Raw genomic sequence first — 72,089 nt, forward strand, 5'->3', positions numbered from 1 at the left:
AACCAATTGTACACAATATTCCAGCTCTGTTGTCCCACCTAGAGGAGTGTCTACCTTGATGGGAGTCTGGGACCAAGTAGGAAGAGATGAAGCCACTGTGGCAAGGACTTCAGGAAGAGAAGTCTAGGGCCACGTAGGTGCTTTCTCACTTAGCCTGCAACTAGGGCCAGCACAAAAGCCCAGATTTTTTAAAATCAGAAGTTACTTTTTGAAGTATGTTTCAATATGGCCAAAGAAAAAAGATCATCATGGTGAACTGAAACTAACACGTATGTCACAGAGACAATTATTTTTGAGGTTTAATAACATATGTTAAGCTGCCATTTAAAAGAGATAGCAAGTCAGCTGGGCATGGTTTCTCACGCCTGTAATCCCAGCACTTTAGGAGGCCGAGGTGGATCACCTGAGGTCAGGAGTTTGAGACCAGTCTAGCCAACATGGTGAAACCCCCATCTCTACTAAAAAAAAAACACAAAAAATTAGCTGGGTGTGGTGGCAGGTGCCTGTAATCCCCAGCTACTTGGGAGGCTGAGACAGGAGAATTGCTTGAACCTGGAGGCAGAAGTTGCAGTGAGCTGAGATCGCGCCATTGCACTCCAGCCTGAGGGACAAGAGCGAGATTTCGTCTCACAAAAAAAAAAAAAAAAAAAAAAAAAAAAGAGATACAAATCAAACACATTGAGAAATACATCTAAAAAGTGGATCCCCTAGACTGAAGAGGAAGATACAAGAAAGTAGGCAGGAAAAAAAATAACTATCTCCCTCAGAACAACTAGATTATAAGATAAAATTACCTGAATACAACTTTTGAGCAGTGATTTTTCATTGATATTTTCTTAGAAACCAATTTAGTAGTTTTAAATAAAATATTTGAAAGTTCTCTCTATATAACTATACCACTAATAATCTACAATGCATGATGCTTATCATTACTATAAAAATTACAACTTTTAAAATGTTTTTCATCATTTTCATTCGCCCACTCTTATTAAATTAAATAAAGTTAATGGTCATTAGGAAATTTTCCTACACTACTGAATGCCTTAAAGTCTTCATTTGGAGAATACATGTTGACCTAGGAGCAATGCATTCCAAAATTTTCCTTTCCATCATGACGTGTGTCTGTTTATGTGTTGTGCCCTATATGTAACTACGAGTTTATTTTGTCCTGTCCAGAAGATGGGGAGGACGGTCCCAGCTGCAGGCTGTTCTGTGTGGGAAGAGAAAAAGACTGATGCTTAAAGGCCCTCCGAAGGAATCTACTTAAGTCTCATACCAGATTTGGGAGGACTGGTTATACCTGCCTAAACCTGGCACAGGAAGAACAGCACTCAAGCAATTCCTACCTTGGGGTTACTAGGAATACAAGTTTCACCTTGTGACTCTGGTGTAACTTTGGTCTATTTTTCTCTTAGTAACAGCTCAGCTTGCAAACGAAAGCACTGGGACGCAACTCAGTTACATGATTGAGGACTCAGGAAAATCAATTCTTACCTTCCAGTCTTCCAAATGTAATGGTTGTATTCCAGCTTTACCATGTCCCATAAGCAAATGACTTGAGAGAGAGAGGTAGTTGGGGGCGGGGGGAGAAAAAGAAGAGGGAGAAGGAGAGGGAAGAAGAGGAGGAAGAAGAGAGAGAAAGAAAGTGAGGGAAAAAAAAGAAACAAACAAAAAAAGACAGGAAAATTCTCTTAACCTTGAAGAGATTGGATATCTAGTGTCAGAAAATTTGGAAGGCATAGTCTTAGGAGTACTTATTTTATTTATGGTTGTAAATAAAGCCCTCAGGGAAGGTTATTAATTTATCTGTCCTATTTAGTATATTAAATTATACTACTTCATATTCTAGTGGCCTGAAAAAGTTAATTTACCACTTGAATGGCATAAATGATGAATACTTATACCAAGTCCTAGAATTTTCCAATGCTCAACAAACATTTAGTACTTTTTGTTTAGGTCTCGCTTTTTTTTTTATTAGTTTCTATGAAAAAGGAAAACAAAATTGCAGCATTCTGTTGGGCTGACAGGACAGCTGTTGGCTAGGCTAAATACCATCTTGGAGTAAGAGATACTTTAACTTAGGGCACTGGTGCTGAGAGATGGAGAGAATATCAGAAAGGAAAAAGGCAGGGTGCAAGTGTTGAGAGGGAGGGAAATGATGTCAAAATCCATTGGCTTCCAGTGTTTCTGCTCTTTTTAGCTGGGGTGCAGTAACCTTCCATCTGACAACTTTGGGTTTCTCTAAACTTCATGCCTGCCCTCTCTACCAATGTTTTATGAGCTGTCATGTGGGACTAGAATGGGATTCTGAAAATTAAGAGCTGATTTTTATTCCACCGGATATGTCAGTTGCCTGGGGCAGTAAAATAATTTAGTTTTGAAATGAAATGTCATTCGTGGGAGAAAAGTGCACAACAATTTATTTAATTTAAACAATAGGATGGGGAGGAAGAGGCAGACACCCAAACTACATTTCATATGTAAAATAAGGCTTACGTGACTTTTGGATGCTATAGAAATAAAATTTCTGCACTGAGGGGCATAATTATCCACATAAATCTTATATGAGGAACACAGATCAGTATAAAAATAGCTGTACCTTTTGTTTATCTTGGAGGCAATATGTAACCACATAAGGTAAAATTGGATGCTGCTTGCTTTCTCTAAAAGCTGTGAGGATGTCTTTCTGTTCCAGAAATTGCTTAGTGCAATTAAATGAAAATATACTGAATACATGAGTAAATTCATAAATAGAAATACAAATGAAATTTCTAAAGTAGGTCCTGGTGAGCCCAAATTTTACAAATTATTAGAAGACAATGCACCTGGAAACTAAGACACTAGCTTGAAGACTTTTTTCATTTCTTTTCTTTTCTTTCTTTTTTGTTTCTTTTCTATCTTTCTTTCTTTCTTTGTTGTTGTTGTTGTTGTTGTTGTTGTCGTCGTCGTCTTTGTCTTGAGACAGTGTCTCACTCTTGCCCCTTGGCTGGAGTGAAGTGGCTCTGTCTAGGTTCATTGCAGCCTCCATCTCCCGGGCTTAAGCGATCCTCCCCGCCTCAGCCTCAGGGAATGGATGGGACTGCAGGTGCACACCACCATGCCCGGCTATTAATTTACTTTTGTATTTTTTGTAGAGACGAGGTTTCGCTATGGCTTCAAGACTTTAAAAGGCAGCAATGACTTTTTTGAAATTGCCTGCATTATCAAATGCCTGAAGTCAACCACAAGGAATGGTGACTCTGGTTTCTCCATGACACTAGCAATCCTCTGAAATAAAGGAAGTTAGAATTCCAGAACACGTTTGGGTCTCTGACTCTTCCTCGGTGGTTTCCAGGAGTTTAGATCAGCCTGCAGGCCCGACGGGCACCCCTGACACCGCTCCACGCGGATTCTTTACATCTCCCTCCCTACCTTGTTTACGCCCTAAGGGGGAGGGAAATGAACAGTCAGTCAGGTGAGACCCAGCAGGGGGAGTGGTGAGCTGGTTCGAGGGCAGCCCGAATATGTCCCTGGGTGTGTGTATGGGTGTGGGGCAATTTGGGTGGGAGCAGCGTGGAGGCTCCTAGGACCAAGTCCTGCGCCTCTTTGGCGGGGTGTGTGCAGGAGGAGCGGGGATAAATAGGAGGCTCCCTCCTCCGGGCGACATTCACGGAGCCGGCCGGCCGCCCGTCCTGGGTGTTTCCCTGCCTTGTAGCCAGGGTGCCAGCCTGGGAAGTAGTTTCGTTTCCTTCTGGCTCCGGGATTAGTTTCCAGGCACCCTCTCAGGCGCCCGAGGCCCCGGGAAGGGGGCGAAGAAGGAGGGAGACTTGTCTGGGGGCTGCCCGGCCCCGCAGAGCGGGGTTGATGGACCGGGCCGCCCGGGGCAGCGGCGCCAGCTCCCTGCCACTGCTCCTGGCCCTTGCCCTGGGTAAGTGGCCGTGCTGGGCACTGGCAACCAGGAGGAAAGTCTGGGGCTGGAGTCGCGGGGAGGGCGAACCCTGAACCGAGCTGGCATCTGGACAAGAGGGCGCGCTCGGGCTGGCAGGCGCGGGTTGGAGAACTTTGAAGGCTGGGAGAGTGCGAGGTTAAGGATCTGGCAATTGGGCACCTGGGTCTGCACCTGTTGGAGGCAGTCAGTCCCTAGACTCGTGAGGAGGCCCGAGGGCGGAAGCGATTCCGAGGTCCTCGCTGCCAGTGCTGCGAGCAGGCCGCCAGCTGCTGCGTTGTGCGCACAGCAGAGGGCCTGGCGGCGCCGGCGGGGTGTCCACCGGGGTGAGGCGCTGTGCCCGCGAGTGAGGGGCGGGGTGGGGGGGAGCAGGGAAACCCACTAAAGAAGCTCACGTGGGAGTATAGACCAAGAAGCATATCCTGCAGGAGGCAGAAGAACGGGAACTCTTTGAGTGAAGGTGTGATCACTTGGCATTAGGGAAGAGTGCCAGCGGGAGAAGGAGTAGCAGGATGCCTAGAGCCCTCCAGAGGGTGTCTCTTGCCTCCTTAGGAGTCAGAACTCACAAAGCAGAGCTGGAACTTCAGATGGAGCTGGAAGCAGGCCTCCCCTTCCCCTCCACCGAGGGAAGGTAGTGAGAAGGCTTCTAGGTAGGAAAAATCCCAACTCTTCAAAGCATACTCTCTGCATCACGGTCATTTTGTGGGGTGGAGAAGGGAAGGGAAACCAGTGACATTTTCTAATCTTAGCTGGGCTGTAGACACATCTGGGTTTGGAGCATTTATGTGATAGGAAGAGATTCTCCACAGCTGAAGCGTCACCACAATATCACTCCTAACTTCAAGCCTGGGAAGGGGACAACACAAATGAAAAAGAATGGAAATTCCTCTTATGGAGGAAAAAGAGGGGGAGCCTAAATGAAAACTTTCATTTGACTGTATCCTTGGAGTAAGAGAGGTGGCTAAAAAGGTACAGTGAACTTGGTTGGAGGCGGATCAGACTTAGGACCAAGGTTAGAGAAAATAAACTTATTTAACAAACTGTGAAGAGGAAGGAGTCAGTAACAATTTAGTGGTAGAGTGAATGTGTACATTCATGAAGAAGAGCAATGGGGCTGAGGCTTAACCCTAGAAATAGTACTGATGCTTTTGCCAGCATTGCTTGCAAGTAGCTGACATTCTCTTCCTCCACCGTGTCTAAGCTATCCAACAGTCAAAGTATTCCCTGAGAATCTGTCACAGTCAGCAAGGTGCTGAGGTATGTAGGAATGGAGGTGGAAAAGGGCTCATGAGATTCCTAAAATAAAACATGATTCCTGCCCTAGAACTTACACTGAATTTGGAAATGCAAGCCCAGTAGTGTCACCTGTGGAAGAATTCATGAAAGCAGAAAAGGGAGAGAGAGCTCAACAGTGGGGGCTGGAATAGTGGGGAAAGGGTGAATGGAGGACACGAATGCGTGCCTTGAGGCTTGGGTAGAGTTTGCAATAGTAGAGAGGAAAGAGGGAACAGAGACAAGGGAAAAAGCAATTAGTAAAGGGCTGGCGATGTGAATGAGCATGCTTTACTGGAAAGAGCAGAATTTCTGAGAGGCAGACAGATTATGAAGAACCGAAAAAGCCAGATTAGAATATTTGGAAAAGAATCAATAAGCTATTAAACACACACCATCATAGGGCTTGACTAGGGAGTGATATGATGCAAATAATGATTTAAAGGTGATAAATCTGGCAATGAGGTGCAGTATAGGAAGGGGTGGTGCTTGTGGGCCAGAAGACCTGGTTGTCTCTTAGGTATAATCTGGGCATGGGCTAATTGGGGCCTGAATTAGGGTGATGTTTTAGAAGTGTCATAATAGAAATGACTATTGAAAGTCGATGGACATTCTTTCCCCTTTACTATCACACAATATTTTCTTCTCAAAACTTGTCAAAAGACAGAAATGTACAACAAAAAGCAAAACTCTAGTCCAGTGCTATTGTACAACACTCAGGGTAACCTAAATGTACAACCACCCTGTTAACTGATTGGCTTGGGAAATTGAATTTGGTCTCTAGATCCCCTTAAAGCTCTACTTCTTGCAAAATGCTAAAGGATGTAATTTGTTGGCATCGCTATTTCCATTAAGTGGTCCTATTTCTGTCATACACACTTTACTTTTAAGTCCCCTTCCTAAATTATGTCATGTTGTTCTATTTACTTTTTGAAAAGAATGTGAGCAATAAGATGCATGAGGCACTATTGTGTGTGTGTGTGTGTGTGTGTGTGTGTGTGTGTGTGTGTGTGTGTAAGATGGTGGAAATGCGATGAGAGTGGGCATTGAGCAGACATGAGCCCTGGTTCCAGCTCTGCCATTTCATGACTCTGAGATGTCTGTAAGTTACAACTTTCTGGGCCTTGTTTTTCTCATTTGTAAAATGAAGAGGTTTCATTAGATGGTGATGTCCTTTCCGTGTCACATTTTTTCAAAAAGTAAACAAAATAACATGTGACTTAAATTAGAAATGGCTTATGTCTATTATAAATGTAGATGCTCCTTAAATACATCTGGCATTTAGTAGATGGATTTTTACAGGATAATTTCCTTTCTAACATATGCAAATTATGTACTACTTTCCATGGGAAATTTTATAAAGACAGAAATGGGGTTGGAGATATAAAAAGAAAGTATACCATAAGCAGATTATATGTTACAAATACATTTAATATAAATATAAATTATATGTTTATGTGTTATTGATATTCTTTATATGCATTAATTTAGTTTAATTTTCTAAAACCGTTTAAAGGTGTTTTCTAAGTCAGTAGAAGTCCTGAGCCATTTAATCTTACTTTCTCAAAAAATGAGATTTTCCAAAAAGGGCTCGTATTTCTCTACTGTATTTTCTTTTTCTTTTTTTTTCTTTTTTTGAGACAGAGTCTCACTGTTTTGCTCAGACTTGGGTACAGTGGCATGATCTCAGCTCACTGCAACCTCCGCCTCCAGGGCTCAAGTGACTCTCCTGTCTCAGCCTCTCGAGTAGCTGGGACAACAGGCACTCGCTGCCATGCCCGGCTAATTTTTGTATTTTTTGAAGAGATGGGGTTTTGCCATGTTGGCCAGGCTGGTCTTAAACTCCTGGTCTCAAGAGATCGTAGCAGATAAATATTTGTTTCTGAATTAGGTAGAGAGAGGTAGGACACTCAAGTGCAGAGATGTCGCATTGCATATAACAGGAAAAACCAATACTGGAAACCATTTCTTTTGACTTATTTAAAAAGCATATAAGCTCATCCTAGCTGTCTCCTACACCTTTGCTTTCCCTACTGCCTACCCATACATCTGTGCCATCCCTGGCTCTGGCTATTCCCTGAGAGATTCTTGGGCTCCTGGCTCTTCCTTGCTTCCATTAAACCCTGCTTCTCCTAGCTCAGGGCCAGGCTAGCCTGGCTGATAATGTTCAGTTGGTATTGGTCAGACCAGGTGCTTTATTTTGGACTGTGTCTGGCCTGTGTCACTCAGTGTCTATTCTGATTCTATCCTAGTCTGATTCTGTCCTTGAACTTGTGGGTGACCCCTGCATATTCTCCAGTCTGCTTAGAGCACCAACACCTAGGGGATGCTCCTTTGGGTAGATGGAGAAGGGGTGACATTGCTTCATAGTCTCCCTGATAGAACCCACATGGCAATTACTGAAAATGGGTGAAAAGAGCATATCTTGAGGCAGGGTCATGTAGTGGTCAAGCCTGTAGACTCTGAACCAGAACTTCGGGGCATGGCCCTCTGGTGCTGTGACTTTGCTGGCTCTGAAACTTCGGGCAAGTCTCTTAAACCCAGTTTCCTCACCTGTAAAAGCTAATAGTAATAGGACCAATGGAATTATGTAAATTAAATGCATTACTATGTAAAGCCACTTAAAATGTGCCCCAAACATAGAATAAGCATGAGTTATTATAATAGACAGTAGGAAAGCACAGGACAAATCATTAATTGTTATCAATATCTCTTAAAATTTTTTGACATTTTGAGTCTGGATACTTCCCAAATGTCATCAGGCTCTGCTAATTAATGGGAAGACTTTCTGTTGCCTTCATTTCTCAAATTCCTGCTCCCGCTAGTTATGAAATAGGTAATAGATAAAAATCCTCAAAAAAGTTTTATTTTGACTGCTTTTGTCTAAAAGGAACAAATGTAAAAAATAAAGCTGCAAAAGTAAAATGCATATCTACTTTTGAAAAAATAAATGCCTCTACAGATTGTTCTTCCTCTGCCAGTTTTGATCCTAATTTTATGCAATGAAGAGCTTTACTGCACTTGCCTAGCATTGATATCAGACACAAAAGTTAGACTGCACTAGCAGAGTAAAATAAAATATTTAGAAGGTAATTTTAATATTTTAGGAAATCTCATCAAAATCGGGTTGTCAGATTTATTTGAATTATATAAATAATTGCCTTAATTAAAAATAAATAAAACTGTCATTTTAGAAGAATGGATGATGATGCAATGTCAAAAGCTGTTTCTCTATATAAGAAAAATACATTAATTTAGGAAAGTTTTCTTAGGACAAAATAATTTTTTCAGATGCTTAAGAACAGATAGCCATGCATAAATATTTTTATTCTATAATGGTTGCCTTGTAACATTGAGAAAGTTGCTTAAACTCCTTTTGTGTAATTCTCTCACCTATAGAATGTTAATAAAGGTAACTATCATTTAGAGACAGAATTATTTTGAGGATAAAATGAGAAAATGCAGGAAAAGATTTTAGAACAATAATTGGCAGGTAATATTCAATGTATTATTACTATCTTAACTTTGTGAATATTCAGATAACATTTCAATTGTTTCATAGCTATTTGTCTAAAAAGAACTAGAATCAGTGTTTATTAAGCCAATTGGAGTGTTAGGGTTTGACATTGATCAAAGGAAACTGCCATAATAGTCACCACTATTATGGAGGCAAGCAAAGGAAAATAGGGCAGGAATTTGCCCACCATGGCCATGCTTTCAAAAGTGCTTTGAATTGTTTCCTTAGAATGTAAGCTCCATGATGGCAGGGATTGTTTACAGTTATAGCTCAGTTCCTATGTATAGTAGGTGCTCAATAAATACTTGTTGAATGAATGAGTGTCAGTGGGGATAGTCCAGGAAGTCCTTCCAGGTCAGTAGCTTCTCAGAGTGTATCACAAAGATCTTGATTGTGAACTTTTCTGTTTCCTCACATACACACTCACATCCACTCCCTCTCTCCCAACACCCACTTTCCTAGCTTTGATAATCAAAATGTAAGAATCTCTTTCTCGCAGAACTCAGTATCCTATCTTTAATGTCTTCAGATTTGCTAACGATGACTTACTTTTGATACACAGCTCCTTGCTGAGATGGCAGCTGACTCTGGTTTTGCCAAATGGACAGACCTGCTATGAGTTTTGTTCATGAAAGTTGGTTACTGACTATCGCAATTAGCAAAACATTAACATATCCAAATGCATAACTTTTTTGCTCATGGCACGGTACTTGGCAGGTTGATGAAAAGTACTGTCATTATTTCTAAACATGTGATAGTGAGGAAGACAGACCTAAAAATTTTTACTATTTTAAATTTTACTATTTTAAAGTATGTCTAATACTGTTTACAGTGTGTTAAACATTATTAAAACTGTATTAAACATTAATGAGAAAAGTCTAAGTGTAGGCTATTGTCTTTCTAGAAAGACTTACATAGGATAGAAATGTTCATTCCAAATGAAACATTGTATGATAGTTCAATCCTTAAGGAAGTTTAAATTACATAGTACAGATTAAATATGATCTCAGAAAAGGAGAATTTATTATGGGCTTGAGTGATTAGGGGAAAATTCACTAATACTGACAATTCTTCCTTGGTAGTGGTGAAGGAAAAAATGGGAGAAGAATTAAAAGGTGGACAAATTAATAGTTATCTTTTTTGTGTGTGTAGCAGTTAAGTAGACCCAAATATCTCAAATGAAAAGTTAATTTTGTGCAGTTTTAAAGGAAATATTGTCTGGATAAGAACATGATTTCCAGAATGAGGGTATTCATCAGAATCCTGAATTCTTTTTTTTTTTAATTATACTTTAAGTTTTAGGGTACACGTGTACAACGTGCAGGTTAGTTACATATGTATACACGCGCCATATTGGTGTGCTGCACCCATTAACTCGTCATTTAACATTAGGTATATCTCCTAATGCTATCCCTCCCCCCTGCCCCCACCCCACAACAGGCCCCGGTGTGTGATGTTCCCCTACCTGTGTCCATGTGTTCTCATTGTTCAGTTCCCACCTATGAGTGAGAACATGTGGTGTTTGGTTTTTTTCCTTGTGATAGTTTGCTGAGAATGATGGTTTCCAGCTTCATCCATGTCCCTACAAAGGACATGAACTCATCAATTTTTATGGCTGCATAGTATTCCATGGTGTATATGTGCCACATTTTCTTAATCCAGTCTATTGTTGTTGGACATTTGGGTTGGTTCCAAGTCTTTGCTATTGTGAATAGTGCCGCAATAAACATACGCGTGCATGTGTCTTTATAGCAGCATGTTTTATAATCCTTTGGGTATATACCCAGTAATGGGATTGCTGGGTCAAATGGTATTTCTAGTTCTAGATCCCTGAGGAATCGCGACACTGACTTCCACAATGGTTGAACTAGTTTACAGTCTCACCAACAGTGTAAAAGTGTTCCTACTTCTCCACATCCTCTCCAGCACCTGTTGCTTCCTGACTTTTTAATGATCACCATTCTAACTGGTGTGAGATGGTATTGCATTGTGGTTTTGATTTGCATTTCTCTGATGGCCAGTGATGATGAGCATATTTTCATGTGTCTGTTGGCTGCATAAATGTCTTCTTTTGAGAAGTGTCTGTTCATATCCTTTGCCCACTTTTTGATGGGGTTGTTTGTTTTTTTCTTGTAAATTTGTTTGAGTTCATTGTAGATTCTGGATATTAGCCCTTTGTCAGATGAGTAGATTGCAAAAGTTTTCTCCCATTCTGTAGGTTGCCTGTTCACTCTGATGGTAGTTTCTTTTGCTGTGCAGAAGCTCTTTAGTTTAATTATATCCCATTCATCAATTTTGGCTTTTGTTGCCATTGCTTTTGGTGTTTTAGACATGAAGTCCTTGTCCATGCCTATGTCCTGAATGGTATTGCCTAGGTTATCTTCAAGGGTTTTTATGGTTCTAGGTCTAACATGTAAGTCGTTAATCCATCTTGAATTAATTTTTGTATAAGGTGTAAGGAAGGGATCCAGTTTCAGCTTTCTACGTATGACTAGCCAGTTTTCCCAGCACCATTTATTAAATAAGGAATCCTTTCCCCATTTCTTGTTTTTGTCAGGTTTGTCAAAGATCAGATGGTTGTAGATATGTGGCATTATTTCTGAGGGCTCTGTTCTGTTCCATTGGTCTATATCTCTGTTTTGGTACCAGTACCATGCTGTTTTGGTTACTGTGGCCTTGTAATATAGTTTGAAGTCAGGTAGCATTATGCCCCAAGCTTTTTTCTTTTGGCTTAGGATTGACTTGGCAATGCGGGCTGTTTTTTGGTTCCATATGAACTTTAAAGTAGTTTTTTCCAATTCTGTGAAGAAAGTCATTGGTAGCTTGATGGGGATAGCATTGAATCTATAAATTACCTTGGGCAGTATGGCCATTTTCACGATATTGATTCTTCCTATCTATGAGCATGGAAACTTCTTCCATTTGTTTGTATCCTCTTTTATTTCATTGAGCAGTGGTTTGTAGTTCTCCTTGAAGAGGTCCTTCACATCCCTTGTAAGTTGGAGAATCCTGAATTCTTGATACATTTCTATCTCTGCAGGATATCCTAGGAATTGGAGGCAGGGGATTTTGTAATTTAGACAAATCGATGCTTTTTATTACAAGACAGACTTAAAATATTACGTGGTCTCCTATCTGGGGAATTTGTTAAAATACTCTGGAAATATCTAGACTTCTTTTTACCTTATTCCCTACAGCTTGGGGACAAGCTGGCCCCACCTTTTGTGTAATGTCCAAATGAGTGGTTTGCTGGTTTGCTTCCTGTTTCTTTTTCTCTTTTCCCTAATCATGTATTGCTGGGCTTTCTTAGGTTGGAGATGTCTCGTAATCAGGAGGTCCTCCAGGTCCATCTTAGAGTAGCAACAGCACCTGGGAAAAAAAAAGACTTTACAGATGTGGGAACTAACACTGTGAAAGATTAAATAGCTTCCCTAAAATGTAGTATATGCCTAGAACTCATATTCTGATCTTTATTACTCCGTGTGTGCTTTCAACCCTACCCTGTCCTGCTTTTATGCTTATTGATCTTAGGCTGTGCCAGACCCCAGCTGATACTGGATCTGCAAAGAATCATACATAAGTTGGTCAAGAATGCTCACAAGTCAAATATAAGAGGAAAGCAATTGGATTAAAATTCATATGTTTTATATTGCTCAAGATGGCTAGCCTTTCCAGACATATTTATATCTTAAAAAAGAAATCTTAGTGTTTCAACTGTATATCTAATTGTTATAATTTAAAGAAACAATGAAAGACCTTTTTAGATGGTTGGAGGGAGATGCAATATTTAATCTTAATTCACATCAATTAAACAAGGTCAAATAACCATGAAATACTTTCATTTATTCTCTACATTTTCTTTCCTGAGGATATGTAGTATGTTACTTACCTGACTCATAGACTAGAGGTATTAATTACAAAATGGGGATGAGAAGTTTAACAGTATTCATATTCAGCCTCCTTGTTTTAAAGTGATGAGCTAGTTGCATAACAGGATGAATTACTAATATAACATTTTCCTCTTTGCAAGATTGTGGATTTATTCACTTGTTTAACATTATTTAGTTTTGAAGAGTTGCATAAGGATTGCCTGACTCACAGTAGGACCTCAAAACGTATTAATTAAATGAGTGAATTAATGTAAGTGGCTACTGGGGGGAAGATGCCCAGCCAGCAAAATGACAACAGGTTAAGTAAAAAAAAAAAAAATTTGTATTTCTTGTTGGCAAAACACTGAGCCCAGATTCAGAGATGTGGTAGAAGGACAGGTTTCTCCATCCCTTGTTATATGGGACTTGCTGCTAGCAGTGCTAGAGATTCTTTCACAAAAGGCTTTTCTTTTTCCCGTAGCATTTCTTGTATTTCTCGTGTTTCATATTGAGGATTCAGACTGCTACATGTTTGGTTCAGGGCAGATTTTACTGGTTGAAATGTAAACTTTTAAAATAAGTGTCTAAGTTGGGGAGGGAAGGACAATGGACTCAGGGCACTCTCCAGTGGTTTATTTAAAAACACCCTTGAATTCTGTGAGATGTCAGATGATTTTCTCTCTTGTGTGATTATAATTGTTTTTAACAGAAATGGTTTTCATTAATGGCGAGTAATCAAATTGTTGTATTCATGGGTTTATGTTTAGTATTAAAAAGAAAAACAAACTTTTGGTGGCTCCTATAGAAATGGAGATAGCTTTGCTTTGGAGGCTGACTGCAGCCTGAGTTGTTAGTGTTGAGAATCCCTAACTTATTTAGTATTATATATAAAGATTTCATAACAATCAATTGTCTGAAATTTTTAGTGGTTAAATTTAAGCACATTACACACGGATCTTTGTTCTCTGCTCTTTGGAGTGAGCTGCATGGTCCAGGCCATCCTAGAATAGGTGAGAACCACTTCCCTCTGTCTTCTAGTGCAGAAAGCATGTAGCACCACCAGGAAATTGTCATCAGAGCTGAATTAAGCACTTTCAGGACACTTACACTTGACTTGTTCATGATCACCTTCCTACTGAAATGCCATCTGAGTTTCTGACACTCGACTGGTCTCATCTCTTAGGGTGACAGACACAAGATGTTAGTACGTATTCAGGTATCTCCTTGACCTTCTCTATGGAATATCAACATAGTTACTTACATTTTGGGGAAGCTTTATAATTGTAAAAGCATTTTACTACCCATTATCTCGTTTGATCTTCACAATAAAAATAATAGCAGAATGGTTGTGTAATATGTGCCAGGCACTGTTCTAAGAGCATAATATTTCATTTCATCCACATAACATTCATCTAACACAGGAGCTAGGTTGATATCATTATTATTCCCATTTATAGAGTAGGATATGAAACATAAAGGGATTAAGCAACTTGCCCAAGGTTCTGGCTTTAGGAGAACTATATGTGTGAGGTGATAGTTTTTTCTTAGTCCTGATAAATTTACCACAGTGATATGAGATGATAATATTAGAGGAAGCTGAAAGTGGGTAAAGGGTGTGTGAGAATTCCCTGCACTTTGCAACTTTTCTGTAAATATAAAATTGTTCCAAAATAAAAAGTTTATTACAAAAAAAGACACTGCAGGAAATTCCAATTACTAGTCAGTTTGGCTATTCACCTACTTAGAAAATAGGGCTTGACACATCAAAAATCTAGAAAGATCTCAAGGTAACAACCTTACATTACAACTAAAAGAACTAGCGAACCAAGAGCAAACAAACCCCAAAGCTAGCAGAAGACAAAAAAAAAAACCAAGATCAGAGCTGAGCTGAAGGAGATAGAGACATGCAAAACCCTTCAAGAAGTCAATAAATCCAGGAACTGGTGTTTTGAAAAAATTAATAAAATAGCTAGCTAGACTAATAAAGAAGAAAAGAGAGAAGAATCAAAAAACACAATCAGAAATGATAAGGGGGATATCACCACTGACCCACAGAAATACAAACAAACATCAGAGAAAACTATAAACACCTCTATTAACATAAACTAGAAAATGTAAGATAAACAGATAAATTCCTGGACACATACACCTTCCCAAGAGTAACTCAGGAAGAAATTAAATCCCTGAACAGACCAATAATGAGTTCTGAAATTGAAACAGTAATAAATAGCCTACCAACCAAAAAAAAAAGCCCAGGACCTGACAGATTCATGGCTGAATTCTACCAGAGGAGCAAAGAAGGCTTGGTAACATTTCAACTGAAACTATTCCAGAAAATTAAAAAGGAGGGATTACTTCCTAACTCATTCTATGAGGCCAGCATCATCCTGATACCAAAACCTGGCAGAGATACAAAAACCAAAAAATAAAAATTCAGGCCAATATCCTTGATGAACATTGAAGCAAAAATCAACAAAATACTGGCAAACCAAATCCAGCAGCATATCAAAAAGCTTATCCACCATGACCAAATTGGCTTCATCTCTGGGATGCAAGGTTGGTTCAACATATGCAAATCAATAAATGTGATTCATCATATAAACAGAACTAAAGACAAAAACCACATGATTATCTCAATAGATGCAGAAAAGGCCTTTGATAAAATTCAACATCCCTTCGTGTTAAAAACTCTCAATAAACTAGGTATTGAAAGAACATATGTCAAAACAGTAAGAGCCATATATGACAAACCCACAGCCAGTATCATACTGAATGGGCAAAAGCTGCAAGCATTCCCCTCAAAAAGCAGCACAAGACAAGGATGCCATCTCTCACCACTCCTGCTCAACACAGTATTGAATGTTCTGGCCAGGAAAGAGAAAGAAATAAAGAGTATGCAAGTAGGAAGAGAGGAAGTTGAATTATCTTTGTTTGCAGATGACAGGATCCTATATGTAGAAAATCCCATTGTCTCTGGCCAGGATAGAGAAAGAAATAAAGAGTATGCAAGTAGGAAGAGAAAAAGTTGAATTATCTTTGTTTGCAGATGACAGGATCCTATATGTAGAAAATCCCATTGTCTCTGGCCAGGACAGAGAAAGAAATAAAGAGTATGCAAGTAGGAAGAGAAAAAGTTGAATTATCTTTGTTTGCAGATGACAGGATCCTATATGTAGAAAACCCCATCGTCTCAGCCCAAAAGCTTATTATGCTGATAAGCAACTTCAGCAGGCTCAGGTTACAAAATCAATGTGCAAAAATCATTAGCATTCTCTCTCTCTTTTTTTTTTTCCAAGAGGGAATCTCTCCCTGTCAACCAGCCTGGAGTGCAGTGGCACTATCTCAGCTCACTGCAACCTCTGCCTCCGAGGTTCCAGCAATTCTCCTGCCTCAGCCTCCAGAGTAGCTGGGATTATAGGTGCCCACCACCATACCTAGCTAATTTTTGTATTTTAGTAGAGACAGAGTTTCATCATGTTGGTCAGGCTGGTCTCAAACTCCTGACCTCAAATGATCCATCTACCTTGGCCTCCCAAAGTGCAGGGATTACAGGAGTGAGCCACCACACCAGCCTAATCCACAGCATTCTTATACACCAACAACAGTCAAGCCAGGAGCCAAATCAGGAATGAACTCCCATTCGTAATTGCTACAAAAAGAGTAAAATACCTAGAAATATAGCTAACATGGGAAGTGAAGGACCTCTTCAGGGCAAACTACAAACCACTGCTCAAAGAAATCAGAGAGGACACAAACAAATGGGAAAACATTCCATTCTCATGGACAGGAAGAATCAATATCATGACAATGGTCATGCTGCCCAGCGTAATTTATAGATTCAATGCTATTCCCATTAAACTACCATTGACATTCTTCACAGAATTAGAAAAAAACTATTTTAAAATTCATATGGTACCAAAAAAAAAAAAAGAGCTGAATAGCCCCAAGACATTCCTAAACAAAAAGTACAAGGCTGGAGGCATCATTCTACCCAACTTCAAACTATACTGCAAGGCTACAGTAATCAAAACAGTATGGTACTGGCACAAGAACAGACATATAGAAAAATAGAAGAGAATAGGGAGCTCAGAGATAAGACTGCACAGATACAACCATCTGATCCTCAACAAACCTGACAAAAACAAGCAATGGGGAAAGGATTCCTTATTTAATAAATGGTGCTTAAGCAAATTTACAAGAAGAAAACAAACAACCCCATTAAAAGATAGGCAAAGGACATGAACAGGCACTTCTCAAAAGACATACACGTGGCCAAGAAACACATGAAAAAGAGTTCAACATCACTGATCATTAGAGAAATGAGAATCAAAACCACAATGAGATACCATTTTCACACCAGTTAGATTGGCTATTATTAAGAAGTCAAAAAACTACAGATGCTGGTGGAGTTGTAGAGAAAAGGGAATGCTTTTACACTGTTGGTGGGGGTGTAAACTAGTTTAACCATTGTGGAAGACAGTGTGGCTATCCCTCAAAGACCTAGAGGCAGAATTACGATTTAACCCAGTAATTCCATTACTGGGTATATACCCAAAGGAATATAAATTATTCCACTATAAAGATACATGCATGCATATGTTCTGTGCATCAGTATTCACAATAGCAAAGATATGGAATCAGCCTAAATGCCCATCGATGATAGACTGGATAAATAAAATGTGGTACCTATACACCATGGAATACTATGCAGCCATAAAAAGAAATGAGATCATGTCCTTTGCATGGACATGAAAAAGTTGGAAGCCATTATCTTCAGCAAACTAATGCAGGAAAAGAAAACCAAACACCATTGTTCTCACTTATAAGCGGGAGCTGAATGATGTGAACACATGGACACATAGTGGGTAACAACACACACTGGGGCCTGTTGGGGGATAGGGAAGAATAGCTAATGGACGTTGAGCTTAATACCTAGGTGATGGGATGATGTGTGTAGCAAACCACTATGGTACATGTTTACCTATGTAACAAACCTGCATATCCTGCACATGTACCCCTGAATTTAAAATGAAAAACAAAAAAAGAAAATAGGGCTGGAAATATACCTGAATCATTTCACTGATTATAATTTCAGGGTCTAGCATAGTGCCTGGCATGCAATAAATCCTCAGTAAATGTTTGATCAAATATTGATTCCATGGATGTTTCGTGAGACTATGTGACATTACAAAAAAGAAAATGACTTTGACTTTTTTGGTCATGTCTATGACTGAGACAAAGTCGTAGAGATGGAAAGCAGAATGGGGGCTTGGAGGAGGGGCAAGTAGGGAGTTATTGTTTAATGGGTATAGAGTTTTAGTTTTGCAAGATGAAAAGAATTCTGGAGATGCGTGGTGGTGATGGTTGCACAATGTGGATGTATGTAATGCTACCTTAAAAAAGGTTAGGATAATAAATTTTTTGTTATATTTTTTGTTATACCATGACAAAAAAAGTGAAAAAAAAGACAGAGGTAGATTATTTACGGCACACATATTTATGGTGTGGGAGTCAGAAAAAGAGCCGGCAAAGTTGAGTAAAAAGGAAAGGATAAGTCAGGAAGCCAACAATGGGGGTGGATTTTAGATGGAAGATTTGGAAAAGTCAACCATTGACTGTCAATTTGGAAAAGTCAACATCTAATGTGGATGTGAAGGAGGATGAGGCTAAAGAAGAGGCCACGCTTGAGTGAGCTATGAGGAAATTATTGGTGCTCTTGAAAGACAAGGGACAAGAGATTGTTGGTAACTGAAGCCACACACACACACACATGTGACTGAGAGAATAGAAATTAGGGTTATGGCTGGAAAAGAGACAATACTTGGCTTATGAGAGTCAACTTCAAATATGTGAAAAGTCATTTTAACCAAGGTTTCCCCTGTGTAGTTCAGAGAACACAGCTTACATTAGTGAACTAAAATTCCAGGAAGGCAGCACTTACCTTCATTTGGAAGAATTTTTTTCCCAAATGGAGCTTTGAAAAAAGTGGAGCCAGCTGCCTTGGGATGTGGTGAGCTTCCCCTGCCTGTACACACATGTGGTCTGGATGGTACATAAATGGAGTTGTGTAAAGGTGATTCTTAAGGTGGGTAGGGAGTGGGCTATGACCATCAAGTTTTCTTACGTTCTTATCAGTACAGGATGATATTACTGCACTTTGGCAATGTTTTTGAGGTTGAAAGATAGAATTTCAAAACAAGAAACTCTCAGTAGACTTCCCTGGGAAGGACAGAAGACGCAGGCCACTTGGAACCTGGGAAACCAATAATGAAGAATTTTTAAAAAGACAATTGAGTTTTTCCCCCAAAACTGAATTCAGTAACTGTGTTCTCTTATGGTCCTCATCTTGGAATATAGCACCAATCCTATGCCCCAGGCTTAGTTTTTGCATTAAAGACATTGCATATTTCATATTTTACCATCTATTAAAATAAGGATGACAGACTGATATCTTACTATGAAGGGGAAAAATAAAACACAACTACAATAGGTAAATGACATTGACAAAAATTTCAAATATTGTTACATTGGGAGATAGTTATTTGTAACATTGCCATCCTGTGATAGAAGACTTCTGTGAGGAAAATCCCTGCTCATTTTTAGGTAAATGACAATCATCATGTAATGGAGGGTCAGAAGAGTGATTGTAAGTGTCGTTGAGATGTGAGATGAGACTACACACAAAATAATAAACTTCACTTCCATTTGCCTTTGCAGAAACATGACAAAGAATACACACCTCATTCTTAGTGATTTCCACACAACAGTTGTCTTCACTATTAAATACTTAGTGAGTGGTTTTCTATACTAGTCAGATTCTTAATTGGGAATCTGTCTTTCAGGATGTGGTGGGCAGGCATTGAGAAGCTTCAACTCGCAATATGTGTTGTGAATATTTCTTAGTGAGTCTTCTTTTCATAGGCCACACAATGAAATCAATTGAATTATTTCATAGTCACACCAAACACATCAAGAAGGCCATTGTTTCTTAATACTTTTTTGTATAATTCGTCACTCCAGCTGAACTGCTTTACTCATTCTCTCCCAAAGACACCAAGCTCATTTCTATGTCATTTCCTTTGGTCCTCAGTTTCTAAGTTCTTCTGTGAAACTTTTTGATTTCTCCAGCCTTAACACATTGCCACTTTTTGGAATTCCAATATAATTTATATTCTAAATACCTGATACCTAAAATATTCTGCCTAATCTTTCTTTCTTTATATTCCTAGTCTCTGCAAATGGTTTTATTGATAAAGATGATAACAAATTCGATGCTAAGTTGGGTTGGCTTACTCTAAATCATTTAAAGGGTCTAAGTTCTGGGGCTTTTTCAGGTTGGATGAGCATCTACTCTGAAATCTTATGTTCTTTTCTTTACCATTATTAAAGTTTGATGACTGTTTCCTCATGGGTCAGAGACCATGTTATCACTAGATCCAGAAACCAATGCCACAGTTTCACCTCACTTTGCACTTGGATAATCCTCCTTGAAAACAAATTGTCCTTTTTCCTTGGTTCCTTCACCTCCTCTCTTTGAACTACTATGGAAATTCAGTGAGCCCAAAACTTTTCATTCAAATTGTCACAATGTCTGACTGCCTGGTTTGGCCTTATTATAAAGGAATGGGAATCAAAAAGTCAAGTTTTGACAACTGATGATTTCTGAGAAACTAGCTTCAGGTTATTTTGGAGATTAAATTTAGTCATTCAATCAATTTGTCACAGATTTAATAATGGTAATAGTAAAAAACGGTTGATTTACTGGCAAAGGCATTGTCATGTTGACCAGTTTTCAGATACCTGAATTAGTTTGTATATGACAGGTTGTTAAATTACTTTCCCTTCTGGGCTTTAAAAATATAAGATTGTGAAGTACTTTTATGAGTTAAAAATCGTATTATCAATCACTTTTGGCCTTTCCTAAACACCAAGATATTATTTCTACCATTCGGAATAGAGTTTTGCATTGGAGGAAGAAGGAGTTCATATTTTATTTTTCTGAATTTGAATGAACATACACTATTTGTAAAGACCCTCTTCTTTTTTTCTTTGCTCCTGTCTCTGCTTCCCATACTGGCCCTGAAAACCCAGAAGCCTGTGTTCCAGTTTTAGAGAATAGGCAGTTCTCCAGATGATGTGATTTAAGACAACTTGGAAAATCCCTCTTTGTCCTGGAAAATTGTTCCCCAGGAGATGTCCTGATGCCCAAATTGCTCACTGTGTTGGGACACAAATACTGTGCACCTCCTAAGAGTCTTTCAACCACCTTCACCGCCTCTTGGTCAGCTCCTCCCCATGCCAGGTTGCTCCACTTTGAGACTTGGATAAAACACCATGTCCCAGGGCATGAGTTCTGGCCTCTCAGTCACCAAGGGGTCAGAACTGAGGGAGTTAATACTCAGTGGGGTGAATTTTGTCCAGTGGGAAATTGGCGATGAAAGTGATTGGGTCTGATACATTCTTCCTCCTTTCATTTTTTTTTCCAGTGGACTGCTTCAAGATACGAGTCTTTTCTTGAACCATTCATGTGGCCTACATACTAGTGAACATGCTGTCTGAGCAAATTTCTGTGTTTCTCTGCATCTCACTTTGGAACTACACACTGCATGATAGGTGCACACATTTTATTGTTTTGTCCCTTTCTTTGCTTCATTTCCTTTCTTCCTTATTCTCACTACCCCAAGCTTGTAACTCTCAAATAAAGTGGTAATCCCTTAGTCTGTACATTAGGTTCTGCTTTCTAGGAAACCCAGGTTGAGGCACTCTAGATTTTAGAGTGTTTCTTTTGAGTTAAATAATTTCTCTCCTTGAAGGTCTGCTTTGAAAGCAAATATATTTAGAAAGTAAAATCTGTTCAAGAATTACGTTCTTCTTGGGGCCATGTTAAAGCAGAATGAGGACAATGGTTTAAAGGAGGGCAAAAGACAAGAAGAAGAAAAGATAGAAAAGGAATTAACAAAAAAGGAGAAGAACACTGTCACATTTCACCCATTTCACAGTTTTCATCTCAGCTAACCACAAACCCAGTGTTAAACATTATTTTCACTCCCTATTTTTTTTTCAAACTCCACGTTAGATAGAGTCTCTTTTTGGACATGGAAATTACTCCGTATATAGTATGCATATTTAAGATTCTGTTTTCTTCCTGACAGTGAAGGTGTAATAAGAAAGTTCCCCAAATGCTTATTGCTTTTACTCCTAGTGTTGATTTAAACTTAAAAACTTTAACTTTATTTTTTAAAAATTAGAGATATGATTTATAATTCACTTGATTTTTAGTTATTACTGTCTATGATCTGACTTTATCAGCTACATTTGTATTATTGAATCATGTAGCCAACCAACTGAATCAGTAATCCCAACTGACATAAATGGTATGCTGAGTCACTGGCAGAACTCTGCTGAAAATACAAAGGACTATGCATGTAGAAGATGCCATATTTCTATTAATTAGCTGAGGCATATTAACTTCAAATTTCTTTCAAAAATTAGAAAGAAAGAACATGCAGAGAGGCCAAAATATAGTTTTGTCTCATTAAGTACATACAAAAAAGCATACTGTAGAAGGTATGCATATATATGTGTATTCATCTTTCGTAGTTTATGTCAGAAACATATTTTATACATGGTGAAATCATACCATAAGTGTAGAAATTTGTCAGTATCCATTTATGAGGCTGAGAATCTAGTTTTTTACCAGGGCAGTTTAAATTTTTGCTCTTTTACTTCTGGTAACTTACAGCTACTATTTTTTGAGTGCTTACCCTATGCAAGGCATTACCTAAGTTAAAAACTCGTAATTTCTACCCTCCACCTTCTTTTCAGCACACAGATACATTTTTACCATGGGTATGTAAGTTAGGTATTATGAGCCTCAGTTTACAGAAGAGGACCCTAAAGCGCAGTGGTTGAGAAACTCAATCTTAATTATAAATCTCGTGCTTAAAAGGTAGATCTATGATTCAAAAACAGCTCCATTTGACCCCAGAGCTGCCTTTTCTCCATTACTCTGCACTGCTGCTCTTTAATATAAATAAAATTGTAGAGGTATGACTATGAAATATTCTTCTAATTTCTGCTTATGCTCATAGGTTGATAAATTCTTCTTTGACTTAAAGCTGGATTTTCTAATGAGACATGGAATGTGATTCTGATCTTCAATGATATGATATGGCAAGGAATCACTGGATTTAGTATACATAAGTAGAAGTTTGGAGTATATCTAGGAAGATGTCCTAAATCATCAGAATATAAATGAATGGACATTTTGTGATATTATATTTATTTTTAAAATGCAAAATGCACTTGGCTCTAAAAATGGAAAATTCAGCTCAGAGATGAGGCAAATACAACGTACATGACTGTTTAAGTTGGTCATATATGATCTTTTTAAATAGTTGACCCAGCTGGTGTACTACTTACCTCAGCATTAGCAGTGACTTTGAGACGGCATGTCATGCTCCTTGTCAGGCTGCCTCTTTTTGAATGCTCATATTGTTTACACTGACTTCATTCCCCATGCTGACTGATGGGGATAATACTTTTAATACATTCTATAATATTTAACTTGAGAATCTCAAAATGCATAAAAGCAAATACAGCCTTGATTCACTGAAGTAGAATTGGATTTCTTTTCCTTTTGTCTTTAATTTTATGAGTGGAGTTGATATTTTAAAACTATCCCCAGCAATAGGGACTAATTTCTAGTCACTTAGCAAATGCAGTTAACATTATTTTATTTTGTTTTTATTGCTTTAATGCACCTGAGAAATTCTTCAGGTCATGCAAAGCAGGGAGGTATGGACAATAGGTTGAATGAAAGGATCAGACAACAAAAAGATGGTGAAATATTTGAATGACAGGTGAAATCTGACCCAAAAAACATTTAAAAGGAAAAAGGGTAAAAACCATTTTCTTAAGGTAAAAAAAAAAAATGCAACAAAACGGAACTAGAGCAATGAAAAAAAGAAACTATAAATACATTGCTTTCCAGCAGTATAAAAAATAGAGAAGCTTCATTTTATGGCAAAGAGAATAAAACCCCATTATTAATGATTATTAATGTGATAGGCAAAAAGGGCTGATATGCTATGGGGAGCTCCCAGTGTAGGGCCTGAAAGCCCCACTTTATTCTGTCTTTGCCAGACCATGTGGGATGGCACTTTATTATGACTTTGCATTTAGAACAGGACGACAAGGCTTATGAGGGGTCTTGATGATACCATAAAATGTGATCGAAGGAACCGGGATGTTTAGCCTAAAGAAGTGAAATTCTTTCAGGAAGACTTGATAGCTGGCTTCAAATATATGAGAATCTGTCAAGGAAAAGAGAGCTTAGGCTTATTTTAGGTGATTCCAAGGAGCAGAGTAAAATAACAGGAAGGCAAAAACCAGCTCAATATAAAGAAGCATTTATGGAGCTTTAGAAGTAGGTGGTTAATTTTTTTGAATGAATGAATGATCATGATTGAAAGAATTGATGAATGATCTCCTTGAAATGGCATATTTTGGAAGAGTTTGAAATTTCTGTACTGAAGTTTTAAATACGGGTTTGATGAACTTTCCCAGGGGATGATTTCTGGGAGCTGAGAGTTAGTTGGTGGGAAATTTTAATACTTTTCGTTTTTACTACTTCTAAATTTTAACATAACCTGTGATCTTTTTGAGTGGAAATCTTACTGTGTTTTCTACAGCTGAGTATCATATTTTCCTTCATCTTCTTTAAAATACAATTCATGCTTTCCCTGATAAAGATGATTATTTTAATAATGTACATTCCTTTAAACGTTCTTATTTCACTGGATTTTCAGAATTCTGCCCTTAATCAGCCTTTTCTTTTCACACTGCCTTTTTTTGAGAAGTCTATTCTCATGGAATTAAATTCCAGTTTATTTTTCCGTGATTCCCCAAAATAGAACCTGTAGCTTGGCTTTGCTCCAAAGTTCTGGATCTATACCTCATCTACTGTCTTCTAGATGAGCCACAGTCATCTCAAACTCAGTGACCCAAACCGAATTCCTCTCTATGCTCAACCTGTTTCCCTTCTGTATACCTTGTATCTTTGTGATTGGTACCACAATCCAGACAGTTATCCAAGTGGCAAACTCTGGGGTCATCCCAGACTCCTTTTTTTGACTTCCAGTCACCAGGTCTTTCATATTTGATTTGTGGCTATCCCTCATAGGCCTTTCTTTTTTCTGCATACCCGGTGCTACCATCTTGGTTTAGGTGTGTCTGAATCACCCATGTTGATACTAAAGTAGCCTTTTCAAAATGGAAAAAAAAAAAGATGATTGTGTTGCTTCTCACTTAAAACTCTTTGGTGGTCTCAACTTAGCTGCATAACAGAATCCCAACTAATCAACATTTAGACCTTTTGTTGCCTACTTGCTTGCCAGCCTCCTCTTCCATCACAATCCCCACCCACCCTCCAAACAAACAGGAAAAGTTGTGCTTTTTCATGCCATGTCTTTTAACAAGTTATTCCTTGTACTTATTACAAGTTGTTCCTCTTTTTTTTTTTTTTTAAGAATGTCCTGGTTAACTACGACTTTATCCTTTTCTTAAAAATCAGTTATATTTTTAATAAAGTGATAAAAAACCAGATAGTACTTAAAGGTTGATAATAGTAAATAGCAGATCTTTGCACCACACTTTCCTGCCTCTCTACCAATCACTTTTGACTCTTTTTGATGTTTCTTCTGGTATTCAAATGTTTACTGCAATAATTTCCTTATAATGATACTTCTTGACTTGTCAGGCTTAGACTTTATCTGCTGACCTTATCTTCTCTTGTAATTCCAGGACCAGTACTCAAAACATTCAAGAGCTGGCACAGCACACACTGATTAGTCACGAACAGTTATCCCATATGGTGTATGTGGGCTAATTACTGGCCCTCAGTTTATGAACATATTTTGTTAAATTATCAATATTGATATTATTATAACCATATAAATATTATCCACTGCTGAAACAATGAACACATTATGATTGTTATGTTGCTTACACATTTTTTGTTTTTGTAAAAGTTATTAACTGATGCTTTTAAAAATCATTTATTCCTCATTAAGAACTCAGGGCAAATCTCAATTTCTCCATGAAGTCTTTGCCACTAGGCAGAGTTGATGCTCTATCCTATTACTTCTGCATTATCATTGTTGTTGTACATACTATACTGCACCTTAAAGATCTGTGTGTCAGGCCGGGCTTGGTGGCTTATGCCTGTAATCCTAGCACTTTGGGAGGCTGAGATGAGTGTATCACTTGAGGTCAGGAGTTCAAGACCAGCCTGGTCAACACAGTGAAACTCCATCTCTACTAAAAATACAAAAATTAGCCAAGCATGGTGGCAGGCACCTATAATCTCAGCTACTTGGGTGGCTGAGGCATGAGAATCACTCGAACCCAGGAGGCGGAGGCGGCAATGAGCCGAGATTGTGCCACCGCCCTCCAGCCTGGGCAAAAGATTGAGACTGTCTCAAAAAAAAAAAAAAATTTTGTGTCTATCTTACCAGAATGTGATCTCCTTGAGGTTAATGATAATACCTGTGTCTGTTATCTTAGAGCCTTTAGTGTCTTGAGTCTTGCACCAGTGTCAAATACATCGTGCTTAATTAATATTCATTGAATTATGAATGAACAGGAGTGTCCTTTCTCTTTATAGCAGCCTTTATTGTTTAGTAGATAGTTTTGTGAGCATTTATCTGATTTCTGAGTCTCTTTTTACAGATCACAAACTCAAATACCTGTTAGGCCCTGAGTAGTTAAAATAAATAAGTGCAGGAAGCCTCATGGGTTCTGGGGCACTTAAAGGGGTCACCTGCTTCTTAGTTGCGGCCAGTTGTTGCTAGGAAAGCATTTCAGATCTGTCTTGCCAGACCTTCCACTATTTCAATGGAAGAAGAAAATTCAGGTTTATATGAACTGCTTTGATTCAATTATTAAAAACTGTGCAAGCCAGGCAAATGCTTCTTCAGGCTCGCTTTGGTTCACACCCACCAACCTGTGACCTGTAGGTTGCTGGGGTGGGCAGGAAGATGAGCAGCGATGTTGTGCTTGGTTTGAGAGCTGGCTTGGCTGAGGATACCTCCTCCCCAGTGCTCTGCCTCCACTTGTGAGGACAGTAACCTCCTTTTGCCAACTGACACCAGCATGTGAAACAAGGCTTAGCAGAAGGAGCCTGGACCATAGCCCCCAGCCTGTGGGGATGTTTGAAGGCCTCAGCAGGGTTTCAAAGGAATTAGAACTCCCTCTGTGAGTGGAATTGGAGAATAATGGGTTAAATTATAAGTGATAGTGAGAAGGCGTGCAACTGGACTGCAAATTGTATAGCATGTGCCAAGCCATGTGCTCTTTTTAAAAATAAACTTAAGTTTTACAATAACCTCGAGAAGGAGATACTACCATCCTCAGGTTGCAGATGCAGAATCTCTATGAGATTTGGGGATTTTTTCTTTTTTAGTTCCCACCATTAGAGGAGATTAAGGCCTCCTATTACTGCCCATGAAGAAAGCCCATGGATGGGATTTTAGAAATGAATTAAACATATTATATTATTTTCCACTAGAAATTGCTCCTGGGATTTTTGAATATAAAGAGTTTTTTTCTTGTTCGTTTATAGATTGATTCATTCAGTCTTTTAACATTTGTTGAATATTCATTAAATTCTGTATTAGGCACCAGGATTACAAAGATAAGTAATATAAAATTCCTGTGTTTCAGAAGACCTAAATGATTGTTTGTTTCTATTTGTTCTAAGTGTGAAGGAAAGGGCAGGTGCTGGCAGTAAACGTGTAAATAATCTAGAAATTTGGTAGCCAAATTGCAATTTACGAAAGAAATATATGAGTCACTCCTGTTTTCTTGTTGCAACAGATAAAACGTGCTTTTAGAAAGATTAGAAAGTACAAATAAGGAAAATTCAGAAAAATGTTGCCTTAAGGAAATTGTGAGCAACTCTCTATTTACTTATTCACCTTTTGGCTATATGGATAGGTTTTTACACTTATCACACTTACACTCACATACACAAACAGGTGAGTACATACTCCCACAAACAGATCACGCTTTATTATTATTCTGTGGTCTGCTTTATTTAGGAACACAAAATGTTCTATTCATGTTTGAAAATCATCTTTTAATGGCTGAATAGTATTTTATTGCATGAATTCATTCAATGTACTTAATTAATCCTCTATTATCAGTTATTTAGGTAATCTACATTTTTTTAAACTCATGCCACTTTGCAGCTAAATCTCTTTATTTATCCTGAATTATTTCCTTAGGAAAAACCATTAGCCATGTAATTACTGAATTTAAGACTTATACATTGTGTGTGTATTTGCTTTTATGTTTTGTATAGTACTAAATTGTTCTCAAGAAAAGCAGGACTAATTTACCCATCACCAGTGGATTTGAGTTTCCATTTCTCTTCACTGTTACCCATGCTAGGTACATTTCTTTCTTTAAAAACATGTTCCAATTAGATAGGTAAAAAAGAGTCTCTCTTTCAAAAGACACTTTTGAAAACTCTTGACCTTTGAACTTGCTAGCCACTGTTGCTTTCTGGTACAGTAGTAACACTTTGTGTTATGGTTAATTGGCTCCACAGCTTGGGGGCAACTTGAGGATCTAGAGATCTAGCACATCCTGTTCACCTGTGTGTTCCTGTATGTCCATGAATGTTTGTTGAACCAAATTGAATTGGAGAACCTCCATAAGTTCAGAAATCATTTCAATACAACTGGTGGACAGGCTATTTTATTCTTGTCAGTTGCATAACAATAAGTAATTTTTATTGCACATTGATTACATACCAGCACCGTGTTAAGTGCTTTTCATACTTATCTGGCAAAAACAGCTCTTAAACTCAAGACCAGCTAATTCCTAAGCCATCTTTCTCTTCCTTGACTTTCCTCCCTCCTCTCTTCTTTCTTTTTCTATTCTTTCCTCCTATTATTATGGACATGTTTAAACATATACAAACTAGAGAAGACAACGTAGTGAACCTTGATATACCCACCATCAGCTTCAGCAATTATCAATATGTGGGCAAACTTATTTCATCCATGCCTTTTCGTCACTTCTTCATATCCTCCTTCTCATGTTGGATTATTTTAAAGCAAACCTCAGATACATCAATTTTATCCATAATTACACACACACACACACACACACACACACACACACACAATATAGACCCTGTTTTGTAACCTAAACCACAATATCATTATCATACCTTAAAATATCTATAACAATTTTTTAATATTATCTAGTGTCCATTCAGTGTCAAATCTCCCTGATTATCTCAGAAGTGACCTCTTCTGGTTGGTTTGTTTGAATCAGTATCTACACAAGGACTGCACATCTTATTCTGAACCATTCTAACCACAGCATGGCATTATTCTCTCCCTCGTAAAACATGTGGCCTGTCCTTCTCAGAAACAGAGATTCTTAGCTGGAGGAGACTAAAATTTTTAAAGAATTCCCATGGATCAAATATCTCCCCAGAAAGAAGTACATTCAATTGTCAACACCTGAGAAACGCTGGCTCTGTGTGGAATGGAGAAGGCACTTTGCTTGCCGTGGAGGTTCACCATTCACTCTCCGTGGAAATTCATCAGTAGATTCACTCAGGGACTGGGAATTCAGCTGCTCTTACTTCTGCTTTTGTTATAAGGCTCTTTCACAAGCTATGGCCAAGTTTCCTCCTTAAGATCCATAGTTAGATGTAAGTGATGGTGGCTTGAAAATTCATTCTTTAGCAATGAGCTGAAAATGTGCAGCATGCTGGCCTCTGTATCCCTTCCTGGGAGAGAATGACTTGGAAATGGAAACCATAGGCTTGTTATTTTCATAAATGCGTGAAATGGGTGATGACTTCGATAGACTGTTTCACAACAAGCAAATTTTCATGTTTGGTTTTGGTTCTGTTTTGAATTTGAAGGTCTAGTGATCCTCCACTGTGTGGTGGCAGATGGGAATTCCACCAGAAGTCCTGAAACTAATGGCCTCCTCTGTGGAGACCCTGAGGAAAACTGTGCAGGTAAAGTTTAACAAGTTTTATATTCAAATCTGACTTTTAATTTTCTGATAATAATAGTACTCATAATACTAGGTAATTATTTGAGCACATATTAAGGTACCAGGCACTGTGCTAAGTGCTTTATATACAGTAATTCATCACTATTCACAAGAGCCCTCTGAGCTAGATAATATTTTTTATTTTATTTCAAGGAAAAACCTACAAAGATTAAGTAACTTGCCAAAGGTCATACAGCTGGAAAACAGCAAATCTGGAATTCAAATGCAGGTCTTTCTGATTCTAGAGCCTCCAGTCAGCCACTATGTTTTGGGTCACAGATGCATGCTCCAGACTCATGTGATCATCAAGCATGTGGTATCTTGGACTGGATTCATTAAAAGCTGACATATTCTACCCAAAGTTAAATTCTTTTTTTCTTTTCTATTTCATAGTTAAAAGAAGGGAAGAAGGCAAGGATTTTACATATTTTACCTTGGAGATGCTTGAATTAGTGTTCTCAAACTTATCAGTCTAAGGCAGGATTTGGCCTTAGTAAAGGGTTTTAGTAAAGGCCTTAGTAAGAGCTTTAGGCTTTGGGGGTCATGATATCTTTGTCACAACTACTCAACACTGCCACTGTACTGTGAAAACAGTCATAGACACTATGCAGATGAATAGGCTTGGCACTGTTTCAATAAAACTTTAGTTAGAGAAACAGGCCATGGGCCAGATCTGATCCTTGGACTATAGTTTGCTGACCCCTGGTCTAAGGTTATGTTTGTTCTGTGTAGATTGTATGTTCTGGTCTTCTACAGGGGTTATTTCTGACTTAAAAAAAAAAAGAAAACAAAACACAGACCAATTAAAAAAGTGGGGTGCAGTAGAGGAGAGCCTCCTGTATTCCCTGGAAACTTCTATGAACTGGGAGTATGATGACTTGGTGTAAACCGCTCCTTTCCTAGCACCCGTGGGAAGTTGTAACAGAGCCAGGAACACACTGAGCAAGTCTTCCTGATGTGAGTCATCAGTTCCAGCCCAATTTTCCCCTTTCATCCCTCACAGTAGTGGGTGGTCAGAGGGTGCTCATTGGCTGTAGAATCTAATGGTGTCTTAGGTCATGTTTGGGTCTTGTCATCCATGTAGGCAGAAGAACAAGGCCAACTTTATGTGTTCATGTGTTTTTCTTCAGTCTGGTTTCAAATGTCTTCAATGATGGCATTTTTTCACATTTCCCTTGGGAAATTATTCCATAATTTGATGACAGACAATGTTCAAAAATCTTCCTCATCATCATCCTAAATGTGTTTTCTAATCTTATTTTTATTGTAGTAAGAACATTTAACATGAAATCTACCCTTTTAACAAATTTTAAAGTGGACAGTACAATATTGTTAACTATAGATTAGCAGATCTCTTCAAATTTATTAATCTTGCACTAACTGAAACTTTGTACACATTGAATAGTAACTCCCCAAGCCTCCAGGAACCACCAACTACTATCTGCTTCTATAAATTTGGCTATTTTAGATGCCTCATATAAGTAGAGGCATTCATATTACATTTGTCTTTCTGTGACTGTCTTATTTCACTTAGCAAAATTTCTTTCAGGTTCATCCATGTTGTCACAATGGCAGTATTTTTCTCTTTTGTAAGGCTGAATAATATTCTATGTGTGTACCGTACTTTCTTTATCCATTAATCTGTCAGTAGACCCTTGGGTTGCTTCCACCTTTTGACTTTTATGAAATAATGCTACAGTAAACATGGGAATACAAGTATCTCATTGAGATCTTGATTTTTATTAGGTTATTTCTTTTCTTGTTATTGAATTGTGAGAGTTCTTTATGTATTTTGGATATGTGTAATCAATATGTTTTGTATAGTGCTAAATTTCTTCGAGAAAAGCAGTACTAATTTACCCATCACAATGAATTTGAGTTTCCATTTCTCTTCACTATTGTAACTTCTAACCTTATCTCTGCGCAGCCCAAACTCTGTTGTTTCTTTTGCTGTGAAGAAGCTTTCTCATTTGACATAGTCCCACTTGTTTATTTTGCTTTTGTCACCTGTGCTTTTGGTATCACATCTAAGAAATCATTGCCAAGACCAATGTCAAGAAGTGTTATCTTATGTTTTCTTGCAGTAATTTTACTGTTTCAGGTCTTAAATATAAGTCTTCAGTCCATTTTGAGTTGATTTTTGTATAACAAGCAGGTCCAATTTCATTCTTTTGCATGTGGATATCCAGTTTTCAAACATCATTTATTTAAGAGATTACCCTTTCCTCATTGCATATTGTTAGTACCTTTGCTGAAGATCAGTTGTTCATATATTCATGGGTTTATGCTCGACTGTCTATTCTGTTGTATTGGTCTTTATACCAGTACCATGCTGTTTTAATTACTGTAGCTTTGTAAAATGATTTAAAACCAGGAAGAACGATACCTCCAACTTTGTTCTTGCTCAAGATTGTTTTGGCTCTCCAGGGGCCTTTGTAGTTTCCTTTGGATTTTAAATTTGTTTTTCCATTTCTGTAAAAAAAAAGTCACTGGAATTTTGATAGTCAATCTATAGATCACTTTGGGTAGTATAGACATTTTAATAATATTAAATCTTTTAGTCCACAAAATGGATGTCTTTTTATACATTTTTGTCTTCTTTAATTTCTTTAATTAATATTTTATAGTTTTCAGTGTGCAAGTCTTTCATTTCTTTAGTTAAGTTTATTCCTAAGTGTTTTATTCTTTTTTTTTTACTTTGCTTTTTGAATAGTTCGTGATTAGTGTACACAAATATAACTGATTTTTCATGTTAATTTTGTATCCTACAACTTTTCTGAATTTGTGAATTAGATCTTACAGTTTGTGTGTGTGTGTGTGTGTGTGTGTGTGTGTAGTCTTCAGAATTTTTTATGTATAGGATCATGTCATCTTCAAACAGAGATAAAATTATTTCTTTTTTCCAATTTAGATTCCTTTTATTTTATTTTTTCCTAATTGCTCTGGTTAGAACTTCCTGCACTATGTTGAATAGAAGCGGTTAGACTGGGCATTCTTGTCTTGCTCCTGATTTTAGAGGAAAAGCTTTCTAATTTTTTACCATTAAGTACTATGTTAGTTAAGGGCTTTACATATAAGACCTATTATTTTGGGGTAATTTCCTTCTATTACTAGTTTGTTAAAAGTTATTATGAAAGGGTGTTGAATTTTGTCAAAATGAATTATGAATGAGTTTATATTAATTAAGGACATTGCCCTGTCGTTTTCTTTTCTTATAATGTCTTTGTTTAACTTTGGTATCAGGGCAATGCTGGCTTTGTAAAATGAGTTTGGAAGTGTTTTGTCCTCTTCAATTTTTTGAAAGAGTTTAAGAAGTATTGGAATTACGTATTTAAATGTTTGATAGAATTCACTAGTGGAGGCATCTGGGCCTGGGCCTTTATTTGTGGAGGTTTTAGATTATGACCAATTTCCTTATCAGTCGTAGGTCTGTTCATATTTTCTGTTTCTTTATGATTCAATCACGATTGGTTGTTTGTTTCTAGGAATTTATCTGTTACTTCTTCGTTATTCAATTTTCATGGTAGTCTAGTATAATCCTTTTTATTTCTGTGACATCAGTTTTAAAAGTACAAAAAATAGAAAAAGCTTATAGAATAGATACAAAGAAAATATTTTTGTAGAACTGCACAGTGTGTTTGTGTTTTCAGCTGCTATTACAAGTCAAAGGAAAAATTAATTAAAAAGTTTATACAATAAAAACATTACAGTAAGTTAAAGTTAATTAGTTATTGAAGAAAGAATTTTTTTTATAATACAAATGTATTGTAGCCTAAGAGTACAACATTTATAACGTCTACAGTGGTTTATGATAATGTCTTAAGTCATCATGTTCACTCACCACTCACTATCTGACTTACCTAGAGCAGCTTCTAGTCTTGCAAGTTCCTTTCATAGTAAGTGCCTTATACAGATATACTAGTTGCAAACTTTTATATCGTATTTTTACTGTACTTTTTCTATGTTTAGATACAAAAATACTCACTATTATGTTATGATTGCCTACAGTATTCAGTACAGTAACATGCTGTATAGGTTCGTAGCCTCAGAGAAATAAGCTATACCATATAACTAAGGTGTGTATAGGCTACACCATCTAGGTTTGTGTAGGTACACTCTATGATGTTTGCTCAATGAAAAAACTGCCTAATAATGCATTTCTCCAAACATATCCCTGTCATTAAGTGATGGATGACTATATATCATCCTAGTCCTTTCTGGCCTACAAGGTTTCTGCTGAGAAATCCACTGAGTGTGATGGAGGTTTCTTTGTGCATGAAAAGTAATTTTCATCTTGCTCCTCTCAAAATTGTCTGTTTATCTTGAACTTTTGACAATTTGATTGTAAGGTGTCTTGGTGTAGATTTCTTTGGGTTTATGTTTTTGAAATTTGTTGGTCTTCTGAATATGTATGTACATTTCTTTCCTTAGATTTGGTAAGTTTGGGGCATTATTTCTTTGAATAAGCTTTCTGCCCCTTTCTATTTTCCCTCTTGGACTACTATCAGATGTATATTGGTCTGCCTGTATTATGGTGTTTCATAAGTCCTTTAAGCTTTTTCACTTGTTAAAATTCTTTTTATTCTTTTTGCTCCTATGATTGTATAATTTCCAATTACCTGTCTTTAAGTTTGCTGATCCTGTCTTTTGCTTGACATAGTCTGCTGTTGAAGCCATCTGTTGAATTTTCCAGCTTAGTTACTGAATTATCCAGCTTGAAAATTTATATTTGATTTAAAAAAATATTTTCCATTTCTTTGTTGAAAATTTCACTTTGTTCACGTATTGTTCTCCTGTCTTCACTGAGCATCTTTATGATAGTTATTTTAAATTCTCTGTCAAATAAATTATACTTCTTCATTTCATTAGTTTTTTTTATTCTTTCTTTAGAATATATTCACCTGTCCCTTCATTTTTCCTAACTTGCTGTGTTGGTGTCTGTGCATTAGAGAAAACAGCTACCTCTCCTGTCTTCATAGACTGGCCTTATGAAGGAAGAGACTCATTAATCAGTCTAGTTGAAGATTTGGGGGCCCTTCAAGCCTTTGTGCTAGTCCAACTGTCTTTGTTCTGAGATCTGGGAACTTTTCTTCTGATCATATGGTACCGTGTTAGGGGTAGGGATAATGATGAGAGACTGTCTCAGGTTTTTTTTACCTTCTTCAATGTGGCCGCTTTTGCATTTGCTTAGAGGAGAGGAGCTTCTCAACTATTTTCTGAATTTCTTACAAGAGAATTTATGTTTTGTAATGTTGACTCAGTGTGTTTGTGGAGGGTAGGATAGTTGAAGGCTTTCTATTCTGTCATCTTGATGATATTACTCCTCTGTTTTCTTTTCTTTAAAACAGTTTTTATTTCAGTAGTTTTGGGGGAATGCCCATCAATGATAGACTGGATAAAGAAAATGTGGCACATATACACCATGGAATACTATGCAGCCATAAAAAAGAATGAGTTCATGTCCTTTGCAGGGACATGGATGAAGCTGGAAGCCATTATTCTCAGAAAACTAACACAGTAACAGAAAACCAAACACCACATATTCTCACTCATAAGTGGGAAAAGAACAATAAGAACACATGGACACAGGGAGGGGAACATCACACACCAGGGCCTGTTGAGGGGCGGGTGGCAAGGAGAGGCAGAGCGTTAGGAAAAATACCTAATGCATGGGGGGCTTAAAACCTAGATGACTGGTTGATAGATGCAAGAAACTACCATGGCACATGTATACCTGTGTAACAAACCTGCACATTCTGCACATGTATCCCAGAACTTAAAGTAAAATTAAAAAAATAGTTTTGGGGGTACAGGTGGTTTTGGTTGCATGGATAAGTTCTTCAGTGGTGATTTCTAAGATTTTAGTTCACCCATCACCCAAGCAGTGTACACTATACCCACTATGCAGTCTTTTATCCCTCACCCCACCCCCACCCTTCCCCTCTCAGTCCCCAAAATTTATTATAGCTTTCTTGTGCCTTTGCATCTGATATTGTTTGACTATGTCCCCACCCAAATCTCACATTGAATTGTAATCATCCCCAGGTGTCAAAGGCAGCAGGGCCAGTGGAAATGATTGATTCATAGGGGCGATTTCCCCCATACTGTTCTCATAGTAGTGAATAAGTCTCACGAGTCCTGATGTTTTTATAAATGGGAGTTCCCCTGCACAAGCTCTCTTGCCTGCTGCCATGTAAGACATGACTTTGCTCCTTAGTCACTGTCTGCCATGATTGTGAGGCCTCCCCAGCCATGTGGAACTGCGAGTCAATTAAACTTCCTTCCTTTATGAGTTACCCAGTGTTGGGTATGTCTTTATCAGCAGCATGAGAACAGACTAAGACAGCATCTTCATAGCTTATCTCCCACTTAAAAGTGAGAACATACACTATTTGGTTTCCCATTCCTGCATTACTTCTCTTAAAATAATGGCCTCTAGCTCCATCAGAGTTGCTACAAAATACATTATTTTGTTTCTTTTTATGGCTAAGTAGTATTTCTTGGTGTATATAAACCACATTTTCTTTATGCATTCATTAGTTGATGGGTGCTGTTTTCTAATTTTTTATGTACTACAAATAGATGTGGTTTTTTATGTCTCTCTAATACCCTTTAACAAAAAGAGGGGTCTAAGGAAATCCTTGAACAGAATAATCCCCAGTCTCTCACTCTAAGCCATTTTGTTGTCTTAGGCAGTTTTTTGCTTCCAACACCAAAATTTTCATTTTCGAAGTCTATGCCCATCAATGCAGATCTTCCCATCACACGTCTTCCATAGTAACTCAGTGACAAGTTGCAGCCTGCCTGGTCTTAGCGTGCCACAGGTCTAATCATTTATTGTGTAAAGGCCAGTTTCCCACAGTGTAGAGGCTACAGTATATGATCTTTATTTTTAATTTTTTTAATTCAAATACTCATTTTTGCATTATTTGCATAATTTTTAGCTTTTACATTTATCTCTAAGTTTTCCTCTGGAGGATCACTGAGGAAGTAGTTATTTTTGTTCACCCACTCAAATCCATAATTTTCTCTGAATTAGTTGTAATTTCTTTTCTGAGACATGGTCTGGGGACATTCCCAAATAATTATTTTTTGGTGTATTTTCTGCTTTCTTTAAAATTTATTATTATTATTTTTAATTGACACAATAATTATACACATTTATAGGATACAGCGGGCTATTTTGACACATGTATACAATATGCAATGACCAAATCAGGATAATTAGCACGTACATATCACCTCAAACATTTATCATTTTTATGTGTTGAAAATAGTTAAAATCTTCTCTTTTAGTTATTTCAAAATATGCAGTAAATTATTGTTAATTATAGTTACCCTACAGTGTTAGAAAACATTAGAACTTTATTCTTCCTATCTAACTATAATTTTGTATCCTTCAATCAATCTCTGGCTATCTCACCTCCTCAGCATCCGTGAAAAGTGAAATTTATTAATCCCTGATTCTTTTTTTCTCACTGTTGTTGTATGTTCCCTTTCTCGCCCATTCAGGAGGTTAAGCCTGCATTTATAGATTTTATAAATATTTTAGTAAAATTATCGTAAATTTTGTAAATTATTTTACAATATTAAATGTAAATGTGTTATTTACAAATAATAAATGTAAAAGTGGAAAACTATGCAAATAAGGCAAAAATGAGTATTTGACTTTAAAAAAATTAAAAATAGAGACCATATACTGTAGTCTCTACGTGGGGGAAACTGGCTTTTCCCCATGAGTGATTAGGCCTGTGGCACACTAAGACCATGCAGGACGCAACTTGTCTCTGAGTTACAATAATTGTAAGAAAATATTATTTGTAAATTATTTTAGTAAAGTTATTGGCATAATTAAAATACAAATACATTAGTGATTTGGTGAAAGATCACTTTGCTTAAATATCACAATAATAATATAATGTCATAAAAATTATTTCGTATTTTTCTCTATAGGATATAGAATTTTTTCTTGCAAATGGGCTTTTTTAAATAGATTTTTTAATACATTTTACTATTTGAGAAATGTTATCTACAGAGGGAGAGAAAACAGACTTCAACATGACTATATGTTGAACAAATATTGAGAAATCAACGAGAAACCAGAAATACAACGCAAAAATGCTTAATTATTTCTTTGGTTTACTCTTCTTCTCCTAGTGGCCTATTAGAAAACAGAAACAAAACAAAAAAATCTCAAGAATGCAATTCCAGAGGTGTCGAAAATCAATTGATTTGATTTTGAAAATTTTAATCAAGGATTGAGCTTCCTGAAATTTTTGTGGCATTGAATAGTGTTATTTATGTTACCACTGTCCTTTCACATTATCAGGCTAAAATAATTGCATTGTCTTAAAATATCAGGTAAAATTAATAGGTAGACTATGCTGAATATATTTGAGCTTGGTCTCTCAGAATCTAAGGTAGATGGACCTACTCTTATATGATGGTCACAATAGCATTAATTAACTTATTTAAATCAATTTTCTTCCCCTTTCCACCCTCCTTCTCATTCTCCTTCACTCTTTACTTTTTTGTTTCCTTCCTTCCTTCAGCCCTCCTTTCCTTCCTTTATTTGGTGATTTATTTTATTATACTTTATTCCTTTGGGGTATAGCATCATTATCAACAACTACGCTTTCAATAAAAAGATAGCATCCATCATCTATTTATCTCCTACTATGTGCCAAGGACTGTTCTGAGTGTTTTATGTATATAAATTCATTTAATCCTATGGGGTACCTACATTATTCCTTTTTTCAAATGAAGACACTGCAGCACAGAGAGGTAAAGTAATTTGTTCAAGATCACACAGTAAACAAAGTAGCCTGACATGAATTCAGAGACACCATCTCTCTAGAAAGTATGTTGTTAATCACCATGCTAAACTGCTTAGAATCACATGGGAAGATCAAAATGTGGAACATGTGAGAAAAATACTAAAAATAATAAGAAAAACAATAATTTCCTGAAGGCAAAGTGCAAATGAGAACAGTAGGTTTTTGAAAAATAAATAAATATGGTGCAGGAACGGATCTTCTGTACTGAATGTATCATTTTCTAACTTGGGTGATGCATTCATTCATCTCACTAATATTTATGAGCACCTACTATGCAGCAGGCTGTCGTCCAGGTGTCAAGGATGCAAAAATGAACAGTGGTCTAATATGAAGTCAGAAAGGTAACAGAGAAAGAGAGGTAATGAGTAATGTATAATAGAACCTTGCCAAGGAGTATAAGGCCTTCAACTTTTTTCTCTGAGTGAGTTTTAATGGCATTACTCTGGTTCATGTATGCAGACTTGATAGTCAAGTGGGCAAAGGCAGAAGGAAAGAGACTAGTTAAAGGTGTCATCATAGAAGCTATTTCCAGCCTGAGATGCTACTGGGCTCAGACCAGGGTAGTGGAGATCGTGAGGTTATTCTGCATATATTTTGAATGCAGCTGATAGGGTTTGTTGATGCATTGGATGTAGCATAAGAGAGAAATAAGTCAAGATAATTCCAAGATTTTTGGCTGAAATAATAGAAGAATGGATATTATTTACTGAGATAAAGAAAGACCAAGTTTGAATGGGAAAATCAAATATTCTATTTTGAAAGTGTTAAGTTGACATGCCAGTTAGATATCCAAGTGAAGATGTTAGTTGGACAGTTGAGATTGAGGGATGATATCTAGGAGGTAAACTAAATTTAGAAATTGTTATCATAAAGATGTGTTTAGGACAGGAGTCTTGATGAGCTTACCCAGGAAGGAGAAGAGATGAAAGAGTATCCAGCCATGCTGTATTTGCAAAATTTTAGAGGTTGAGGGAGGCGAGGAGGAAACTGCAAAGGAGAATGAGCAAAGGATTCATCATGCACACAAGAATTCTATAGCATGCATTCTTGGAAAACAAGGGAAAGATAGGTTTTCTTCCTGTCCCTCCATTTTTATTTGCCTCCAGCCATGAATATTTTTAAACATATGCAAAGATACCTATGCTTCAACATTGATTCTTTTTTTTTTTTCCTCCAAAGGGATTAAATGAAAAAGGGCAGCTCTGGGTGAAGGCCCATTCCTATAAGCTCAGAAATGGTTGGCAGAGCTCTCCTAGTGAAAAGACATGTTAATCTGTCCATATCATGCTACTGAACTCCTATATAAGCAAATTCTAGTAGCTCAGAAAAAGTTAACATGTACCTCTGTGCGATGTAACGTCCCCTTTCACTTTTCTGTAGGAAATGTCATTGGATGTAAGACAAATGGGAATCCTCAATTGAAATAAATTTTCAAAGTTTGTATTTCTTCAAGGACACTGTGAATTTACATTCCCCTGACCAGAGATAGCTGGCAAGATAAAAAAGAAAATTAACTTTAAATATCTAAAACTTTCTTCTTCACATTTTGGCCTAAGAAATTTGTAAAAGGAGGAAATCCCTATTGGGAAGATGCCTGGAAGCCAAGGAGTAAAATAATAAAGCCCTAGGCTCTACTTCCTACCTGTGTGGGAGGATGAATTGATAGTTGTTTTTCTTCCTCAGTCTCCTTGTTAAGGCCTGTGAGACGTCTGTTTCAAAGTTTAGCCTTTCCCTTTACATTTGTACATAGAGATTTAACTATGCATCTAACTACGGAGCTGGATATACTAAAAGGCTATAACCATTGTAATGGGTGTTACAAAAAAGCACTATAATAACAGTTGTAGTATTGATTGCCCTTTGAGTTGACTTCAGAATACAGTAGCTGATATTAATGTCATCTACAAAATTATTAAATACACTTGAATGAACACTGTTAGAATAAATAAGCAAAGGTTTTATGAAAGATACACCTAACGGATCTACTCTGAAGAGTTTTAGTCACAAAGGCATCACAAAGCCTCTTTTGCCTTGAGTACTAGAATCATATAGAGACTAAGGAACTATCCTATGTTTTATCAAAACATCCATCAAATTGAGGAAAATTCCGTATGAAAACTAAGTCATTTAGGTGTCTGCCGTATTCCTCCACTTTGGCCTAGCCCAAGGGAATCTAGTACATCTCATGTAACTACCCGTATGACCCAAAGAGGATGACTACTTCTTGTCTAATTGCTGTATGATCTAAGAAAGATGTCCTTGCTTCCAATTCCTTTTGCAAACCCTTAGAGTTAGGTTTTTACATCCACTGATGTGCAGTAACCCTAAAGGGTTCTTATTTAATTGGTGTTTAGCATCTTTGGAATATAGAGTCCTGTGAAGAGATTGGTATATATTACCTGTGGTGCCCATCCGCTTACGAGATTGCGTTGCAGCCTGGCTCACTAGTGGATGTACTTTTCCAGTGAAATTCTCTGGGACAGGGGCATGTTTTGTTTTTGTAATTTGAGTTGGAAAAGGGTAATGTGGGAGGAAAAAAGATCAATTGTGTCCCACCACCTCTAGGATCAGAGGGATATTTCTGGTTGCTACATTGCTACATTTTCAAGACTATGTCATTCACTTTACAACAGAGAAACACGACACTTAGGACCAATCCCTCCTTTGTCATAGGATTAACTTTTCCTTCTTCTTGATAAGTATCTCTGGAATGGAAGGGTATATTCACCCTCCCGTGCCCTATATTATCAGGTCTCATGATGGGCCGAAAACACTGTGTTCCATAGTTCAATTTTTAGATAACACGAACTTGATGAATACTGGATTATAAGGCACTGAAATTTTAGGTGCCGTTCAAAAAAAAGAATGCTGATAAGCTTTCTCATTTTCACAAGGAAGAGACGATCCCATCTGGGTTTGTGTATGTATGTGTGTATATGTGTGTGTGTGTGTGTATTTATGTGCATGTGCGGCAGTATGTGTGATTTATTTTTCTTTCAGGTTTTAAAGTTCCATAAAGAAATCACTGGACATTTTCTGCCTGGTGGCATGGAAATGTTTTAAAATCTAAATAATGCTGGGAATATTTAAGAGCATGCTTACTTAGCAAAGGAGAGAGCTCTGTGAGCGATCAAAACAGGACCTGGCAAACATTTCTTTGGCATAGATTTGTGCTGCTTGGATGAACGAAGGCTGATCAAATCACTGCATTCAGCAGCTGCTGGTTAATTTGCTTTTTGGTATCATACTCTGCATGGTGTTTATCAAAAGTCTGGGTGCATTTAAAGGGGCATAGCAACTAGAGAAATAAGTAAAGTTTAGGATACATAGCCAAATGACTTTGATATTTAAAGGCAGGTATGCTTTGCAAATCTGGAAAGGTCTTTCCGGTTCATACAAGATCTGTCATTAAGTCTTCTGCCTCCTGAGTTAATCTCCTTGCCCTCCATCCCCCTCACCCAGACTCACATCGTATGTGTCTGCCCTGGTTTTCTCTTTGCCCCCACTAAGAGCTCAGTCTATACTCTCCTATATAATATGGTGACAAATGGTCCACAGTTTAAAGCATTTTTATGTATACCATTTAATTTCATCCATAGGAATCATCTTCACCTCTCTCTTGCTTTGTGTTTCAAGTGTAAACACTTCAGCCTACTGACATCTGAGATTTCTAACTTTCATTTGCAGCCATTCTTTGCTGTTCCCCTTCAGGAGCCTTCCATTTCAGTGAAATCTGCCTCCCACTGCCTGCATTAGACCTGCATATTCTTGACTCTGTGCCTTTGCTCTTGACATTCTCCATAACTCAATTGCTTGTTCTCCTCCTCTAAAATCTACATTTTCCATACATTTCTCTTTGATTAGGTCAGCATTCTTCATACTTATACGAGATTGCTGTTAGAATTGCCAAGATTTTAAGATTCTGGGATTAACTCATTTACTGAGGAGATTACTGTCCCAGGAATTCTGCTATGAACTTCTACATATCCTTTTTATCTGCACCTCTCAACAGCCTTTCAATGTAGATGTTGTCATGTCTATCTTACAGATGAGGAAACAAAGGTTCAGACAGCCTAATTAGCTTGCCCAGACTCATACAGCTAATGAAAGGCAGAGCTGAAAATTAAACACGAATTTTCTTTCTCCGAATCCAGTGTTCTTTCCACTGTTTCCAGTGTACTAAAACTATTATCTGGTTATCATGGTTGTTTTTACTGGTTAATTGCTTATTTTTGTTTTTTATTTATTCTATTCTCCAATTTAAATAGTAAGACAGGGTATCCTTCATTTCTTCGATGTTTTCTAGTGCCTATTATAGTGCTCCGGAAATGGAAACACTCAACAAATGGAAGTTGACATCAATTGATTTGTCAAAATACAGAGGTCTTTGCCTTTGATACATTTTGCAGTTATTTCTGGAGGAAATTTCAGTCCTTCTGATGAGTCTCATTGGTTGACATGTATCAAGCAAATATCTGGCATGTAGTTCAAGCAGTCAGCATAGGTGGTTATCAAGTCACCAATCAAACCAGGTTAGCCAGTTCCTCAGTGAGATTCTGCCATCCCCTGAAACTCTGCACTGTGACCTGGAATCACAGGAATTTGCAGTATTTAGATCATCCTAAGTCCTTTGAAATTCCTCTCTCTGGTGGCCTGGGGCAATTATATGTACCCTTCTCATAATATTAATTAAGATGTTTAGTAGTCATTGCTATTAATAAAATGATTATTCAGTGTCATTGGGATGCCAGGTGCCATACCAAACCTAGCGTGACACGCCCTTGTGACATGAATACACTATGGTCTTCCTGGCTCCACAGGCATCTGGATCCTGCAAGCTGTTGGTTATACCATGAACATGGAAAGTTTGACCCTGGGCTGGAGCTGGCTTGTTAGTTGTTTTCTGTTTTCTGTGGGTGTGGGCATTTGTCCCTTGTAAATTAACAGACGAAACAGCTAGTTAGTATTTCTGTTTTGTTTCTCTTGATTGTTATTTACTGAAATTTTACATGTTGGTGATGGGGAAATGGCTACATACTACTATCCTCAGTTGAGAAATTAGGCAATCAATGAGGCCTTTACCTAAAAGCGTAAGGCAAGGAAGTCAGTTCAGGATTGAAATCCAGAGCATGAAGTTTTCAGTATTTTCCTCCTCCTTCAGAGCAGCAGAACGAATTCATGGGCCAAATGAGAGATACAATTGCCCACGGAGGCAGGTGTGACTTCTGGATGCATCAGGCTGAGAGTCAGTGACAAAAACCTGGTGAGCAACTGGCTCAACAAAATGCCAGAGTGTATGTGGCAGTCAAGAACGTGGACTCAGCGGCAGATTGCCTGGGTTTGAGTCCCAGTTTTTCCTCTTCCTATCTATGTGATCTTGGAAGGTGACTTAGCCTCCATGTGTCATGCTTTGTGCATCCATAAACTGGAGATTGGAATGGTGCTTACCTCACAAGGCTATTATGAACATCAAATGAATAATATACAAAAAGCAAACAGACCAGCATCTAGCACTCAGGAAATACTATGTAAATGTTTAAGTTAAACAACCAAAACCAAACCCCAAAACCAACCAAAAAAAAAACCTCTCTTCTCTAGCATGGCTCTGATAACTTTCATGGAATGAAAGCCTTCTCTCTTATTATTCTTGTGTTTTACCCTTTAAATGACACTAAAGTTTCTGAAAGGTAGATTGAAGTCAAATCTTAATTAAAGTAGGAAACATTCTCACCACTATCCCCATTGTCCAATCTCTAGAGCTATTTTGGAATCACAAAAGTCTGACTTTTATCCCAGTGCAGAGAGAAAGAAAAATGAGAGATTCAAATATATTCTACAGAAAAACTGGCAGCAAGATAGGAATATGATTCTATTTACAAGTGAATATTTAAAGAGAGTTGATTTATTGAACTTTTTCTCATTTTCCAGCTACCACCACACAATCAAAGCGGAAAGGCCACTTCTCTAGGTGCCCCAAGCAATACAAGCATTACTGCATCAAAGGGAGATGCCGCTTCGTGGTGGCCGAGCAGACGCCCTCCTGTGTGTAAGTGGAGTGTCCTCAGCCAGCAAGCAAAAGGGTGCAGAATGGTGCCCGCCTGGGTCTTGCCAGGACTGGAAAGTGTGAGCTAACCATGCCATCTGTCCGAACACAGTTCTGCCTGGTCCTGCCCCCAGCCACTTGTTTAGGGGCCCACTCAGCAACTACTTATGGAGAAACTGACGCACACTTTCCTCCTGAAATATGAGTATGTGAGAGTCCAGCTCCACTTCCGGGCTGGGCAGTGTCCTCTGATTTCTTGCGCAAGCAGAACTGATTCTTTTTGGCTCAAATAATCTCCTGGGTGGTTCAGATGGAAATGAATTATTCTGGCAAGTGTTAGGTGGTTTATAGTTAGTGTAAATACGAGGAAATTCCTGCCAAATTAAGAGCTACTTTTGTAGGTGTCAGTTAAGCACAAGGAATTAGTCGTATTTATAAATGAGATTAGCGAAGCCTGTTTATTAAAGTGAGGAATTGGGAGAAAAGTTTTCTTTTCAACTCTTTGTATTTGAGCTTAGTTCAATTTTACTCAGGCATACACAACTTTCTTTTTGCATCTTTTAAATACGTGTTTTCTTCTAAAAAGATGTCCCACTAACGTGCTTCCTGGGACCTTTCCTTAGAGAAGTGGGAGGTGATTCTTCAAGTGCAATTTTGACTTAAAGTTCATAGAATGTTTATGCTCTTCTGCACAGTTGCCCCAGTATATAAGTTTTCTTTCCATAAGTATCTCAGAAAAATGACTCCAAATCCTAATTTTGTGGAAACTTTAAGGGTCATGAACTTTTTAAAAACTTAAATATATTTAATTTAAAAAAGAAATATACATGGATAATACTTGGAGACAGATAACAATTGCTAATGTAAGAAAATAAGGAAGTGTGTGTGTGTGTGTGTGTGTGTGTGTTGAGAGGAATAGATTTAATTTTTTAAAAAAATTCATTTAATTGCTCCCTGGCTTGGAAGCACATATTGAATTTTAAAAATATTAATGATCTTTAACCCAGTACATTTTCCTATGTCTGCAGATTTATTGTTTTTTGATATTGCTGCCCTCTAAAATGAAAACCACAGTGTGTAATCTACCTGCCTAAGATCAACACATAGATTGTTCCCTTCAATGTAAAGTTTAAACTCATTTTCTCAGCCTTCATAGATCATCTGACCTTGGCTTAATTTTCTAGCTATATCTCACCATATTCCTAAATGCTTTTCTAAAATTCTACATTTCATTTCATGATTTATTATATAAGCTCTTCTCGTAGCCCAGAAAGCTTATTCTTGCTATGGTTTAAGATGCACTGCACTCATCATCTCCTTGTGGACCCCTTCACTGACTTCCTCCTTCTCAGGCATACACTCAGGTCTGAGTTAGATGTCCTTCCCCTGTGATCTAGCCACACCTCTATGAAAGCTCTTATCCACTGGAGACATAACTGGTGGTTTCTTTAAATGTGCCTTCTGTGACTGTGAGCTCCTAGAGGGCAGGCAGGGCTCATGGCTTATTCATTTTTGTATTTCAGTGTCAAACACAGTCCTCTGAATTTACTAGGTGCACAAGAAATGACTGATGCATGAACAAATAGTGCCCCTATTACAGTCCATCTAATGCTATACTAAATTTCCAGACCAAGGCCTTAGTCTTAACGGAACATCTTCTTAGTAGAGGAACAGTACACAGTCAATGGGAAGCAGATCATAGCAGACAGGGCATAGATTTTGGAGTCAGATAGGCCTAAAGTAAGATTTTGTTTTTGCCAATTATAAGCAGTGTTAACAATGGGTCAGTTACCTTTTCTGAGCCTCAGTTTTATCATCTACAAGAGGGAGTAATAATACTGTCTGGTCAAGTGGTGAAGACAGCAAAATAATAAATGCGAAAACACCAATTGTGGTACCCAGCAAAGAGCAAGTATTTCATAATTTTTAAAGTTCCAACTTTTTAAGAACATATTTAAGTATGCCATAAATAAAAAGTTCCCACTTGTTAAGAACAATTTTTTTTTTTTTTTTTTTGGAGAGAAGGTCTTGCTATATTGCCCAGGCTAGACTCAAACTCCTATGCTAATGTGCTTCTCCTACCTCATCCTCCCAAGAAGCTATGAGAAGAGTGGTAGATAATCAGCCTAGGACTGATGTTGCAGGTGATATAGCACAGATTCAGGCAAAACTCTCTTGCCATCGGTGACAACACTGTTGTGAGAAACCGGAAATATCTCCTCTTCTTGGGATCATGGGAGTTTGTGGGCTCTTGTTTTTACATGAAAAACCAAAGTGTGTTTCAAATAATGCAAATCTTCTCCTCTCAGTAATCTTCTCAGTATTTCCTTTGAAAAGGGACAGTTTATTCCAGATACATGACTTTTATTTATACATGCAGCACAGCACATTTACTAGGCAGTTAAGAGCTTGAACTTGGGAGCCAGACTGCCTGTTTGAATCCCCATTCCCTTAACTTCTCTGTGCATCAGTTTCTTCATCTATAAAATGGGGTTAATGATAGCACATACCTCAAAGGTGGTAATAAGGATCAAGTTAATATTTATAGATCTTTTACAATAGTTTCTGGTGGTTATTTCAGAATAGTGATCCCAACGCCCAATTTTGCATTGCCCTTAAGGATCATGAACATCTTTTAAAATTATTTTTGATTTTAAATAGTGTAAGGTGCTTATTAAATAAAAACCCACTTAATCACCATTTAATAAAAAAACTTAGAATCTGCTCTCTTTGCCTCTTCTTCTCCTACATGAGAGATACACTCACTGAAAATAAACATCAGCTGACGTGTTGTTGGTTTGCTGAAGAGCAAAATAACATGAGAACCACTATAACCAGCTATGTTAAGGTTTGACCTTTTAGCATGGATTCATTGGGGTACAATTTACAGGAAGTACTGCTTACTGAGAAATTCAATTAAAGCATTGTTAAGCCACCAATCCCACAGCATATAATTAGAAAAACATTCTAAAAGAGTAGAAAGTAATTGTCATGCATTTTATTGGCAAAGCTATTGTTTAAAAATACCACATTTAGGCTGGGCGCGGTGGCTCACGCTTGTAATCCCAGCACTTTGGGAGGCCGAGGCGGGCGGATCAGAAGGTCAGGAGATCGAGACCATGGTGAAACCCCATCTCTACTAAAAATACACACACAAAAAATTAGCCGGGCGTGGTGGCGGGCGCCTGTAGTCCCAGCTACTCAGATAGGCTGAGGCAAGAGAATGGCGTGAACCCGGGAGGCGGAGCTTGCAGTGAGCCGAGATTGCGCCACTGCACTCCAGCCTGGGCGACAGAGCGAGACTCCGTCTCAAAAAAAAAAATAAATAAAAATAAAAAAAAAGTAAAAATACCACATTTAGTAAATTTGTTAGAGGAATATTTAAGCTAGGTGGAAAAGATTATATTTGTAAGATTTAATTCCAACCTTATAAAAACTCTGAAAAATCTCCCTCCTATACATGCAATTAAAAGTGATTCCTGGCCAGTCACGGTGGCTCACGCCTATAATCCCAGCATTTTGGGAGGCCGACACGGGCGGATCACGAGGTCAAGAGATTGAGACCATCCTGGCTAACATGGTGAAACCCTGTTTCTACTAAAAATATAAGAATTAGCTGGGCGTGGTGGCGCGCGTGGTTTAGTCCCAGTTACTCCGGAGGCTGAGGCAGGAGAATCACTTGAACCCGGGAGGCAGAGGTTGCAGTGAACCGAAATTGTGCCACTGCACTCTAGCCTGGTGACAGAGCGAGACACCATCTCAAATGTTAAATGGCGAGTTACTGGGTGCAGCACACCAACATGGCACATGTATACATATGTAACTAACCTGCACGTTGTGCACAGTACCTAAAACTTAAAGTATAATAGTAAAAATAAAAATAAGTGATTCCCCCATCCCTAGTTTTAGTCTTATGTGTGACAGATTTTTGATATCTCAAGATATTTCTAAGCTCTCTTCCTGTAATTTTGATCTCAGAATGAAGATACTTAGCTATCTTGCAGGAAGCAATTTTCTTTCATTCATCCTTGGGTCCTTTTATAATAGATGCCTTTAGGTGTCTTTTCTCCTTTGCTTGCATTAAGCCTCACCTTTCAATTGATGGCTGTTACTGAGCTTATTTTTTGTTTGTTTGTTTTGAAGCACTATCTCAGCTACAATATTGGCATTAAGGGATCTCTTCACTTGGGAAATACAGGCTTTGTGGGGATTAACTGCCTTGGCTTTTGTCAAGCATAAACTATAGAACAGCCCAGCCGTAAATCCTTTCTTAAAGAAAAATGGGGTTGCACAGAAGTTTTCTAAGGAGCAGAATTTAATCTTTTTGACATTTGAATAATTATGTATATGACCAGTGTCACTTTGTGTTTTAACTTCATTTGAAGCATTCTCTCAAGGAAAATATTTATTAATATTTTTGATTACTATTTCCCTAATATTAATAAAGGAAAATGTTTATTAATACTAAGGTACTAAGGTTACAACAGATAATTTTGGTTAAAATGTCCTCCAACTTTTTATGTACCTTAATTCTCTGATGCAGTTCAGATAATTCTATGGGGAGTACTCAAATCACTGAGTTGTTAGCTCCTTGGGTGTTACTCAGAGAAGCCCCAGCTTGGTCAAGTGGATGCATAACTGTAGTCTCAGATTTAGGACATCTGTTTATGTTAGATGTATCCTAAGGCAGATTAATAGAAAGCTGAGAGAATAAGGGAAATGAAGAGAGACTGTTGATTTCTAGTCATTCCCTTGAAGAAGGCCATGGAAAAAACGGAGGCCATTTAGAGGAGAGTGAAGGGAATGGTGAACAGATCTGCAAATGTGGTTTTAGGAATCAGATAAAGGAGCTAAAGAGGACAAGACCTATGTGTTTGCGGGGATGTAATGAAGGAGGCGGTGAATAGAAGAGTAATAGAAGGGCATGACCTAATCTGTGATGCCCTTAAGCAGTAGAACTAGAATCAATGGGTAGAATTTACAGTGGAGGAAAGAGGAAAGAAATTCTGTAGAAATAACATTTATAGAACATTCTCTTTATCTAACGTTTATGGAACATTGGGTTATGAACTTTCACATGCATTAGCACATTTGATCATATAAAACCATGCAATTTTTATATAATTTATAAGAAAGCTTGAGAACATCAAAACTATTTGCATTATCCTATGATGAAATGGGAAGTCCTGTGGATTTTTGGGTTCCTTGTCATGGAGGTATTTAAGCACTGGGAATGCTGTGGAGGGAATTTTATCCTCCTTTCGTTTTTGAATTCAGAGACTAAAATTTTAAAATATATTTTAGTTAATTGTCATCATCCTTGTGTATTTATATTAGACATATTAATAATGTCTAATGATCAAGTGATGACAGGTATTCAGCAAAGCAAAAAAAATTGAAATTACTGGTCAACAAAGTAGTGCATCTTTTTTAAGAAAAGGAACTGTGTTCTTTAGTAATTTCAAGTAATGAAAACTGTTAATTTCTTCAAAAAAAAGTAGAGATTCTTAAAAGTCTTGCGAATTTTACTTCTTTGCCCTCTTCTTGTTTTATAGCTGTGATGAAGGCTACATTGGAGCAAGGTGTGAGAGAGTTGACTTGTTTTACCTAAGAGGAGACAGAGGACAGATTCTGGTGATTTGTTTGATAGCAGTTATGGTAGTTTTTATTATTTTGGTCATCGGTGTCTGCACATGCTGTCAGTAAGTATTTTTAAACTTAATTTTAAGTAAATCTGAGAAACAGTATTTGCTCATAGTTTTTCTTCTTTTCTTCCTCCCTACGTTCTCTTTTGCTTTTTCTTTGATTCAAATAAATCTACATTTTGAGCTTTGCCATTGTTGATATAGAAGTATTCATAATAAAACACATAATACATGATTTTTATCATGTACTGAATAAAATTGTTATAATTTAAAATAAAATTTGTATAAATTTTCTAGTTAAAAAAGACAGTCATTTAGTCTTAAAGCCTATATTTTATGTTCGTTAGTAGGCTACATAAGACTTCTATTTTCTAAAACTATACCATAACACAATAACATTGAAAGATAAAAACAAAACTTTCTTTTTTGCTTTGCTACATTAAAATAATAAACTTTATGTGTAAACCATATTACTTTGTTTTTCCTTTTACTTTCTATTATATACCAGAACTTTGAAAATCAGGAAACATCCTGCTTTTTCTCTGAGACAGAGTGGCTTTGCACAATTTTCATTTGTATGTATGTATGTATGTATGTATTTATTTATTTATTTATTTTGAGACAGAGTCTCACTCTTTTGCCCAGGCTGGAGGGCAGTGGTGCAAACATAGCTCACTGCAGCCTCAAACTCCTGGGCTTAAGCGATCCTCACACCTCAGCCTCCTGAGTAGCGGGGAATACAAGTGTGTGCTACCAAGCCAGGCTTTTTTTTTTTTTTTTTTTTTTTTTTGTAGAGACTGGCTCTCCCTATGTTGTCCAGTCTGGTCTTGAACTCCTAGCCTCAAATGATCCTCCCGCTTCAGCCTCTTGAGTAGCGGGATTACAGGAGTGAGCTACTGTACCTGGTCCTGGGACAATTCTTAATTAAATTAGTTTCTTTTTGGAAACTTATTTTTATTATTATTTTTTTTTTGCAGAGCAGGACTACCACCGAGTATGCTACCAAAAAAAAAAAAAAAAAAAAAAAAAAAAAAAAAAAACTACCTTATTAAAGTGGTATCTTTTTGTCTTGAGAAGCTTGCCTAGATTCCTAAACTCTTGCATCTACCCTTCACTGTGGTCCACACATAAAGAGGGTTCTCGTGATTCCTTTCTTTGCAATGTCCTAGGGAAAAAAGCACTACCATAGAGGGAGTTTTTATTTATTTGTTTATTTGTTTATTTATTTATTTATTTATTTATTTATTTATTTATTTAGAGGTAGAGTCTTGCTCTGTTGCCCAGGCTGGAGTGCAATGGCGATTTGATCTTGGCTCACTGCAACCTCTGCCTCCTGAGTTCAAGTAATTCTCCTACCTCAGCTTCCTGAGTAGCTGGGATTACAAGCACCCACTACCACATCCAACTAATTTTTGTGGTTTTAGTAGAGATGGGGTTTCACCATGTACACCAGGCTGGTAACTCCTGACCTCAAGTTAATCCACCTACCTCGGCCTCCCAAAGTGCTGGGATTACAGGCATGAGCCACCGTGCCCGGCTGGAGTATTTGATTTTTGTCTCAGTTCCTCCATTATGTATCTTTGAGAATCTGGGCAAATTTCTTAACATCTATGAACTTTCATTTTCTGTAAAACAAGAGTGTTAAACCAAATAATCTGTCAGATATTTTCTAACTGTAAAATTGAAAGATTATATTTTTATTTTACCTATTTTAAGGTAGAAAGGAATATTATGCCAGGTTTAGGGCAGAGAATCAGTTGGGCAAAGCTGGGAAATGGCCTATTTTGTTATATCAACTTGGAGCTGCACTTTAGGAAAACAGGAATGCAGTCTGGAATATCTAACACATTTCTTAATGTATCTAGAAGCTCAGTTAATATATCCAAACGCTATGTCACTCTTGTTTTTCTTATGCCTGTTTCCAATTCGTACTGTTTCTTGTACACTACGTGCACACTACATAATACTCATTAGTGTATTTTGTAAAATAACTTGGCCTGAAAAATTTTCTTCTGCTAACTAAACTCCATCAATGTAAGTGACATATTCCTTCTATTTAGATAACTATATTCTACCCACACTGTTGCCTGTTATACCTATCATCTGAACCTAGAGAAGGAGATGGGTTAAGAGAGAGCCCTAATTTTTTTTTTTTTTTGAGACGGAGTCTCATTCTGTTGCCCAGGCTGGAGTGCAGTGGCACAATCTCAGCTCACTGCAAGCTCCGCCTTGCAGGTTCACATCATTCTCCTACCTCAGCCTCCTGAGTAGCTGGGACTACAAGCACCCGCCACTTTGTCCAGCTAATTTTTTGTATTTTTAGTAGAGACCGGGTTTCAGCGTGGTCTCGATCTCCTGACCTTGTGATCCACCTGCCTCGGCCTCCCAAAGTGCTAGGATTACAGGCATGAGCCACCGTGCCCGGCCTAGAGCCCTAAATGTTTTTTTTTTTAAAAGAAACCTGATCATAGGATCTCTTGATGGATAATTTTGTGTTCACGTGAACTACTAGGCCCATACTAATTTCTAACATGTATTTTCTAAGTCCTCTTCGGAAACATCGTAAAAGAAAGAAGAAAGAAGAAGAGATGGAAACTCTGGGTAAAGATATAACTCCTATCAATGAAGATATTGAAGAGACAAATATTGCTTAATGTAAGTGAGATAAACTTGCTGATAGAAAACTATTCAGGTGACATTTAACTGGTGAGATTGGTCTTACTTGCATCTAGTAAATCATTCATTAGAATTTGATTATATTTAAAAACATCTAAAAATAAATCAATGGTTTTTTCATAGAATCTGAAGCCAGATAAAATACTTCCTCATATCTTTTTTCTGCATGTTACCACAGAGATAGGCATTCTAATTCTGCATGGTTGTGGGGATATTTATATAATTTTTTCTTTCTCATTTTTGGGCACATGAAAGAGGTATTTTAATATAGACACTTCACATTGAAAGAAAATAACAATAGCAATAATAACTACATATATTGAGCATTTACCACAATGCCAAGCACTGTTATAAGCTCTTTAAATGTAGCAGCAGTAAGGATTGTGCAGGAATCACAAATCTTCTCAGATGATCCGACAGATAGATTTTAATAAAGGAACCATGGATCAAGGTTAAGGAAAGGTACACTGAGGCTTCCTGAGCTTGGGAATGGTTGGGAGCTGTTGCCCTTCCTCTATACGAAGGGCTGAGGTAAATATTACCTCGGCATTCAGAGGCACATTGGAGGAGGGTCCCTGAGGCAGGAGCTGTGGTTGTGGAGGGAATAGCCACTGTCAAATATAAACAAGGACAGAGGGAGGAAATAGGGGAAGAAGTATTCCAAACTTTCTCTCCTTTTGCCTTCGGATCTTCAGCAGGTGCCTCCTACTAGCTAAACCCACCAGAAACCAGAGGGCAATGGAGCCCTGGTGATGGAATCTGAAGTGGTCAGTCTCCTGGAGACAGAGCAGGGCAGAGAAAGGCTCCAAGAAGGCACATGACGTGTAACTAGCACAACAAAGCAGGATAGTTTTGGTTGTAATAACATAAAATCCAACTCAAACTGGCCTGGCTTAAAATGAAGGCAACGTATTGGCTCACATGAATGGCAGTCCAGAGGTAAGGTGGGCTTCACACTTGTCAAACCAGAGGCTCACACATAAGGAAACAGATTATTTCTCTCTTTCTGCTCACTGTTCTGAGTTGGCTTTCATCCTTAGTCAGTTCCTCTTAGGTCATAAGAAAGGCCAGTAGTAATTAGGGCTACAAGCTTCTTTGTTTACATCCAGTATGAGAGAGTAGTGTCTTTCCACAGCTCAGTTGTACAAAGAATCTCTTCCAGAAAATCCCAGCAGCTTAATGGGGTTGGTAAATGCTTGATGAGAAATTATATGTGCTCCTAACTTATTACAAAAACAACATTACTGAATTGAAAACAAAATCGCTGGCTCTGGATTTTTAAATTATTATTATTATTGCATAGTCCATTTCTTTTAAGTGACGTGCTGTTATTTTCTTCATTCTCAGAGGCTATGAAGTTACCCCCAGGTTGGTGGCAAGCTGCAAAGTGCCTTGCTCATTTGAAAATGGACAGAATGTGTCTCAGGAAAACAGCTAGTAGACATGAATTTTAAATAATGTATTTACTTTTTATTTGCAACTTTAGTTTGTGTTGTTTTTTTTTTAATGAGAATGTTAATTATATGTATATTGTCTAGTTATTGGGAAAAAAGCAACTGGTTAGGTAGCAACAACAGAAGGGAAATTTCAATAAACTTTCACTTAAGTATTGTCACCAGGATTACTAGTCAAACAAAAAAGAAAAGTAGAAAGGAGTTTAGGTCTTAGGAATTGAATTAATAATAAAGCTACCATTTATCAAGCATTTACCATGTGCTAATAAGTTTGAAATATATTATTTCATTTAATCCTTTCAGCAATCCATGAGATAGCTATTATAATCCTCATTTCCTACATATGGAAACAGGGCCAAAGAAGTCAAGTCAAGTAATCTAATCCAGATTTAGAGGGCTGGAGATTGGTAGAGACGGACTAGAAATCAAGATTTATCTAAATCAAAATCTATGCTCTTAACCATCATTTTTGTTAATCTGAATCGGTGCAACCCAACTCAATAATATAACCCAAGGTTTTATACTGAACTGTGTTTTGGTATGATTGTGAGATGTCAAGACCATCTTCCTACAGGCACACAGAATGAGAAATCCTGGCCTATATTGCTGTTACCATCATGCTTTCTATAGAATTGACTTTTATTATGTTTCTTTGCTCCTTTATAAATTCTCAATGATGTGACTACATTTTTACATTATTAAAGCAAATAGATTGGCCCCATAACTAGGGAAATGAATAGAGACGGAAAAGTAAATGCTTGGCATTCCTTAAGCCCTGGGTAAGTGTTTATGCTCAATAAAATATAAATAGTATTACTGAAAGAGGCTGTTTATACGGGAGTAATGGTCAGTGACAGCACTGGAGAGACCAGGTAGGGACTGGTTGTGACCATATCCTCATTTATGTTCTTCTTGATGACAGCATATATGATTGCTCTCAGGTAAATTTTGATGCAGTAAATTCGTGACCATAACATCTATTACTTGGGACCATCTTGCCAAGTACTCCTTTACTCCATGATATATTTAATAAACACTGCTTTAAACCTGGAAAAGTACAATCTACATTTAGTGAATATTTCATAGAATATTTAACATTTTACGTTGATTAGGTGGTTCACTTACAAAAATCGATGGAAGATGTCCCCCAAATTGTGCCTGTCAGCCAAGCAGCTTCTTTTTCAGAATCTTTGCAAATTTTACTTTGCAATGTAGATTCCATAGTGAAGTGGAGAATTCAGACAAATGCTGAAATCGCATATTACCTTCTAGCGTCTATGGTGTTTTGAGTGAAGCTGGGGCTGTACTTATATATAATACAGAAATAGCTCCCCTATCAGTAAAAGCTAAGCCAAACAACTGATAATTTTCAAAGTCTATTTTTTCTCCTGATTTAATGGTCATACTTGAAACACAATTATATCCAACTGATCCATGTTGTATATGCCTTATTTTCAAAAGTCTCATTTAAGCTCATTCATGCCCTTTCTCTTATGTAGTCTTCTTTGATACGAAAGGAGCTTGGAATAAATATCCATTAGAGCTTTTAAAAACACAAAACAATGCTTTAATGTTTCTTTTTTCCTGGACTGAGTTTGGCTGACCAACAAAATCTCTCAAGCCATTTTTTTTGATCCTAAAATGTCAATGGTGGCTCTCAAAATTTGGTAGATCTGTTATCAAGAAAGAATTTCAAAGATTTTTATATCTTTTCAAAATGTATTTTATAGTTGCTTTGCATACACTAAATAACTTTGTTTATGTAAACTGTCAATATTATCATGTAATAAAATAAATTTATTTTTAAAACAAAGTAAACATGTGGTTACTTGGGAATTTTTAATTTTACCATGAATTACTAATGAAAATAAATTTGAACACTATTGCTTTTGAATACCTTATGCTTTGTAAACCCTATCCATTAATGTACTTGAAAGAATCCATCCTGACCATGTGTTTTCTTTAGGAACTAAAGCATCTGGGAGTGTTGGACATCTATGGGACTGTCTTCCCAATACCCTGGCCATATTTTTGAACTCCACCTCCAGCTGCATTTGATTGGTCTGAAGTGGGCACTTAATAAACTTGGGCCAATTAGAGTCATTCCCAGAGAAATTGGAAACTTGAACTGAAGTCAGTCTTCACTGGGTTCTTGGGGTGAAAAAATATGCATTTTGAAGCTATTGGCAGTTACCTTTTGCTTCATGAGGAACAGAAAAACAAAGGAATGTGGTCAGCATATAGCAAGAGAAGATTTAAGCAAACGCTGAGTGAAAAACAGAGACAAGGCACAAATTTCCCAACACAACATGAGTCCTGATTACAGGCATTCTCAAAGTTTAGCACCATTCCTGTCTATGGGCACGATGAGACATGTTAGTGTCTTCATAATAAATTCTTCATTTGTCTTAAGCTAGTTCTGTTTGGGTTTCTGTAACCTGGAACCAAGATCCTGACCAACTCAGGTGCATCCTGAGATTGTGGACAATGGTTTCTTAAAGAGGAAACGATATCTTCTGTAAAACAAAATATCAAATTATTATTTTCAAATACTGTCTTTTATCATATTAAATGAACATTTCTAGCAACAGCATTCTGTTGGCACCACACAGACATTCATGGGAGCATGGAGAGGGAGCAGGGAGTTCAGCAAGCACTGATTGGGCACCACTGTATTTCAGGTACTGTTCCACCCACTGTGACAAATGCTAAGAAGGAATGACTCTTAGAAGTTTAGAGTTTCTAAGTGGGGGAAACAGCTACTCACTGAACATTTCAATGCAATTTGTTGCTCTGAGAGAAGCTCAGGGTATTAAGGAACAGAGAGGAGTGTCACTTAGCCCTGCTTAGTAAGAATTAGGGCAAGCTCCTGTAGGAAATTACATCTGAACTGATGATTGGCTCTGAGAAATAAAGGCCTCTGTCCCAAATCTTTGGTAAGCTCAAAGATTTCTTTTTTATTTTTTTTTTGGAGACAGAGTCTTGCTGTCCTCCACGCTGCAGTGTAGTGGCACCATCATAGCCTCAACCTCCCAGGCTCAAGCAATCCTTCCACTCAGCCTCCTGAGAAGCTGGGACCACAGGCATGTACCACCATGCCTGGCTTTTTCTTTTTTCCTTGAGACGGCGTCTTCCTATGTTGCCTGGGCTGGTCTTGAACTCCTGGGCTCATCAAATATTTCTTAAGTCTTTGTCAAATGCTACGAAGTTCCTCTGAAAGCACCAGAAGTGGAGGGACCAGGAGGTGATGCTTCAAGGGAACAAGTGAAGAGAAGGAATCAAGGCTTCATCCCTTGTTCCAGGATGTCCTGGGCATAGCAGGGTAGAGCATGTGGGCGCGTGAGCTGTGAGAGTAGATGTTTCTGGTCCCAATGATGCTATCTGATTAAGTGATGTCCTGAGGTGGCAGGGAGAGATTTTTATAGTTTCCTACAGTTAGTTATTTAGGGCTTTCCCATTTTCCCCTTTATTTTATTGCCCATGGTAAAAGCAAGTCACATTGAGAGTGGAGTAAAATGTTCCAGGTCAAATAACCTTATTTAGATAAGACCCTGTTTGTGCAATATTTTGTAAATGAAGTCCAGAACATATTTCAAAGCCCATGGCTTTAAGACCCGGCTATAGCTTTAATGAAATCTTCATTTGAGTATATTGTGAACGTACTTTGTTATGCCTAAACATATTGGCGCACTGCTTTCGTTAATTAATTCATACAAAAATATTTATTAGATTTCTGCTAAATGCCAAGTACCTTAGGTGCTAGGGGTATACCACTTGCATAAAACAATTTAAAAAACCCTATGACCTCATGAAGCTTATCTTCTAGTGGATTTAATCTTTCATAGCATGGAATTTAAAACAAGACTTATTCAAGAATTTATCTTATACTGAGGACATTGCCTCTAGACTTTAACTTAAACAAGTGTCTTGGAGCATAAAACTCAAGATGAACTCATGGAAGATCTCAGTATATAATAGGTTTGGCAGGTTTTCCTTGACTGAATAATTTTCATATTTTAATAATGATTATGTAGAACAAAGTATAACTACGTTTTTGCTGTCAAATATTTATTTTTGCTATGCTTGATTAATATTGATGCTACATTTGGGCATCTGCTCTTCTTCAAAAGATTTTCTATGCTTCAAAGCATTTTTCTACAAAGGAACCTGTTCCCATATGATCATCTTTGTTAACTGAACGTTAATGCTAGAACATAATGTGCAAATAGTGTAGTCTTGCCTATTTGCTAATGTCGTTGGATCCTAGAATGTGTATCTTATAATAATACCTAATTGGAACTTCTATAAGCTCCTCATTCTTCCCCAGGATGTGTCAGCTATTAGTGTTCGAAGTAGTCTGAAATTTTATATGAGGAAACTGTATAAACTATACAACTACAGAAACTATACTAGTGATTATTTTCAAGAGCTGAATGATTGTTTTTGGAAATTTCAAAATGTGGACTTCTATATGTTTAATCAAAAATTATAGTCAGTAATTGTACTCAAATAGAAGTGTTAACAAAACATGTTTTTAAATAACTTTCCTTTTATATTGTATTATTTTTATTCAAGTTTAAATTACAAGAAAAAAATATGCAACAGAGGTACTCAAGGCTTGTTTTCTTTATTTTGTTTCTAATCAATTTATTTAAAAAATGTCAAACAAAATTATTCACAAACATGGAACTCTTTAGTGCTGCTTTCTCTAGCAAGTATAATTATTCTTCCAAGATATATGCAGAAAAATAAAATATTCTGAAACTCTGTGATCCAAGCTAAATAATGATTTACAGTATTTTGGGCTTTAGTTAGAAGTGACAGAAAAACTTGTATGTCTGACTTGTTCTCTAATACCATTTTTGAAATACTACAATATGTAAATTAATTAAAATAAACTTGTTGCTAGCACATTCTTTTTTAAAATCCTAAGAACATTTCATTTATCCAATGAACCAGGGCTAGCAATTCTAAAAAATCATTTACACAGTGTTTTTTGTTTGGTTGCCTGGTTTTTGTCTGTTTTACTCTTAAATTAAAGATAGTCTGGTCTCAGGTGTTGTATCACCATCACTCTGCCTCCTAAATTCAACTGAAATTGAACTCAAATTCAGAATATCTGAGCTCTTAGCCAGGCCAGTGCTCCGGATAATCCTGTGACTGCAATAGGGATAGGAGAAATTTGCTACTGAACTATCATAATACAAAGGTTATGAACATAGGATCTTTATTCAGACAGATGTAGGCTTCAATTCTAGGTCTGCCGCTTACTGTGAGGCCCTGGGCGAGTTATTTAACCTTACTAATGTTTTTGTCAGCAAAGTCAAAATAAATAATAAATAAGGTGGGTTGAGAGACTCAAATGAGATGAAGTCAGTAAAATGCTCAGCTCAGCACCTGGAATATTTTAAATATTCTCTAGGTATGGGCTCAATTGATGTTAATTGTTATTACTAAGATCAATAATCATAGTAATGGTGATAGTGATGATGATGACAATGATATTCTCTAATTACTTCTGTGGAAAAGAAGAAATTATTTTCTGAAGTTGAGTCACTGCACTGATACATTGAAAAGTTTCTGTATTTTTTAAGAATTCATGATCCCTGTGGAAAAGAATGTCTTTCTGTTCCTATTAGAACAAGTTATGTTTAGGTGAAGAATTCCAGCTCAGTGACTAGTCTTATGAAATTGCTTCATTTTTCTCTCTGCATTCTTCCTTTCTCCCTTCCCAACTCCTTCCTTAAAAGCACCCAATGAGAAAAAATAAGGAAGAATCACTCTAAGGCTATTGAAAATAACTGAAAGCCCAATAATTTTCAAAATTATGCTGAGACAGAGATATGATAGATATTTTTGAAGGTGGAGTTACACTCTGTACTACTTGTATTTTCAACATTAAGGGAGATTTTAAAAATAACTTGGGCAGGGACTGGGAATAACCTCTGCTATTTGTTACTCACAATTGGCCTGCACACTAAGTATTACGATACCATCTTCTGGATGATAAACCTTATGCTCAGGAAGCGTAAGTACCCTGCCAAGGATCATACTACTTGTAAATCATGCTCATCTGCCTCTTAACTTTGGCATCTCCATCTTGAAATGAAAGTACACTGGAATTATCTATCTTCTAGATGGAAAGAAAAAGAAGCCTATTGTTCTGGACCCTGCCAATAGGCTAAATAAATGATTACTGAAACTATGTATTTGACAGATCTTTAAAACATTTTAAAATTGAAAAACTGTACAAGAACAGAAGAATCTGAGAATTTTGTATCAGTCAGATGATTGTTTTTCTATCTAAAGAATTAAACCTTTCAATCAGATTTAACAGGCTTAGCAAATATGAGAAAAGAACATTGAGTACAGCATATAGACTGAGCAGTAGAGTTTGCACCCTTGCCAAGGGATGCTCTTACTGAAGAGTAACACAACTTGATGGGATCAAACTATTTTTCTCAATCAACAAATGATAAGAAGTTGACCTCTAGGAAAGTATCTGGATGTTCCTAAAGCTTTTGCAAATAGTAAAGTTTTATACACATAGATGTAATTTTAAAAGTTTTATACAGATAGATGTAATTTAAAAAATATGTTTATTGATAATCAAAATTAACTCCATAGTGCTTGAGTCTCTTGAATTCAATGTCACGTCATTAATTTAGGCCCCACCAGTCTGCAAGTTGTCACCACTAAGGCACTAACTAGGTAGATGTTTACCTTCATGATAATTAAGATGTAGTAATTTTTTTAAACTCATGGGGGAGATTTTATTCTTATAAACGTTTCCAATACATTGAAAGTTATACTTCAGCAGCAGCAGAGTCTTTTTAATTTTGGTGTGGTAATGAAATCACGTTACATGACATCTGTAACATGTTTAAAATCAAACTCATTATTTTTGTAAACTACCTTCAGGTTCTAATTTAATTATTTAAATATAACTGAACACTGACAATGGGCACATACAAAAAAGTGTTCTAAGTGCAAGGGGAGAGTTAAAGGAGATTAAGAGACAGTGCATTTTTTTTTCAAGTGGGAGAAAGACATATACATAAATAGCTATAATAAAAGGCAAAATAGTTCATTCATTCATCCAGTGAATATTTAGCATCTATTGTATGCATTGTGCAAAGTGCTAAAGGGAAAAAGATGAACTAGACTTAGTTCATGCTGCCAAGAATTTTGTTCTCTGTTAAAGATGAGATTTTTACATGAACACACAATACTTTCTAGTATAGATTATAGACTGAAGGGATTAGAGAACACTTCTATGAAGAGGTGGTATATACCTAGACCTGAAAGAATAAATGAAATGTGATAGGCAAGTATAAGTGATGAGACGTTCAAGTTCTGGGTCAGTTCAAGAACATGGGAATTTTCAATTAATTGAGAAGTGGTGAATACTGCTGGTATAAATCAGGTGCCTAAGATAGCCCAAGAAATGTCCTGGTGCAATGTTCATACAGATAATGATGAATGTAACAAGTGCTCATTTTGTTATCCAAATGACTGTCTGCTTCCACATACAGTTAATTCTGCCTGTTGGACAAAATATTCTTTGGGACTTTTATGGACAGAGTGGGTGTGTATCACCAATTTCACAACATATGGAGCATACCATGAATCATAGGCCTTATGTAAATTGATACTCAAGAATACAATTTGTTGTCAACAGTGTCATGCCAAGCCATATTGGAGCCTGAGGCAAAAAGGAAAAAATACGTCCCTCTTAAATATACACATCAAAATATTCTCCTATATTTTGAACCAACTAGAAAATGTTAGCAAGCATTCTGTAATCAGAAAACATGACTATATACATAGTTAAGTTTAAAATTACATCTATGTGTATACATACATATAAAGCCTTTCATTGTCCACCCTGTTCACATACTTTTGTCAACCCTCATAAACCTTGGTGTCTCACAAGCTTCTGGGGACCTGATAGCCACAGGCCAGGGAACTGCAGGCTGATTGGAAACAGACTGTTCGCATTTCATAATAATGCAAGGTTGTAAAACAAATAACCATTGCCTGTCTTTATCTACAAGTTTGATATCTTTTTCACTGTGAATTTTTAAAAAGTAATTTAGATTTTTTAGAAGATATCACATTGCATATTATTTACCTTGATTCCTGAGTTTTTTTAAACCCTTACATTTTGGGCCAGGGCAAGTGGGTACCTCACTCTTCATACTCTGATCCCAGACCTGTTTGTTGACACAAAGCAGGATGGGAGAGTAAAACTAGCAGGCTCTATATGCAGTATTCCATAAACAAACAACAACAAACAAAATATCCACTAAAATCTAAAAAATTTACATTTCAATGATTCCCACCAATACTCTGGAGATTTCACACAAAGTCCTTTGGATTGAGTTTTAATGTAAACTCTAGTCCTTGCTAGTGATATGAGTTCTAGTAAAGAACATAAACTTGCCCAGCCTCTGTTCCTTAATCTGTAACTTGATATAATATCCTCCCCATGGGTTGGTGGCCAGAGTTTTTATGAGCTTCATGGATGTGTGACCTGGGCAGCCCACAGGCTCTGTACAGGGATGACACTGTAATTGAAATTCTCAATAATTTTTGAACAAGATTCCTAGCATTTTCACTGGGTACTAGATCCCCCAAATTATGTAGCTGGGCCTGGCCAGGGCAGAGTGCCTGAGATACACTATGCACTCAGGAAGCCCTAGTGGGACCAGCTGTATTGTGGTTGATTTGTGGAGACATGTTTATGAGTATTTTCCCTGTTCTCAGCACATGAGAACCTGGAGTTTAAAGAAAGCATTGCATTAGTTATGGTCCTTGCCTTCTGTGCAGGGAAACGAGAATGGAATGGAAGGAGAAAATGGAGACAATGGAGACAATGGAGAATACCCTCTCCCTTCCCTGTTTCCTGGGTTCTTTCCTAATCAAAGCTCAAACTCCTTAGGTTCTTCTGCTGTCTCACAAGCTTAGTGGCCTTAGCCATACCTGTGTCAGGATGCCTATGTGTTTTCACAGAAAGAGATGGCTCTGTCTTGGGGTATGCTGATTTCTTCCCTACCCACTCCCCAGGCAAACATGGAGGCCTTCGACTATACCCCTATTAAGTATCTGATCAAGCACATCTTGCCATTAGAGGGATTTATTCTCTACCATGCCCCCCTGAGAGGCATCCCTCTTATAAAAAGGGTATCCCTTTTATTAGTGAATTTTTAAGTCTATTTTTTGAAAACTAGTACCTTGGCATTATTATGTTAGGTAAGCATTTCTGACTCCCATCCCCCTCCCCTAGAGTTACATTATAAATCACTTTATCTTTAATAAAGGCCACCTTAGGAAAGCAGAAAGTCAAGTCTTAATTGTATTCCACTACAGGTCTTTAGACAAGATCCATCCCAGGAGGAAAGAGGAGGTGGATCTTGTCTATTGGTAAAAAAAATCTACAAAACGGATAAGAAATTAATAGGTGAGAGAGTAGGGTGAAGAATTCCATTTGAAGAGAACAGCCATTACAAACAAGATCACATGGGTTTGTAAATGTATGGCACATTTGTAATATGCTATATGGAATAGTGTTGCCAGATAAAAGAAAGACATACAGTTAAGTTTGAATTTCAGATAAACAAATATTGCAGTGTATGTTCCAAATATTGCTGCTTATCTGGGCATCCTGTATTTTTATTTGCTAAATCTGACAACCCTCACATGGAATAGTGGATTATGGGATGCAAAGGGGCATATGCTTAAAATGAGGCTGTCTGGCACCCGATATGTCATGGCAAGTTTTCTTGCACTTTACTGAATGGCAAAGACAAGGTTTTGAGCAGGTTAGTGACGTGATAAGATGCATGGTTTAGGAAAATAATTCTGCAGGCATTATAAAGGGTAAAATGAAAAGCTGAGAGATGGAAGGCAGGGGAAATGATAGGAACTGGAATTGAGAGGTAGAAATGGAAAGGCTGTAATATGCTCAAGAAGTTTTGGTCAGAGAATCAACATGATTTTGCGATCTGTTGAATTTGGAGATGTGAGGGAGGCCAGACTCCTTGAGAAGACTGTTAGCTCCAAACTGGTGACCAGCAAGTTCTTGGTGTGATTATTTGAGATATGGATTAGAGGAGGAGGAGCCGACTGGGAGTGGGCGTTTGGATGCCATAGTAAAGAAAATGACTTCGGTTAACAAAAAATAGATTTGAGTACACTAGGAACATCTCTGTAGGGACATCCAGCAAGCAGTTGGGAATGTAGCCCTGAAGTTCTTGAAAAAGTCTTGGTAAAGAAAAAAAAATCTTGGTCAGGGAAAGATAAAACAAAGAAATCACAACTTCAAGAAGAATTACCTGAGAATGTTGGAGATGGACTAACCGGACCAGATACTGAGGTCATGAGGAGAAGCTGAGAGGATTTGCAGTGTCTTGATTTGCAGCAGTAATGTGAATGTGAAAATGGTGAGATAAGGGGTAACACCTAGATATACACCAAAAGAAAAAAAGCGTCAGGACTTGACATTAGGTATGGTTGGAAATAAAGCAGAAAAGAAGGAGACATAGGTGCCTTCGATGCTGTGGGCAACGGAAACTGGGACATAGAAAAGCCGTGCTCATGACAGCAAGAACAAGGTGAGATGGAACCAACTTCACACTGCGCATCCATTGAATTTCAGCTTGCCTATGAAACGTCAAAGTTAAGATATCTTGCTAGTATAAATTATACATTTAGGTTGAAAATATAGACTTTGAAAAGGAGTGTAAGCATGTTGAGTAAATGGTATTTTGAAGGTATGAATATAGAATAGGAATCTTAACCATCAGAGGTGCTGTGCGAATGCCTGAAAAAAATGCCAATTTTTGTGTATGTTTTGATTTAAAAAATGTAACTCACATTCTAAATTGGTTGTGCAGGAAAAGGAAGTTCAATAAATTAATTTAGTCCATTATTAATCAGTTTTTCTCTCCCGAATGCTCATCTGCTAGTAAGGGGAAAATTAAAACAGTTAAATGTCTGATCTGGTTTAAATTTAGCCTATTTGAGAAATATGAAAAGTCCCTTTCAGCAATTTCCTAACTTGCCGGGAATCCAAAGCATGGGCTCTCCAAGAATCTGCATCTCCTGTTTCTCTCACTACCGTGGTACAGAGGAGATGAGGAAAGGGCCTCACATGGGTCTTCGGGTTGTTATGGCAGGTATCCATAGTTATTCAAGAACATGGTCCCTGGCCCACCTGACTGCTGTGCAGTTCTGTTGGCCTTGAATGCTGAACTCGAGGTACAGGTATGATCCCAGGGAGCAGTGCATCCTGCCCTTGCTGACTTGACTTCTCTCATATCTCACTGGCTCTCAGCTCATCCTCCATCCGGCCTCTGTCTATCACAGCCTCTGTGGTGCTTGCTCACCTTGCCGTTTGGCCTTTTGTGGCAGGGCAGGCCACATGGCAGAGTGTTTAGTTATCAACCTAACATCCATACCACATAAGAACTGAGGCATGCAGGGTAACTATGCGTCCTCGTTGGCAATAGCTGACTGTTACGACCAGGGGAGACTGGCACCGGGCTGTACGCTCAGTGAGGCAAAAGAAGAAGATGAAAATGTGGAATTAACTCCCTTCCCTGCCTCTTTCCAATACATGCTCATGTGAATTTTTCTGTGAATTGAATGTCTATAGGTTGATCAGAATCTCAAAGTGATCAATTCTCAAAGTCATCAGTTATGCTTTCAAGTGTTAAGGACCTCCATAGACATAGAGGCAGAAAAGTGCAGGTAAAGCCTGGAAGGAAGAAAGGGGATGAAACAGAAGGAAAGGCTGGAGTTGGAAACAGAACAAAAAACTTCAATGTAGGGAAAATCAAAGCAAAAAAGGAAGGAAATGAGCAGGACAAGGTGATCTATGGTAGCACATGACACTGAAAAAAAGTTGGAGGTTTATACCAGTCAGAAGCAATGATCTGTTCTGTAGAAAATATGAAAATATTCAGTTTTCCATCAGTCTACAAATGGTCCCACTTGGAGTAAAGTGTGAAAGAGTCAGCTCTCAATAGGTGCCTTAAAGTATATGAACAAGTACATGCTTACTAGACTGATAAAACTTAGAGAACTCCTCTGGGAGGATTTAAGAGTGATAGCAGCCATAGTGGGATGGAGTGGTGAAAATGATGTAAGATTTGGATATACTAACATGTTTTGTAAATGCTTGGCTGCAAAGCCTCTGTAGGGATAGCTGACCATCAAGGGAACTGGGTATGTAAGTTTTGGACAACCTTGTTGTTATAGACATCTCTGATGGCCAAACTAGAAACTCTCTGCATAATCATGTCAAATAGTATGACAGATGATGATCCTCATGGAGTGTAGAAAAGAAGAAATTGGGTAGCAAGAATTTGTCAGTGTTTATTCAGCACTGTCTATGTGTCAGGCTTCTGGCCTCTGCAGATGAGATTCTACCTGGGTGACCTGAGTTATTTGCTATACACGTAAACTTACCACATTCTTTTCTGCATTTCCCTCTGCATTGCAGGGCAGAAACCTGGAACCTTGTTTTTCAGAATCCTTTTCCTCTTATAGTTCTAGATTACAATTTTCTAATCTGCACAGTATTTGGAAGGTGGAAGAGAAGGTGCCATTCTCCAGCTGCAGTTGTAAGATGATATCTGAACAGATGGCAGCCATATGGTTTGCAGTGGTTTCCAGGTGTGTGCCTGAGAATCACGTTTCTAGCTGTAGCTTCCTGACCTTTGATTCCCTAGCTTTTCCAAAGGCTGCATGAGCCTCTAATGCCCTGCAGTACAACTCTTCTACATGGAGACCTAGAGAGATTCTGTTTCCCTGATGGAATCCAGAGTGAAGCATTGGAGCAGTGTTGACCCTCAAAAATATTGACTTCCTTTTGCTTTAATAATCAATAATTAATAATTATTAATAGTAATCTAATTATTATTATATTGCAGACACACAGATGCCAAGAAAGGGATATGCTAGAATCTTGGTTTGAATTCACCTAAAAGAAGGCTTTGAGATGAGTACTTGGAAGAAACTGTTTATTTGGGAACTAGTTCCATGATACACATGATGAAATGAGGCAGAAATGGGGAAAATGAAGTGGAGAAGCCACTGAGGGTGTGTTAGTGAGATAATTACTTCTGTGGACAGCTGAGTTTAATCCCACTTGAGTCTACCTGAGGAACTGTGAGATTGCCCCTAAGAAATATTCCACCAAGGCTGGTGTCAAGATGGAGTATTTATTCACATACACCTGTTCCTCCATGGCTGAGGGTTACCCCTGGGGGTGACATTCAATCCCCTGCACCTGTAGGGTCTCCTGCTCACAGGTAAAGAAATACTTCTCTGTGTTGGAAAAGGCCCTCAGGCAGAGAGGCAGAGAAATGTAAGGTGGGGAAGGGTTTGTGGCACCGACGTCGAGGCCCCTGTTGCACCATCGGCATATAGCTTCCCTACAGGTCAGCCAGCCTCTTCTACTTCTGTGCAGTGGCAGAAGCAGAAGTCAAAGTGCAGAAGGATGAGGGGGTGGAGAGAGGAGTTAGTGCAGACAAAATGCCCTAGGAATGTGAAGGCAAGCACTGAAAATAGCAAGAATTTAGCTAGGAGCCTCAGGGGAGCGTCACACACACTTGTGTTTATTCCCTTCCATCCTCTCTCTCTTTTTCTCTCTCCTCCTCATCTTCTTGATAATAATTTATGTTTCAGATAATGCATACAACACAGTTTTACCTCAGTCACTTTTAAAGACTTTAGCCTAAGAATTCCCATAACATTAAACAAGATTCCTTCTTCTAAATGGCCTCTCTCTGGACTGCTTCTTCCCCCCACCCCCACCAGGCTGAGGGAAAGCAATCACCTGCCTTCAGCAAATACACATAAAACTGCTCAGAAAATATAGGTTGCCTTGGAAATCAAACCAAAAGAGAAGAGAAAGGATGAATATTAAGGATTTGTTAGGCTTTAATGACTTATTTTTCCCACATCTGAATATTCTTGGCCTTTGAAAAAGTGAACCATAGTCCCCTTTCAGGCATATACCAGGTGAATCCTAAAGTCACTCCTAACCCCAGGTTTCTACACATTTTAATGCTTTTTCACCAGCCCTTCTATCTCTTTTTCGTTCTTCCAGGAGATTGTAACAGAGCCATTGTAAATAACCCCTGGTGGCACCTGCATTGACAGGAGTGCTGTGGTGGACAGCACAAGAGTTTGGAGTCAGACAGACCTGGGTCTGACTCAACTCTTTTGTGATATTTTTCCATCAGCATTTGACACTGACAACTTATTACATAAGGGCATCTTTTTTTATTATTTATTTTTTTCTTTTTTTGAGATGGATTCTCGCTCCGTCACCCAGGATGGAATGCAGCGGCATGCTCTCAGCCCCCTGCAACGTCCGCCTCCTGGGTTCAAGCGATTCTCCTGCCTCAGCCTCCCTAGTAGCTGGGATTACAGGTGCCTGCCACCACACCTGGCTAATTTTTGTATTTTTAGTAGAGATGGGGTTTCACCATGTTGGCCAGGCTGGTCTCGATCTCTTGACCTTAGGTGATCTGCCTGCCTCGGCCTCCCAAAGTGCTGGGATTACAAGTGTGAGCCACCACATGTGGCCAGGGCATGTTGACTATTTATTTTATAAGTTAAAAAGCTCTCATTTTGCCTTATAAAATGAAGAGGGCTTCAAGGTCCAGGGCATTTTTTTTTGTCTTTTCATCTTACTGTTTATATCCAAATCTGAGACTTATTTCTTGTTGTAAGCATGATTTTCTTAGTGCTGTAGTTAAAGTATTGTAACACAAAAAATTCAGTTACCCAAAATACACATACACATAAAACCCCTTTTATTTCCCCATTTATTTCTCCACATCCCAGGACTATCTCAGAAAATTAGTCTTTACTGACTTGGAAAAGAACAAGGCACATTATTGCCAATGGCAATATTATTATGTCAATTATCCAAAGGTCCTTTCTTGAAGTTCGAAGATGACATTTTTTACCTAGGCTTGGGGAGGCCTCATGGAGCGAGTTTGGAATCAGAAAATGTGTGTTTGAGTTTCAAATCATGCAGTTTGTCAGCTAAGTAAACTTGAGCAGGTACTTACACTTTTTGAGTCTCAATTTTCTTAAAAGTCATTGAATGATTTCTAAATGCCTAATCGAACTGTTGTGAGCTTTCTTTAGTCCTAATAACAGCTAACATTCATGGAGCATCTACTATGTGCCAAGAACTGTTTTAATGCTTCCCATAGGAACTCATGCGAGCCTCCCAGCAATCCTATGACAGTCGAAGTAGTTAAGGTTACCCTGATGTTATCTCGAGGAAGCTAAAGGACCTGGGTGAATGCCTTGCCCAGGATCACACAGCTAGTTAAGTGGCAAATGCAGAATTCAAATTCAGGAAGCCCAGCTCCAAATTGTTACCACCAACAGAAAATACTTATTAAGTACTTACCAGGTACTATGTTAAACATTTTATAAAATAAATCTAATTCATCCCATGGTATAGGTATAATGATTTCTATCCCTATTGTGCAGATAAGGAAATAGGCTCAAAATCTGAGATCAAGGAACTTGTCCAAGGTACTGTAATTCGCAAGTGGAAAATGTTTCTTTTGCTTATCATATCGTTTCTTTTGCCTATAATATCACCCTCTCCTTTGTCTGGCTAAATGCTCATCATTTTTCACATCTCTATTTAAATTCGTTTCTTTTGTTTGTCTTCCCTGATAGTCCTACACTAGGCTAGACCTCCTTTTATATGTAGTTTTAGTAATCTGTATATTCTCTTTGCAGTAGCTACTATAATTTGATTTAGTTTTCTTTATGTCCCTATTTGGTAAATACCTGCCTCTCCCACAAGTATAGAGTTACATGGAGACAGGGACTGCATCTATTTCTGCTTACCAGTTTATCTCTAACACTTATCATGTATTAGGTATGCACCAAATATTTAATAAATTAATGCACTTTAAACTTTCTTAGATTGATGCTGATAAACATTAGAACATAAACCGGACAAAAGGATTTCCATGCTGTATTTCTGTAAAGAATAGTGATAGGAGTCTTGAGAATAAAAATAGAAATGAGATGAACTCAAGGGAAAGTCAGGACTCTACTATGAAAAAAGATTTGATTTTGGGAAGATGACGATAAGTGACCCATCATTTTAAGTGGAAAAAAAATCCAAAACCCAGACTTAATTTAAAACTATGTTGGCAGGAACAAGAAGGGTACTGTCCTTCCTGCTTAGACTTGAGAGTAGCCGAATGTTTGCCTCCTATTTCAAACCACATTTTTACCACTGCTGGCTTACGTAAAATCATATCTTTCAGAGGTAGATAATGTTTTTGTTCTCATTGAATCAAAGATCATTTTGTAGATGAGGAAATTAAGGCTCCGAAAAGTGCAATGATTTACTCAAGGTTACAATTTGATGGTAGAGCCAGACCCATGACCCAGTCTCTTTGTACAAAATCTGGGGAAAAGAGGGGGTTGCGGGGGAGACAGAGAGAGACAGACAGGGAGCGAGAGAAAGCACTCAGTAAACAATTATTAGAGGGTGTGACATTTGAGCTGTTTTGAATGATGGGCTGTGTGGTAGATTGAAATTAAATGGCCACAATCTTTTGCAGTTCCTTCCATCAAGAGACGGAGTCAATTTATCCACCTCTTAAATCTGAGCTTAGCTATGTGTTTGCTTTGGCCAATGGGACTTGAGCAGTGCTTGCACACTGGGATTTGATACCTCTTGTTGTTCGGACCCCTGAGACCATACCTTACAAAGACACCTGGGCTAGTTAACTGAGGGTGAAGAATAATTTGGAACATGACCTGAGCCATCCAAACCACTTTGAGAATTGTGAGCTAAATGAAATGGTTGTTGTTGCATGTCATTATGCTTTGGGATGGTTTGTTATACAGCAATAACTAATTGACACAAGATGTTGTACAGTGGGATGCTTCCGTAACAAAACCTAAAACATATGACATTGATTTAAGGATTAGGTAGCTGGTAAAGGTTAACAAATTAGAAAGGAAACTGTTAGAAACTGCTGGTAAAATGTCAAAATGAAAAAATGTAAGTGGTGACCTGAAACTGCTACAGCAGGTTGAAACAAAATGGACACCAGTATGATGTGATAGCAAAACTATTGGCAAAACTGTTACCGTAGTAACTTGGAAGATAGAATGTACTTAACTAACTTGTGGATGTGGAGAAGAAAACTTCCAAGCAGAGTGTTGAAAGTGTCAATTAGCTTCTTCTAGATGAGTTTTCCTAAGTTATTTTAAGAAAGATAAAAGGTAAAGAAATAAGGCCGGGTGCGGTGGCTCACGCTTGTAATCCCAGCACTTTGGGAGGCCGAGGCGGGCAGATCACGAGGTCAGGAAATCGAGACCACGGTGAAACCCCGTCTCTACTAAAAAAAATACAAAAAGTTAGCCGGGCGTGGTGGCGGGCGCCTGTAGTCCCAGCTACTCGGAGAGGCTGAGGCAGGAGAATGGCGTGAACCCGGGAGGCGGAGGTTGCAGTGAGCCGAGATTGCGCCACTGCACTCCAGCCTGGGTGACAGAGACTCCGTCTCAAAAAAAAAAAGGTAAAGAAATAACAGTTCAGTTTTAGATAGAATTTAGATGAAATACAGGAGTCTTAGAATTTTCTGGATTGGAAAATAAAATTCTCTCATCTCTAGTTTCTGCAACTAGTGTAAGATCCTCAAAATGAAATAAGTAATTAATGCAAAATAAAAAGTTCAGTTATACAATCCTTTGTTAAGA

The 72,089-nt window shown here is 37.7% G+C and overlaps 1 protein-coding gene across 2 annotated transcripts; it reads left to right on the plus strand.

Annotated features, from left to right (window-relative positions):
* Positions 1-3,644: 3,644 nt before the first annotated feature.
* Positions 3,645-56,136, plus strand: BTC (betacellulin). Of its 2 annotated transcripts, XM_032164094.2 has the most exons (6): positions 3,645-3,907; positions 29,532-29,630; positions 44,434-44,551; positions 50,104-50,250; positions 52,739-52,848; positions 54,217-56,136. In XM_032164094.2, exons 1-5 carry the CDS (start codon positions 3,844-3,846, stop codon positions 52,845-52,847), a joined length of 537 nt encoding a protein of 178 aa, XP_032019985.1. In that variant the 5' UTR covers positions 3,645-3,843; the 3' UTR covers position 52,848; positions 54,217-56,136. The 2 variants fall into 2 exon arrangements, with proteins under 2 accessions (XP_032019985.1, XP_032019994.1); XM_032164103.2 differs by lacking the exon at positions 50,104-50,250.
* The last annotated feature ends 15,953 nt before the right edge of the window (positions 56,137-72,089 follow it).

The sequence above is a fragment of the Hylobates moloch genome, unplaced genomic scaffold (genome assembly GCF_009828535.3).
Source record: "Hylobates moloch isolate HMO894 unplaced genomic scaffold, HMol_V3 SCAFFOLD_2, whole genome shotgun sequence".
In the NCBI taxonomy this organism is placed as follows: Eukaryota; Metazoa; Chordata; class Mammalia; order Primates; family Hylobatidae; genus Hylobates; species Hylobates moloch.

Excerpts from the sequence above, each read along its gene's own strand:
- BTC (XM_032164094.2), top strand. The coding sequence starts at position 3,844 with ATGGACCGGGCCGCCCGGGGCAGCGGCGCCAGCTCCCTGCCACTGCTC. Across the intron at positions 29,631-44,433 it reads CCCTGAGGAAAACTGTGCAG|CTACCACCACACAATCAAAG; the intron begins GTAAAGTTTAAC and ends CTCATTTTCCAG. Across the intron at positions 50,251-52,738 it reads GGTGTCTGCACATGCTGTCA|TCCTCTTCGGAAACATCGTA; the intron begins GTAAGTATTTTT and ends GTATTTTCTAAG.